This window comes from Camarhynchus parvulus, chromosome 10 (assembly GCF_901933205.1).
Source record: "Camarhynchus parvulus chromosome 10, STF_HiC, whole genome shotgun sequence".
In the NCBI taxonomy this organism is placed as follows: Eukaryota; Metazoa; Chordata; class Aves; order Passeriformes; family Thraupidae; genus Camarhynchus; species Camarhynchus parvulus.
In genome coordinates, this window is record NC_044580.1 from 1,512,542 (window position 1) to 1,573,489 (window position 60,948).

The 60,948-nt window shown below is 52.2% G+C and overlaps 3 protein-coding genes and 3 non-coding genes across 7 annotated transcripts in view; 4 read left to right on the top strand and 2 right to left on the bottom strand.

Moving 5' to 3' along the window:
• RAB8B (RAB8B, member RAS oncogene family) overlaps nt 1-791 on the top strand; it is a 24,470-nt gene extending 23,679 nt beyond the window's left edge. Inside the window, exon 8 of the mRNA XM_030955120.1 lies at nt 1-791. This exon is cut by the window's left edge and continues 1,413 nt beyond it. The gene's annotated coding sequence lies outside the window, so the exon portion shown is untranslated.
• A 13,194-nt stretch (nt 792-13,985) lies between these two features.
• TRNAG-UCC lies at nt 13,986-14,057 on the top strand. Its single transcript has one exon. It is a non-coding gene; the product is annotated as a tRNA-Gly (tRNA).
• A 2,779-nt stretch (nt 14,058-16,836) lies between these two features.
• TRNAM-CAU lies at nt 16,837-16,908 on the top strand. The gene has a single exon. It is a non-coding gene; the product is annotated as a tRNA-Met (tRNA).
• Nucleotides 16,909-16,988: 80 nt separating this feature from the next.
• On the top strand, nt 16,989-17,062 carry TRNAI-AAU. Its single transcript has one exon. It is a non-coding gene; the product is annotated as a tRNA-Ile (tRNA).
• A 2,469-nt stretch (nt 17,063-19,531) lies between these two features.
• LOC115907614 (mitotic-spindle organizing protein 2B-like) lies at nt 19,532-27,343 on the bottom strand. The gene is made up of 3 exons (XM_030955600.1): nt 27,179-27,343; nt 26,955-27,097; nt 19,532-19,807 (listed from the first exon to the last, which is right to left on the bottom strand). Exons 1-3 carry the CDS (start codon nt 27,322-27,324, stop codon nt 19,647-19,649), a joined length of 450 nt encoding a protein of 149 aa, XP_030811460.1. The 5' UTR covers nt 27,325-27,343; the 3' UTR covers nt 19,532-19,646.
• A 3,235-nt stretch (nt 27,344-30,578) lies between these two features.
• Nucleotides 30,579-51,104, bottom strand: SHF (Src homology 2 domain containing F). 2 transcript variants are annotated; one of them, XM_030955574.1, is made up of 7 exons: nt 50,634-51,104; nt 43,615-43,744; nt 42,454-42,663; nt 40,809-40,937; nt 37,837-38,008; nt 36,267-36,386; nt 30,579-33,181 (listed from the first exon to the last, which is right to left on the bottom strand). In XM_030955574.1, exons 1-7 carry the CDS (start codon nt 51,102-51,104, stop codon nt 32,995-32,997), a joined length of 1,419 nt encoding a protein of 472 aa, XP_030811434.1. In that variant the 3' UTR covers nt 30,579-32,994. The 2 variants fall into 2 exon arrangements, with proteins under 2 accessions (XP_030811434.1, XP_030811435.1); XM_030955575.1 differs by lacking the exon at nt 40,809-40,937 and having other exon boundaries at nt 50,634-51,017.
• Nucleotides 51,105-60,948: the final 9,844 nt, after the last annotated feature.

Here is a 60,948-nt window from a genome sequence, read left to right on the forward strand (position 1 = left end):
TGCTGTCAGGGGATGGGCGTGTTCTGTCATTGTCAAAGGAAATGTCTGACATGCTTTTGCTTCACTTCTTGTCTGGAGTTGTAAACAGTGAGGTAGTTGTTAGCAGAGAACCGTTTTGTTGTGTCAGGTACTGAATTTGTCATCTCTGGGTCTGTTTGAAATAGTTTGAAAGCAAGCAGGCCAATAGCATTAGATGTAAAGCTTTTGATTTTAAAGGGTTTATCCTTAGTAGCTGGTTCCATAAAGTTTTAGGTGGTTATCAGCCTGTCCCCACACGTAGTTTAATAGAAGTAGTTCTTGTAACTAGATGGTGGATCTCATAAACTGCTGTTGCTGCACTAGAACAGAGAAACCTTCATGGCAACAAGGTTTAGTGAAAAAACAAAGCAACCCTAACTGCTCTGTTGTCTACCCTTGATGTTTTTCTTGGACAGGCTAAAGCAGTTATGTTTTCTGTATGGTTAAAAAAAGTGCTTCTATACAGAAAGTGTTGTGACACCAATTATGAATGTTGTTTATTTTCAGTAATTTACCTCTGACTTACTTGGTGTCGTAATACTTTGATTTTTATCTCAGGGGTTGTCTGCAAACCAAAACTGACATGTTCTGTGTTTGGCACTGTTTACAGAATGCTTTGTATTGTTTTTCCTGTCTTCACTGTGTGGTTAAATGTTCATTCAATATTAGTCTCCATGAACTTCCCTTTGAAAGAGCCTGTAAGTAGTAGAGTCTATGAAGTGCTTCTTGAAGCAGCAGCGAATTGGGGTATCTGCTCTGTATGGGGGAGGGTGGGAGGGAGAAAAGAACTTGCTATTTTCTTACATTTAGCTGTGCTAAACTGTACATAAATGTGAGGTAAGACCATAGGAAATTCACTTTATGCATGAGAAAGTACTGCAGTAAATATTTCCCTTTGCTTATTGTTCGTGTACAGTTCATCTTTTTCTATTTGTAGAAGAATTTAATGCAATTTTGTTGTCATCTGCTGAAACTGAAGAATTCTAATTTCATGTGATCTTATGGATAAGGTAAAATGCAGATTTCTTTCTTTATGTCTTTGCCCCCACCCCACTTCTCCAGCAGTATTAAATGGCTGAGTGGCTGCACTTTATCAGTGTGCTAACTTTTGGTCAGTAGAGACCTTTCTGTGTACAGTCTGCCCTGTCAGACGTGGGAAAATGTGCTGTATCTTAGCATGCAAATCAGCTGTATGTTTTACTGGGATATTTTAGCTCTGGTTTCCTCTAGACAAGCGGGTGATGATAATGGTATGTTCTGCCTAGGCATCAGATGCTGGGTATTACAGGCTTTTCTAATATCACTATGATTGTTTTGTGCAGTCTCTGTTGTTACTTTGCTCAAGACTATATAATCTTAAGTTTTGAAGGACTCTTAACTATACCTCAGTCAACTAGTCAGTACTCTAATGCCCATTAGAATGAAAGTCATATAATTACTATTCACTTAGTAGCAAATATATTTCTGTTTTCTTCCAGAAATTGCCATTAACCTTTCAGGAAAGCAGACATTTTTTGGTGGATTTCAATAAAACAAAAATGCTGCTTTTATGCTTTGGAGTTTTAGGAGAACTTTCCCTCAGCCCCATGCCTGTGCACTATATCTTGACTTATGTTTTTCTAAATGGTTTTTAAAAAAAAGCCAAATGAAAAACAAACTGGTCTCAGTGCTTTGCAATTTTAGCTTTCAGTCTGTGCTCAGCAAAACATGCACAAGAATTTTTTGTTGAGTGTATATAGAATGTGTTATTGACTTATCTGGGAGTTCTAATATTGCTAAAGCTTAAACCACTCATGAAACTTAATGCAGCTCACTTTTCTCTTTGGGGGACAGTCTCAAAAATGCTGATTGACTTTTCAGACCTGTAGCTCTTTTTACAGAAAATATTTCCCATTGTGACTTTCTCACACTAGTCTGCTGAAGTTAAGAGAATTACATGGATCATTTTCACAAGTGAATAAAGAAGTCTTGAATGTACATATCACATTAAAATATTGTGAAAGCATAATGATTTGAAAGTCCATCAATAATATGTAAAATGCATAAGTGTGTTATTTGTGAAAATGCATCTGTTGTTGGGTTACCTGTTAATGTAACAGAATTTTTGCAATGTTAAACTTGCTAAGGATTGGTCTGTAGGTGATAATAGGTCCTTTTTCTCCTTTGTTCATTGAACTGCTTATACCATTCTCACTCTTACAAATAAAACTTGTATTTCTTTCTTCCAAAAAAGCAGGATTTACATTGATTTTTCTTGTTTCTGGTGAATATAACTATTTCAGTGCATTCCTATGGCCTTACAAACATTTTTGCAAATAAAACTTCAATTACCATTATTTTAATGCTATATAGCTACTAAATTCAGAATAAAAAGTATAGTCCTTGAGAAAATGCTTAATTTTGAAATAGAAGTGTTCTGCTGTGTGTGTTTAAGCACATTTTACCTCTGGTATAAAGGTGTAATGTGAAAAGCTCCTGCAGATAAAAGTGAACTTGTCATGTGGTTAACTTGTAAACCTAATCATTAAATGTGTATTGATGTATATAGATAAAAAAACCAAACCCAGCTCCTAAGAAAACCATCATAGTCCAATAGTTTTATTATTTCATGTGAACTTTTTTACAATGTGTGTCTCAAATAAAAGTTACATAATGAAAAGTATTTTGGAGTATTTTGTATGAAATATTCCACGTAGTTTTTATACAGTTGGCATTTCCACTCTACTTTTGATACAGTTGTTGTGGAAAGGTGTCCTGCTGGGTTGTGTCTGTAAAGCTCAGTTTAACTAGTGATGAACCACAAGGGTTTTTGCCTGTCTTTGTTGTTCCTAAACTTCACTATTCTTTAGAGCTGTCTAGAAAAATCCTTTATTTCTGTAGTGATTGCTTAAATCTGAGTATATTAGTTTGATGACCTTCAGTTTCCTAGGAAACCATTTTTCCAGACATTTAGTGTCATGAAATGCCCTTTTAAAGTGACTTCTGAGCAATGCCTGTAAAGGTAACATGAGACACAATTTCCAATTTGATTAAGAATTATCTACTGACTTAAGCTGTTAACATTCTTTCTTTTTTTTTTGGTTATTGTTTTAAATCAGCATTATTTGAAAGGTATGACTCTGAAATAACCCGGAGCACAAATATTGCATCATTATAGCAAATATTGTTTGTCCAGTGTCCTTCAACTGAGGAACAAATCCCAAATTGAGGGATTTGGCAAATACTTGTTAGCTGTTATATTAGCAATAGTTTCTGCCTTCCAAATTATTGTGATTTGGCAGTAGCTTACAAGTGGTACAAAAATTAGCAAACCTAAGGAAAGAAAGGTTTTTATCTACCCAAGGCAAAAGCAAGTTAATAGTTGAGATGTCCTAAGAAGTAAGAGGGAAACTCAGGGATGACAGATAGCTTCTGAAGTGTGTTTTCTGTGTGTTTAAGCATTATCTTACATATCCCCTAAATCTGAATTGGATTTAGATGCTCAGCAGTCCTTTAGTCCTCACAGTGGTTAGTGACATTTTAAGTACATTTGCATTCTGCATTTGTTAAAAGGAAATAGCAGACATACCAACACTACATATAAATGGTGATTTATTACAGCTTCTATTTTTGGTTGCAGATTAGCAATTATGATACAAATACTGCCCCCTTGTAAATCAGAGGCAAGTTGTTGGTACACATGTGGAATGGATCCACTTTGTATAATGTGGTAAATTGCCTTTTTCATAAATTATTCTTTTTCCAGCTTGGTTGACCAGTGTCTCTTAAGAATTCTTGAACTATACCAAAGTCATCAATATAAAAAGATTTCTTAATAATTTTTCTTCAGAAAGATTCTAATCTTCAAGAGATGAGATACATAAATGAAGCTTTTATCTCACCATCTGGAGATTTAAAGAAAGGACATGGCATGGAATGCCAAACATACTGGAAAGTTATGCTCTTGTATGTGTTGTAGTTGCTGCAAAAATTTTTTACTGTCTTCAGCAGTGCACATCAGCAAGAAGCTGCTGGTGTGAAGAAAAGCTGCATGAGTTCTGAGCACATAGTTGGTACTTATTCAATTTTTTAGTTCAATTTGTGAAATAAAGTTGTAAGTTATGAGCAGGATACGAGCATTTTCCTCATCTGAGGAATTAACAGGTTTAATGAATTATGGAAAATGTATGCAACTTAAACTGCACTACTGAATACACTGTACTTGCCTCCAGAGTGACCAAGAACTCTGTGAACATCCACTAAGTCTTGATAATTTCACCCTAGTTAATCTTAAATAGCTTCCTTGAGTAGGTGGCCGAGGTGCCTCACTGCAGTTGGGACCTTTCCTGCCTGTGGCACCCGTCCTGAGGCACGGGTGACACACAGCTCTGTGTCCAGGGCCTCCTGTTGGCACTGGGCCCTCACATCCCCTGACTGGCTTCCACCCAGGTTTTGGTTCGTCAGGGAAATGCTGCCATTGTGCTCGCTGACCTTTCTGCCGTGGTTTAACACCTTTGCAGAGGAGCACGAGGGGATGATGCTCCCGAGACACTTCCTTTGGGACAGGGCTGGCAGGGCCCAGGGCTGACGCCCTTCTCCGCTGCATCCTCTCTTCCAGTGCTGCCTCACCCACAGGCTTGTTTTTGTATGCAGTGGAAAAGTGCAGACTCCACTTACCCAACTCACTGCAAGTGAAGTGCAAATTATAGAACTTTTTTTTCTTAAGAAAAGATGAATGTTTAATTTATTTTTATGCTGTTTGCAAATCTGTACTGCTACTTTTACTTACTTTTTTTTCTTTTTTTTTTCCTTTTTTTCCCCTCCAGGCAACATAGGAACTAACTAGCTCTGGTCTGTATTGTAGATGAAGGGCAGAATTTCTTCAACAAGGCTGAACAACTTCCATCCCTGTCTTAATGCTGCCGAATGCTTCTTCTGAGCTTCCTCACCCAAACTGCAATGACTTTGTAACCTTCACACTTGTGCTCTGAACCAATAAAACACAGGCAAAAGGCAACCACACGTGTCTTATGTACTGTTTATATGTACTTTTCCAGAACATCACTTGTAGATGTACATGAAATTAGGAAATGGCTGAGCAACTCCTTGTGCCAGCTGTGAGGAGGGACTGGCCTTTAAAACCAGGTCTTGATTAATTAATTGAGTTCTGCTGTTTAGGCAGACAGGGCCGCGTTACCCGGCCCTCGTTTGCTTCAAGGGAGGGCAGGGACAAGCTCAGCGCTGCACGAGGCTGGGCCGGAGCCCTTCCCCTTCCTTGGCTCCCGCGTAGGAGCAGCGAGACCCCGGCCCGCCTCGCTGAGGGATGGCGGCGAGACCCCGGCCCGCCTGGCTGAGGGGATGGCGGTGAGGACTCCCTGCCTGTCCCAGTGAGGGGATCAGCGGTGAGGCTCCCGTGCCCATCCCGGTGAGGAGACCGGCGGTGAGACCCCCCGTGCCCATCCCGTGAGGGGACCGGCGGTGAGGCCGCCTGCCGTGTCTCAGCGGTGCCCCCGTGCCCTGCGGGAACAGGCGGTGAGGCTCCCGTGCCCATCCCGTGAGGGGACCGGCGGTGAGGCCCCTGTGCCCATTCCGTGAGGGGACCGGCGGTGAGGCCTCCGTGTCCATCCCCTGAGGGGACCGGCAGTGAGGCTCCCGTGCCCTGAGGGAACAGGCGGTGAGGCTCCCGTACCCATCCCCTGAGGGGACCGGCAGTGAGGCTCCCGTGCCCTGAGGGAACAGGCGGTGAGGCTCCCGTGCCCATCCCGTGAGGGGACCGGCGGTGAGGCTCCCGTACCCATCCCCTGAGGGGACCGGCGGTGAGGCTCCCGTGCCCTGAGGGAACAGGCGGTGAGGCTCCCGTGCCCATCCCGTGAGGGGACCGGCGGTGAGGCCCCTGTACCCATCCCCTGAGGGGACCGGCGGTGAGGCTCCTGTGCCCTGAGGGAACAGGCGGTGAGGCTCCCGTGCCCATCCCCTGAGGGGACCGGCGGTGAGGCTCCCGTGCCCATCCCGTGAGGGGACCGGCGGTGAGGTGCCCTTCCCGCCCCGCTGAGGGAACCAGCGCAGCTCCCGGGCCGCCCGCGCCCCCTGGCACCGTGGGGCGGGCGGGGCTGCGGTCGGTGCCGGCGGCCCCCGGGGCAGGCAGGGCGGGAGGGCGGCGGCCCCGGTCGGGGCAGAGGCCGCGGGGGCCGCACGGACTCTCCGCGGCCGGCATGGGGACGGCTCCGAGACGGCGAAGGCGCCTCCCGCCCGCCCCGGCCTCTCCTCCGCGATAATAGAGAACTTAGAAGTCGTCATTTAAAAATATATTAGTTAACCCTTGAACTTTCTCTCATAGGGAGGGCCACCTTTTGGAAAGAAAGAGAAATTTAAACGAAGTTTATATTTTATTTATCTCTGAGGCTATAATTTCAACGTGCCCCGCTTTTTAGGGTAAGAAACCCTAAGAATTTTGGGTGGTGTGGTTTGCTGGAGAGCTGTTCTTTGTTATTTATTAAATGCACATGGAAAGCAAAGAACAAAAGAGGAAACTGGTGAAAATTGTCTGCGCCACCTCTTTCACTCTTTCAGTTTTTGTGTAGCAATTCCGATAGGAAAAGCCCTCCCCGACAGTCCTGCAGAGGGCACATGACCACGGCTTGAGAAAAAGGTCACTAAGGTTTTGTTCAATATACTACTTCAACAAAATCATAGAGGAATAATAATATAAAACCTAATAAATATTTTGCTTTTGTCTATATTTTTCTAGTGGATGAATTCCTGGGATATTTTATGAGACCTATGCAATCTGTACAGAAGCAGTTAAAGTTTAGTTCTGTAAAAGTAGCTTAGAAATGTTCTGTGCTGGCAGCCTTTAGGCAATCTGCTGGAAAAGTGAACCAGTGAACATAAATGCACAGGATCATGGTGCCTGTGCAAAAATGAGATGTGATTATCAATTGAAGAGAAGGGGCTGCTATTTGAATTTATCAGTGAAAAATGAGATGCATCCAAAGTGGCTCAAATTTTATTCATAAGTTTTGACAGCTGTGTGTGTTACTAGCTGATAGAAGCCTCTTTTGTAAGCTATTGTTGCCATTGCTTAAAAACCATTTGTTGTTCCTGGGAAGATACTTGGGTCAATAATATGTAACTATTAAATTTATATTGTATGTGCCTCCAAAAATATTTCAACATACTGAAGACCACGGGTACCTAGTTTGGTAGAAAAATAATCCTTGAGTGTAACACTTGACTTTCAATTCCTTGTTCCATAGTAGGTGTTCTGGCATTCATGCTTATTTTTACATTTACTTTTGGTATTGTTGCCAAACTTGAGTGTATGGTGTTGAGAGGAAGTAAAAGAAGTGACAGCTTTTCTGGCTTTCTCATATGTGAGTCACTAGATGGTGCCATTTCACTTCTCTTGAATCGGAAACTATCTGACCTATTATTTTTAGTAGCAGTTGTTGGTTGTGTTTTCAAAAGAGAACTACTGGTCTTCTGAGTCTTTTTTTTTTTTTTTAAACTATTGGGTTTTTTTTCCTGAGACTATGCAATATAGAGGTTTTGAGTTAATCAAACTAATATATTCATGAAAATGTACAAAATTTTAAAGTTCTGATCTTTTAAATTGTCATCAACTTTCTGTTTTACTTACTGATCTAACAATGAGACCAGACTTGACGAAAATACACATTTTAAATGTAGAATTGTTTGAGGGTCTTTTAAGTATCTGCAGCTAATGTGAATCAGTGATGTGAAGAGGTCATGGGGCATTTCCCATGGGGTCTTTCATAATTTTTAGGGGATGCAGCCTCCTTTTGTGCCTGATTTCCTGGCCACATTTTCCCTCCTCTTTCCCCACTGGCTGAGGTCCTTGAGAGGTTCAGTCTCCCTGAAATGCCTAGTACCTAAAACCCCCTTCTAATGTACCTGCCCCCACCTCGTTTTTCTTCTTCCTTCTGTCTCAGTTCTTTTTCTCTAAATCCAGAGATTTTGCACAGTCTTAAGTGCGTAACACTGTCTGCCAATTAGTGGAATTCCTATGGAATTTATGGTTCCCCCATTGCTTCTTTCACCTCTCTGTATCAGGCCTTTTCTGCCATCAGGCCCACAGTTTGTTTGTAATGACACCCTTTCCTTTCCTTTCCTTTCCTTTCCTTTCCTTTCCTTTCCTTTCCTTTCCTTTCCTTTCCTTTCCTTTCCTTTCCTTTCCTTTCCTTTCCTTTCCTTTCCTTTCCTTTCCTTTCCTTTCCTTTCCTTTCCTTTCCTTTCCTTTCCTTTCCTTTCCTTTCCTTTCCTTTCCTTTCCTTTCCTTTCCTTTCCTTTCCTTTCCTCCTCTCCTCTCCTTTCCTCTCCTCTCCTCTTTCCTTTCCTCTCTCCTCCTCTCCTTTCCTTTCCTCTTTCTCCTCTCTCCTTTCCTTTCCTCTCTCCTCTCCTCTCTCCTCCTCCTCTCTCCTCTCCCTCTTTCCTCCTTCTCCTCTCTCCTCTCTTCCTCTCTCCTCTCTCCTCTCTCTCTCCTCTCTCTTTCCTCTCTCCTCTTTCCTCTTTCCTCTTTCCTCTTTCCTTTCCTCTTCTATTTTTCCTCAATAATTGTCTTTAGAAACCTTGTTTATCACTGACTTAACTTTCTGTTCCTGGGGCCTTTTTGGTTTTGCAATTATTTGCAGTGACATCATTTTCTGTCCTTTTGTAGCCATCTCTGGATCTGTAGGCATGGCTATTACCTGCATCCCTTTGATCACATACTGAATAAGTTGCACTAAGCAAGGGATCATACATGGTAAAAATATGAGAGTTGCTACAGCACATAAGAGGAAAAAGAAAAGCATTCCTTTAACCCACCACAAAAACATGTCCCATTTCCATCCTTTCCATGTTTGGACTGGTACATGAGCTAACTTTCTTATTCCCTTTGCTATTTGTTTTACCACTTTTCCATTGTCATCTAGTTGCAAATGGCACTTTGAGTCATTTAATTTGCCACACACTCCCCCCCTTCTTCTGCTAATAGATAATCTACTACCATCTGACATTGAAATACTGCATTCCTCATCTGAGTGGATTGGTCAGCAAAATGGTCAAGGGCTGTAACTGGCTGGTTGGTTATTATTTCAAAGACAGCTTGTAACCTAATTATCTGCTTTAAATTATGAATGAGTTCTCTGGCACGTGATATTAATCCATTAGGACTCCATGTGGCTGCTCCGTGGTGTTGTATAATTTACTCAGGTGGCCATTCATCTTTTCCCCACTTTTGGGTGCTCCTTCCAGCCAGGGCTGCATCAATTGACTGCTTTTCTCTAATTAGATCATCATATATCCTGATTCCTAACTGATTTCCCTGAAGCTGTGATAGCAGAAAGAACAACAGTCCAATACACCCTACACAACATATCCCTGCCCAGTTTGGAGGTAACCTGTGATTGGCCACAAATCCAGTAATGCCCAACCTCCTGTACATGGATTGCCCTTAATTACCTCTGCCAAACTACCTCAACATTCTCCCAAGGGATTCTTTGGAGATATCTCAGGATCATCATCCCTTTTTCCAGGACCCCTTCCTGGCTTTAACTGTGCACTGCCCCCTTCTGTGTAGGAGCAGATGTTGGGCCTTGCATTGCTGGAAGTGGTGTTCAACCTCTGGTTAGTTCCTGAATGAGAATGTGTTTTCATGGGAAGGAAAAACACATAGCCCCACTGCCGGAGGTGCAGCTAAGAAGCTGCCTAGTGGAGGTCAAGGCAGGTAACCTGTAGCCACATTTGTCTTCACAGAGAAATGCAAGGCACATCTTCCCAAGAATACTTCTGGGTTTCACATTCTCTGAACATCAGAGAAAGAAAACACAATTCTTATCATTTGCTGTGCCTGGGTTTGTGCCAAAGTAGAATGCAATATGGAGGTTGTTTACCCAAAGTGATGGGGTTTTGTTTCCTTGGCCTGTCAGGGCCAGCCGTGTGTGTGTGGGGGGACTGTGGGCTATCAGCCATGAGATTCTGTGCAGAAGAGTGCAGAGTTGAGTGCTTGGCAGATTCAGTTTAGATGTAATAGACTGGAATATAGTACAGAATAATAGTATAATAAAGTAATTAGTTAGTCTTCTTTTAAGATGGAGTCAGATGCATCAATTCTCTCCCCAGGGCTGCCTGCTAATTCAATAGTAACCACTTTCTGTCCTGGCATATTTGGTGTGGAAGCACTTGCCTCAGTTTGTACAGTGATGGAGTTGGTATCCATCTTTGGAAGGTGACCTCCTGATAGATTCAATTTGGCATGTGGTATCCACATCTCAGAGGTGGCCTTCTTGAAATTCTCCTAGCACACATCTCTCAAACAAGGTAAGGAGCTACCCTGAGGCTTGGTGTGCACTGATCTCATGCCCTGGGCAAGTAATGCCCACTCATGGTGTTCTGTCACCTTCTGTGTGGGGTCAGTCTCCAGGTGTTTTGTATTTTGGGGGAGGGGATGCCTTTTTTTTTTTTTTTTTGAGATGGGCTTGTAGTTCCTCTCTTTGGCAAAGAAAGCAAGTTCTGATGCACACACTGGGTACTCTTACTGAGTGTAAAGGCCTTTCCCAATAGGCAGCTCTCTGGGTTAGAGCTGTTGAGCTCTCAAGTGGGAATGGAAATGCTAAACTGCTGAAGTTTTTGTCCTGGTAGTTTTAGAGTGTGAACAGTCCCTGGAGCTGTTCCATTTGTATCCTGACTCTGAGACTGAAGGCTTAAGATGGTACCCAGAGCTGAGAAGGGAAGTGTTGATAGCAGGGTGTGTGCTGGGAGTTTGATGGGTGCAGCTGAAGTTGTAGGCAGCAAGAGCTTTCTCAGCTGACTTCTTTGTGAGCTCTGGTTTTGAGAGATGTTTTCAAGCTCATGGCCAGACTCTGTGAGAGTGAAAAGATTTGTTAGGGCAAAGGAGTTCGTGGTGCAGAGAAGTGTTTGCACTTTGAAGTGGAAGATCAGTGAAACCTTTTTGTCTTGATGTGGATGATTTGAGAGACGTTTGTCGCTTAGCTCTGTGCTCGGGGTGGTTTCCAGCTGGGCTCGGTGCATTTCCTTCTTTTGTGAGTCGACATCACCATCGTGTGGTTGTTTTCATGAGCACTGACAGTGCCCAGGAAAAAGCCAAGCACTTTTCTGGCCCAGCTCCGTTTGTGTGGGAGCAGTTTGTGGAAGAGCTCTGCCATCCTGGCTCTTGGTGACTGACAGAATGTGATCCTGCATGTACCGGTGAAAGAAGAGGAATTGTTTTGTCCTTAGCTGTGCACAGCTTATATGTTACAAAGGAAAAGACAATTTCAGCACAGCATCTTTCTTTTAGAATAATTTCTTGTGTGATCAGCTGCTGAACATGTAACTCACACCCACTGAACTGCATCCAGCCCTGTGGAGATGTGTCCTTTCCCTCAAGCTCCATGTACCATCTTACCCTCTCACTCTTGCACATCACAAACCCCTTCCAAATGTCCAGCAGATGTTCCTAAAGGAAACATCCAACAACAAGAAGCCAGTGCTGGCTTCATCTTCCCTTTGCAGTCTCTAAGTTAAACAAAACACACCAGTGACTTGCACTTGCCTTCTCAACTATATCTATAGCATCATCACATTCTCTCAGGGTGGCAGGGTCCATCACTGAAGTGAAGCATTTCCAGCTGCAGTTCAGACTGAGAAATGTGCCAGGAAACAAAGCATTTGCTGACCTTCCCCCTTCCCTGTGAAACCTGATTTTCACAATGCAATCACTTTCAAACGCCTTCATTGTTGCCTAATTGAAGCATCTGTATCTGCCAGAGAAGGAAGTGTCAGGACAAAAGACTTTACTAAATTACCCTCTTTTCCTAGCAGCCTCCAAAGTGCACACAACGTGCTGGCACTATGCACCTTCCTTCTCACATGTACAAATCAGACATTTCTGGATCAGTTCTAGACAGAAATGTGAGGGGCAAACTGTCTAGCACTGGGCTTTGAGGCTGCCAAAGCTGGGCTTTGCAGAGCTCGGGGAGTGGTGTGGCCCTGGCTGTCTCCTAGAGAGGGCTGGCTTTGCAGTGGGGCTCAGTGTCACTGGCACAGGGAGCTGCAGCATGTGGGCAATGAATCCCTGCTGGCCTCCTCCCCAGGGAGTCACCCCAGGAGCAGCCGTGACATCAGTGTCACCTGCACACCCAAGGCCCTGGAGCAGGTGTTCCACACCATGGCTATGGCAGGGCCAGGCATGGGCACAGAAGGGGCCATGGCACTGTCTGCACGCTGTCCCTGCTGCTTCTCCTCCAGCTGCTGGGGGGCCAGGGGATCCCAGCCAGCCCCTCCTGCAGCCAAGGGGCCACTGGGACACTGGGGGGCTCGTGGAGGGGAGGGGTCATTGTGACACAGTGGGGCTGCACAGAATCCATGAACATTTGAAGGTTGGCCTATGTGAACCTTTTTCAAGGTGTGTTGTGACCCCATGGGACACAGGAGACCCTTGTGATGCTGTGCAACTTCACAGAACTCAGGCACTGTGACACCACAGAAACTCAGGGAACCCTGGAGACCATGGGAAAGCTATGGAACCTGACAGAAGCCTGGGGAGCACTGGGGTGCTATGGAACCTGGTGGAACCCAGGGCCCTAGTGACACTGTGGGGCCTTTTGGGACCAGGGAGACCCTATTGAGAATCCACATGATCATTAATCCTAGCACGAACCTGCTCCAGGCGAGCTCCTCTCTCCAGACTTCCACAGGTCCTGCCAGGATCCTGCTCTGGTACTGGCCTGCCACAGGCTCATGGCTTCCTTTGGGAATGGCTCTGTTCCAGGATGGCATCCTCTACCCTCTGCCCCTGCTACCTGGCATGGCTGTGGAGCAGCAGGCACAGCTTCCCCCACAAGGCCCTGTGTATCATGGGCACACAGGTCTCCCTCAATTCCCTGCAGGCAGCTCAGTCCCCAGCTTCCCAGTGTGTGCTTGACTCAAAAAACTGGAACCATTCTTTTTCCTAATCTGTTTGCTGCTGTGACCATTTATAGGGTGATCCAGGATCGGGGCCAAGCAGGTACTGCCAAGGGACACTGTACTGGCTAGTGGGGGCTGGGTGCTGGGACTGGAGGTGACATGGAATGCCTCAGGGTGGTCTCTGTGGTAATGCCATGTGCTGCACACACAGATGGTTCCATCTCCATGTCAGACTTCTGAGCTATCAGCAGTTGGGGCCTCCATGAAAACATAATGCAGAGAGGGTAAACAATGCCAGACAGACAGAGGACGAAAGAAAGAAGGGTCAGGAACAGCAGAGAGACAATGCAGAACGCCATGCTGCTTTGGTTACAGAAATGTTGAGTGAAGCAGACAAGCTGATCCTGGTAAGACCAAGGAAAGGTTGTGTTTAATGTTTGTTTGGGTTTTTCTTGCTACTCAGTATTTGAACCTTTTTCAATTGGCCAAACATTAATTTCCCCAAGTTGAGTCTGCTTTGCCAACAATAGTATTTGCAAAGCCATGCCCCAGGGTTTATTTTGAAGAATTCTCATCTTATTTTCTATGCTTCTCATTCACAGAAGGTGGAGCAGGAGTGAGCAACTGAGTGAGCAGTTGACTATGCTTAGCCCAGCACAGCTATGGACCCACAAATGCACCTCCACTGGCACAATGTGTGTGGGGAGTGATGCTGCCACCAGCGTCCCCTAAAGCACCACCAGCACCCACATAAACAAGGGAGACTGTCTGACCCTTTTCTTCTTCTCTGGCTGCTCAGGGCTGGACACCCAGATCCATCTCTCCCAGACTGCAGTCTGTGTCTGCAGCTCAATCCTGATCTGTCCAGGGTCCTGCTCCAAGCCTGGGCACCCCCGGTGCTGATCTTCTCTAGTCAGTGTCTAGCCCAGCTCGAGTTTTCCAGCCAATATCTCACCCACAGAAACACCCATCTCTGGGGCAGCCTGCAGCAGTGCACAGAGCAGTAGAAGCAGCCAGGCTGGGCCTGGAGCTGGGTGGAATGTGACCTGCAGGAGCAGGCACCACCTCCCCATACAGATGCGTTGGTGGTATAGTGGTGAGCATAGCTGCCTTCCAAGCAGTTGACCCGGGTTCGATTCCCGGCCAACGCAACACAAATTTTGTTCTCTCACCTTCTCCCGAATGGAAGCACAGAGGCCACGAGCCTTGTGGTGCCTCTGTAACCCGGGATGACAAATCATAGCTTCTAGCCTGGTCCTCTGTTCCCTGCCATGACGCGCCCTGTTGTGATGGACAGGTTTCTTTTCACCCCCCACTACCCTTTCCAGGGATTCAGATGAGGGTGATGCAAAAGGTTTATCCAGCACCAGCTCTTGGGGCCTAGGAGGACACTCTGCTTTCAGCAGTTTATTTTTCCTGCTGAGATGGTTCTGTTGGTACAGGCTGAGAGGGATTTTAGGGTTGCTGCTGCAGCTGGTTGCACCTGACAAGAGAAGCATGCTGCTGTGGCACGGTAATGATGGAGACTGACAGTGCCCAGGTGGGGACCCAGGCATGAACTGCACTGCATGAGGCCAGTTCTGCAATTTGGAGGTATAGTGGGAGGAGGCCTGTTCTTTATAAAATGTCTCAGTGTAACATTGGGGTGAAATTGCTCTCCATCCTCCACCTTTTCCATCTCTGCAGTGCCAGCTTTGACAAATGACAAAGGCTTTGTCATTCCCCTTCAGAGGGGGTGCTGGTACATACAATGTCTGTGTTCATAAAACACAGTGATTTCATATGTAGGACTCTTTCTTGAATACAAACTGTGGTACATGTGGGAATTTCATTTGGAACGACCTGGTTAGCAATCATGACTGCATGTCTCAGACACCCTGTGTCACCAGCCCACAGGTAGGGCTGCTGCTCTTATTTGGGCTGCTTGCAACTTAGATACTCTCTCACTTTCCTAGGGACCAAGATGAGGCTGACCAGCCTGTAGCTCTCTGGAGCCTCTAACCCTTTTCAAGACAGGAGTCTTTTGCCTTGTTTTAGTCCTCAGGCATCTCTCCCAGTCACCATGATCATTCAAAATATTGAAAAGGGCCTGACAATGACATCAGCCTGTGCTGTCAGCACTCACGGGTTCATGGGCAAGTTCATGGACAGGGGGACTGGAACTAGATAACCTTTAAGGTCCCTTCCAACCCAAACCATTCCATGCTTCTGTAATTCTCTGATTCTATAAGTTACATGTGGCTGTTATTCCCTGACCTGATCTTCCTTCACCAGGGATACACCATCCTTACCCCAGAGCCCCTCTGATCTCTTGGGCCTGGGATTCCTGAAGCCTGGTTTGCTAGTGAGGACCAAGGCAAAGGAGTCATTCAGTGTATCAACCTCTTCCATGTCCTGCCTCATCAAGTTCCCAGCTCATTCACCAATGGGTTTTGTGTGCCTTTTGTCACGTGGGTACTTACAGAAACCCTCCTTGCTGTCTTTGACATCCCTGACCAGATGCAATTCCACTTCAGCTCTGGCTATCATAACTGCATTTCTGCATGCTCAGGCAGAGCATGAAGATATGAATAATAATAATTGTTAATTAGCTTATGCACTTTTGTCCTGTAAACTGCCAGCCAGATGCTTTAGGGAATATATCTGTATGGCAAATCAAAACACTTCCACCCACACTCAGGCGTGCACATACATGCCCCACACCCTGCAGGAATCCTCTGAAGAGAAAGCAGAGGCCAGGAGCCCTGGAGGCTCAGGGGAGCATGATGGAGCACTGGTTCACAGCTAGTGCAAAAAAAAAAAAAAAACCAAAATCATCTTGATATGAAAAAGAACTGCAGGTGTTCATCATTTTATTTTGACAAAAGAGCAAAAAACTAGAACAACCAGTTGTATGTATAGAAATGTAGAACTAGAGTAAGGGTAAGCACATGGGTGACATCCTCAGCTTCTCCTCAGAATGAATCACATCACAGTGCTGACAGCACATCCTCTGGTTGTGCCTGAGTCCGGCTGCCACAGGGCTGCTGTGAACACAGTGGTGCTGTCCAAGGCAGACACAAGATGTGTGATGGGCTGAGCAGCCCCAGTCCCAGGCTTTATGGTCTCATTTAGGTTTTTTTCAAAATATTTCTATCTTCCACTGACAGCAGTTTGGGAAACCATGCTCCTGAATTTGTGAGAAACGTCTGCAAAAATCCACCCACCTGCCTTCTTGTGTGTTCCCCATAAGACGCTTGCCTGTTTTCCTAAAATCTGATGGACAGGTGGTTGTATACCACAGGTGAATGGTGGCTGCTACCAGGCAAGCCAAAAAGCAGAAGATACCAGATGGGCTTTGTCTCTGTTCTGCTTTCAGCAGCACAGTGGGAACTTGTTGTAGCAGGACATCCCCGATGTGGTAATAGTTAGCATTGACTCCATGATTCCAGAAGGCTGATCAATCACTTTATTATACTGTACTTCTTAAGAAACTCATCCCTCTTACAGACAGTCTGATACAGTTTGATCGACTTGGTCCCTTTAAGTAAAACACCATCACCGGTGGCCAATCAAGAAACCACCCTTTGGTAAACAAATCTCCATAACATTCTACATGTTTACAACAGCAGGTGCAGCAAGTGAAGATAGGAATTGTTTCTCATTCTTTTCTCTGATCTTCTCCCAGCCTTCCCCAGGACAATGCCTGGGAAGTTGTGCCTGTTGCTATCTGTGACCAAAGAGTGGCTGCCACAGGGACTTAGTCTGTGCTTCCCGGGAGGAGGTGAAAGCTCTAACAGCAAGTGGGGCACTACAGTGTGTTATATTCGTTGTCCCCTATTTTGGGGCTGTTCCTGTCACTGTGCACAGGCTGTTAGTGCTGCCGGGGTTGCAGAACAAGGTGGAATTACAGATGACAATATGTACTTGTGAGAAAGACACACGCCGGATAGCAGAGTGGCGCAGCGGAAGCGTGCTGGGCCCATAACCCAGAGGTCGATGGATCGAAACCATCCTCTGCTAGAACTGCTTTTGTTCCCTTTTCCCGGGAGGCGGGGCCATCGCCGGGCCACCAGGTGGCGGCGAGGGAGTTCCGTCACCGGGGCCGGTTAGCTCAGTTGGTTAGAGCGTGGTGCTAATAACGCCAAGGTCGCGGGTTCGATCCCCGTACGGGCCATCGTAGCTTTTTCATGAGCATCGGTTTTTTCTTCCCGTCCGGCCCTCCCTTTTTTGGCAATGATGGTGCAGGGAAATAGTCTGTAGGAAAGCAGGGATCCTCCCTGTGCTGCTCAGCCCTGGCGGATGGTCCACTGGGAGAGCTTCTAGGTTCTCCCCGTTTTCCCTACTCCTCCTTTTGCAGGTGTTCATTCCAGTTAAGGATTAACTGCACCGGGTGCTCATGGCAGGTGCATCATCTCCAGCAGCCCTCAGACCTGGCAGTGACCTCAGCTGTGCCATGGCTGGATTCAGGTGTGCAGCACCAACCATTGCACCAGCTGCTGCTCTGTAGGGGCTGAAGGCCAGACCTCGGCCAGCAAAGTTTATTGTGGCCATCTGATGACAGATAAGAATCAGCTGGGGTACAGAAGGAGCCTTGGTGGGCAGGCAGGGCAATGGAGTCAGTTGTCCTGACAGAAGGACTCTTGGGGTCTCCCTCCTTGTGTCAGGATGCTGCCCAAGGGCACTCTGTGAGACTGAGAGCCCTCAGTTTATTGGGTGAGTGTTTGCACATTCTGTGTTACCCTTCTAAAATCTTGAGAATTCTGAAGTCACTCAGGTAGTACAAATTCCACTTCACATCACACATCTCCGTGCAAATATTGACAGAGCCTTAATTAGTTTGATTTGCTTATCTGCTTTCACTGCTTTATAAGGCAAATCTCATAAAATTATCTGTGGATTTTATAAGCCTCCTTGGCAATGCTACAGTCAACGTTGCCCATTTAAATAATGAATAATTGTCAGAAACCAGGTTTGCACAGGAAGTGCATCAGTCAGTGTCCTGCCCTAAGGACCCTAAGTGACTAATGTCCATGTCCCCCACTTTCAGCCACCAGCAAGGCTCAGTGTGTAACCCCAGGAGGCACAGACTGTATCTGTAATCCCAGAGTGGTAGATGGGCATTAGATGCCACCCAGGCCATCATATCCTTATCCCTCTATTTTCCCACATTTATGGCTCTCCAAAACCACCTTGGTCCCTCCTTTTCCCCACTTTTCATTCCTCCCCTGAATGTCCCATAAGTCACAATCTGAAATTGCTTTCCTTGTATCCCACACTGTGACTTTGCCCCTAGTGAGGGACCAGGTGTGACCTGCAGGGGCCCCATTCACCCTCTGGCTGGGAGCCACCTCTGAGCCCAACAAGAGCCCTGGGAGCAGCTGGGACAGGGAATCCCTGGCATGGTGGAGGTTCCCAGGGCTACTCCACCTCCCCCTGCTTGTCTTCATTCCAGGAGATGAGCTCTTAACCACCTAACCTAATGCTGTCTCATGGGGTAGGAGGGTTCCCTGCAGCCCTGGCTGACCCTAACACCCCTCAAACACCCCACATCCTGCCCTGTCCCTTCCAGCGTCCCTGGCAGCCTCAGGGGACCTACAGCCCCCAGGACATTGAGCTGAAGTGGCACAGAGGGCAGCCCCTGTCCCAAGGTGCTGCACCCCAGCCAAGCCCCAGCTCACTGCGGCTCCCAGCAGCATCTCCAGCCCTGCAGAGCCTGGAGAGAACAAGGCTGAGGGTATGAGAGGGGTTCAACATGGGCTGGGGGGTGACAGGGGCCAGGAAAGTGGCCCCAAGAAGAGATGTCAGGGCTGTAGTTGGAGCTCAGACATGGGATGCAGCTCTGGGTTCTCAGGTGGGACCACTCTTGAGCACTGATATTCTAGAATATCAACCTTCTTCCTTGGGTGCCACTTCCCTCCAGGGCTTGATCCCATGGGACTCTATCAAGCAGGAGAGGCCAAAGTTTGCTCTCCTGATACCCAGCATTGTGACCACAACTTGTGCCTGGCTACCTCCCCTCAGGCCTCTGAACTTCACCACCTCAGTTTTACCAGGGGAGCAGCTGCACTTTGTTATTTGATCAGAGTAGGAGAAACCCAGACCTTGCAAATGTCATTTTAGCACCTGTTGAAGCAGGCCTGTGAGAGGGAGGTCTTGAGTTTAGGAATCACCATCTATCTCCCATAGAATGGAGGCCCTTTCTCCTAATTAGGGAACATGGAATTCATCAGCAGCCCCTGAACTCCCAGAGCCATTAGGAGGCACCCTACTGCCTGGAGACCCTCTGGAACCATGCCTGGTAACACCTGAGCTCCAAGAAACCCACTCACCTCCTTTAGGTACTTGTATGTGTCCTGCCCTAAGTGATGGAGCTGTTCCCTCTCTTATCTGGCCCAACCTCCCCCTTTGACCTGGCTCCTGAGGCAAAGGAGGCTGTACTGCTTTGTAAATGAATAATCACATCAGCATCACTGGGAGGATTGAGCCTGGGATTAGGTTTGGGAGAGATCAATCTGGTTTCAGATAGAGGTGCTGGAATGCTGTAAAGGGGCAGATGAGGAAACAGGGCAAGCCAAATGCAGGAACATTTCCAAGCAGCCTGCGTGGCCAAAGGAAGTTCTGGAAATAAGAACCAACAGCTCTGTTTTCTGTATTACAAACCATGGTTTTCAGTTTAATACATACAACACAAGCAGCTTTAACAAGCACAATTTACAATCATTGTCAAGCACTGAAATCCACCTGTTCTAAGGCCTTTTTCAGGTACTGTTGCCTCCCCCACTGCTCTTCCCAGAGGTTGCTGCCTTCTGCACGCGGCTCGCGCTCGGCTGCCGGGGCATCCTCTGGGCAGATCCTTCCCGGCTGCTTCTCTCGGCCAGAATCTGGGACCCACCGACAGCAGAGCTGCTTTTATTCCTCCCTGAATAAACAAATACATGCATGAGTTTTCACATCCCAGCCCAAGCATCACCACACAGCAGCTAGCCACAAGCGTTCCCTCAGGAACCATGCAGGAGGCAAAATTCCGTTAATCTCACAAACATCTTCAGCACCCAGTGCAGAAAGCAAATTGGTGAATTCAGCCCAACAGGTATCGGTGCCACTAAACCCAAAGAAGTTACAGTAGAAGCATTCTTAATTTTCATTATGCTTAATCTCCAAAGTAACCAGCTACTTTGTTCCAGTCATTGCACACAGGAACAGCAGCACAGCAAATAGCACTGCTGGAACACCAAGGGTTTCCAACACCTCGAGCTGGGATAAGTGAAAGGATGTGCCAGTGTCCACTGGTGTCTGAGACTGCTGCCACATCATCAGATCACACACACCTCTCTCCATATCACTTCTGTCACTCAATGAGCAGATCTGGATTTCCTGTCATCTCTTGGGGTTCTCAGGAACCCAGACTTCTATACAGGCCTTCCAGATGTTCTTACAGAGCTCAGGAGGTGAGAGTTCCCCTCCTGGAAGCACAGCTGACAGGCTCTAAGAGGCAGGGTGTGAGCAGGGAGCAGCAGTGGGTACAAAGGTAGAAACTGAGGGAGGCAAGGGGCAAAGGGTCCTGTCAGAGGAGAGAGGGACAGACTCACTGTTGCTGAGGGAATGAGGGACACTGACTTTTCCTGCCACTCCCTCAGGTGAGAAGTAGGACTCACTTTAGGAAAGAGAATAAAAGTAACATGATGTACAACTTTTACTAAAGATGGCAACCTCCATGAAGCATCATAAAAATGAACAGCAATGAGGAAACAAAGCAGGAATACAGTGGGCTGTAGTTACATGCACACAATTAAAATGAAGAGTGACATTTTGGCAACCATTCACAGTGCAACCTGCACAACATCAACAGTTGCTCTACACTCTAGAGTCTCCATGGACACGATCTTGGGACATCTGTGCTATGGACAGTCCACAGTTACTCACCAGATCATCCTGTCTCCTTGGAGCAGCTGTCTGGGAGCAGGACTCACATCAATACTACCAGTTAACACCTTGATGCATCAGAAAGACAACCTAAGAACTTCCAAGTAGGAGCAGGTGGCTGTTATTAATCCATAAAATTTGGGTGGCACACAAATCCATTCACTTATCCCAGCCAAGTCAGGCGCTCTTGGTAAACTCTCTTCTTGTCAAGCAGGGCAGTTTTGTGCCAGCAGCCACCATCCCAGGTCAGCCTTGCCAGCTGTGCTGTAGCTCAGGCACCTTAAGCAGCTTCACTAAAGCAAGTGCCGTCGACAAAAACAAACACACTGCACAAAGGTAAGATGTGATCTCACAGCATTTGAGAGAAAAGTGGCAGGAGGAATAAAAGCATTATTCACCATGATGCTTTTAGCAATCCTGGACATGTCCCCAGCGTCCTCCCCTTCTCCCATGCATCTGTCTGTTGAGAGGGCAGGTCCTGAACCCACCTATAACTCCAGCTGTGTGCACACCCTCACTGGTACCCTAAAGCACTCCTGGAGTGGGGCCCTCGATGTTCTGACCCAGCCAAAACAACTTGGGGAGAAAGAGTCATTGGGCTGAAGAGAAGCTGAGCTCAAAGCACATGCCCTCCATCCCCTAGCCTTGAATCACAGTAAAACAAACCAGTTAAACTGCATAAATACCCACAATATTTCTGGAAGCAGCCTGTGCAAACCCATGTACCAGACAAGGACAGCTTCTGAAGTGTGCAGGGACAGACATGGTTTGTGCTTCTCTCAATTACACTACCAGAGATAACAGATTCAATTACCACAAAGCACAAAAGCAGCTCAATGAACATAAACTCTCTGTAATTCAAGTACTACAGAGGAACAAAAGGATTCACTGATATTTTCCCTGGTGACTGTCATGGTTTGACACTGGACAGATGCTAGGCACCCAAAAAAGCCATTCACTCACCCTCCCATGTTACACCCCTGCAGTGTCCCTCACTTTTCTCTGAGGGCTCTGTTGAGTCTGATTTTTTGAGTGTTTCTTTGGTAGGGTGGGGAGAAAGAATAAATTGTCACTCAGTTATAATTCAAACTTGTATCTCATTACTGTGCAACAAAACCACATGACAAATCTGGTATTTACAGTATTCCTCTAAATCCTTTTTCTTCTCTCAGGTCTTGCCTTGCAGAGCATGAAAAAGAGGGGGGAAAAAAGCTTGATAACCAGCCTGAAAAGACATATTGAAAAAATTATGGCAGTGCAGCTTTAGCTCAATGTCCAGCAGAGAGGAAAGCTCAGAGCCTCAGGTAACCCTGCAAACCTCCTGCAGGAAAAGTGTGACAGGGGAGAGACCTCCATGGCCACTCATTCTTCTGGGACTAGAGCCACAGCAGGTTGTGGGTATTTCAGCCTAGACTTTCTGCAATTTACTCCTGGGATAAGGAAGAACAAATAAAAGCTGTTTGTCTGCTATTTCTGCTGAAGCAGAAAGACTACTTCCCTACCCATCACCTGTATTTTGAGAGGTTCAACATTTATTAATACCTCCTGGGAGGGGAAAGGTACAGGAACTTTTAACCAAGGCAATTTCAGCCATCCCAGAAAGCACAGTACAGCTGAGAAAATTTTTGTCAGTTCTAAAACAATTGACATAATGATAATTTCTGCACCAGAAGATAACAGAGGTCTATAAATTGAAGCTAGTTGGTTGCCTACAATACAGAAAAAATATTCATTTTGGAATGTGAGCCTGGGGGAAGGGAGAGGAACAGCAACAACTTCACATCAGGAATGCTCTGTGCACAGAACTGGTCCCATGCATTTACCATGTCCATCATTAGACAAAACATGAATCAAGGCCTCTCATCCAAGAGGCTTAAACTCTATTGTTTATGGTAGGAAAAGCTGGGGGGAGTGAGAGTTGCAGGGTAAGAACCAGAAGGCAACCTAACTGCTCCTCAGTGACTGCAGGAAATCCAATTATTGGAGTGGTATTGATGGAGTGCTGGAAAAAACATGAGTATGAGCAACTAAGTAAGAAAACCATGTTCAGGATTCTCTAAGTCCTTTAATTAGTCCTATATAAGTCACCAATAGGTCATTCTACAGATCTTTTTTCAGAGAAGACATGCAGACCACGAAGTGTCTGGGAATATTTTCAGGTGCAAGGCACACATCACCACCACTCAGACCCCATGGGGATATTTCATTTACAATTAAAGCATAATAGCCAGTATAACCCACAGGAAAATTCACTGCATGATCTATAAACCCCAGATTAAATAAATGTAAGATAAATCCTTTGCATATCCAAGGGGATTCCCTCTGCCATATTAGAGCCTTACACAGAATTCTCCTTGTCAGCATTATCCTTATCTCCTTAATACAGAAGTCCACACTACAAATCCCACATCAGGTTGAACCCTGAGATAACTCAAGGCTGAGTGGAAGAGCAATGCAAAGCAGCTGGCATGGCAGCACCCAAGAATCTGACAGTCACCACTCCAAAAGGCTGCTCACAGCTAAAGACAGGCTGCACAAAGGAAAAGAAACAAGTGAGAAAAAGGGATAAACAGGGAAGGATAAAAAACCACAAAGATGGCAAGAAGAACACACAAGAAGGACAAAGTTAGCAACAAGCTGTGTTATACACTGAGGAATATTTATGAAACACCTGAACAGCAACACTTACAATTCTGAGGCCTTGACTGCATCTAAGTATTTACACAGGAGTTAAGTAGTTAAAAATGCAGGGGTAGAAAAGGACTTGTGATTGTCCACAGCATATTTTTCCACCCAGACCATAAAAGCTCACCATGTGAACCTCTGACAGAGCCCATGGCTGGTGATGGGCTCAGTGTTTGTTCCAGCAGGCACTGGAGTTTGTGACAGTTTCCCTGGGCAGGAGAGCATTCTGACCCCTGCTGTGCACAACTCCTTTCCTCCTGTGTCAATTAGCTCCTTGCAGCCCTAAAATCCACACACCAAGTGACAGCCCCACAAAGGAGACAGGTTTTGAAAAGCAAGTTTATGTTAACAACACATTCAGAAGAGAAATTAGCTGGGGCAAAGCTTCAGGAAGTAATTTTATGGTGGGACACTCTGGGGAAATGGGGAATGTGAAAAAAGAGGTTGGAGTGCCAAGAGTGAGAGAAGCACCAGAGACTATTCAGCAGCCCAAAAAAAGAGCAGGGCACTGGTATATGCATGTGTATAGAGAGGTAGAAAACTGCAGGGAACCAGCAGGGACTTGAGGGTTGGCTGATGGAAACAGAAAGAACAGAAATATGTGAGAAAATGGGTTACTTAATTACACATATGTCTAGTCTAGGCCAAACTCATCACTGTCCTTAACCCTGCCCCTCACACACACAGAAAGGACACCTGGGAAATTCCTTCTATTTCAATCCAGCACTTTCCCTCCCAAACGAAATGCCGAGGGACCATTTTGAATGCAGCTTGAATTAAGATGCATCCAGCTAAATATGCCAGAGGGATGCTGCAATACCCACACAGAGCAATTTGCAGGCAGCTGTCAGGGATTCAGTTACCAGCCAGCACAGAAGGCCATGGCTGTGTGCTGTGGGAAAATACAGAGCTACTGATTTCAGACTCCCTGATGCTTCATCAGCACAAAAGCTGAAATAACTACAGGGCATCCCCCAGCACCAATAGTGCTGATCAGAACTGCTGCATCAGCCTGATTTTAGCTGGTTTTTAAAGCCTCCTGCACCATGATGTGCTGGGAAGCCTCAGCCAGATCTCATGCCTGATACAAGTGGAGCAGAGCAGGCTTGGGTGGCACCAGGATTCCCTGAGCCACTTGTCTGCCTCCTGACAGGGGAGGGAGTGCAGGGCTGAGCTGAAAGGCACCAAGCAGCTGGAGAAGCTGGCACAGGACAATTGCTGCTCTTGTCACAAGCACAGAGCTTGGGCTGCAACCACACAAACAAGTCCCAGCAATGCAGAAGAGGCATCTCCCCTAGCAAATGCCTGGTCCTGCATGGAAGCTGCACCATCCTCTTCTTAAATGGAAGCAGCACCTTCCAACAAGAGACTGCAGAGCCAACAGCAGGCAGCACTTAGGTTCTCCCTCCTTACAGCAGCTCCAAAAGGAAAGGAGGCAAGGCAAGGCAAACCCAACAGTCCTGGAGAACAGATCCAGCCCAGAGGCCACCCCCAGACACCCCAGTGACACTTACCCAGCTCCTGAAGGATGCACTTGGACTGTGCCCAGAATGAGAAAGGTCAGGGAAAGAGAAGTGATTCTTTTTCAAGTTGAAGGATGGTAAGTTTAGATCAGGTATTGGAAAGAAATTCTTCTCTAGGAGGGTTGTGAGGCCCTGGCAGAGGGTGCCCAGAGAACCTGTGGCTGCCCCATCCCTGGAAGTGTCCAGAAGCAACCTGGGATAGTGGAAGGTGTCCCTGACCATGGCAGGGAGTGGAATGAGATGAGCTTTAAGGTCCCTTCCAACCCAAATCATTCCCTGATTCTGTGATCCGTACAAGGAGGACTGGACAAAATACATCCTTCATATAAACAGGATCTTACCAGCACTACTTATACTCACAGAAATGAAAACACAGGACTAAAGTTGTGACAAGCCCCTGCTGAGCTTAAATTCTGCCTAAAGCATTTTCTGAGCATTAGCTTTTCAGTGACAATTTTATTCACAAAGGAATTAGCTAATGTCAGCAGATGCTGTGTGACAGCAAAGTCACCTGGGCTGGCAGAAACTAAAAGATAAACTTTCATTCAAAGTGAGTTAGGGCTCTAATTTAACACAAGCTTACAGAAAACCAAAAACCTGACACAGCTGGGAAGACCAAGCCTTCTGACAAGGTACAGAGTGCTGGCCATTGCAATTTGGTCAGGGATGAATGTGAAAAGGAAGAGGAGGCCCAAGTGCCTCTTCATCACCATTACCAAGCAACAGCTTTGCAAAGAGGGCAAATCCAAGCTTAGCATTTAATGTTTGACCACATCTGCAGCAAAACTGCGGCTTGATGGGCACAATGTTCTTGTTTCAGCAATTCCAGTGCATTAACTTGCACTAAGGACATATTTTAATCTTGGGAAATAAGGCAGCAATTGGCCAAACTGGCCATTGAAAGCCAAACCAATACCACAAATATTTACCACAAACAACACCACAAGAGAAATAAACTTTTCCACCATGAATCCAGGCTTAGTGACAGCAGACTTATTTTAGTTACTTATTTTTAAACCTTTTGGAAGTAATCCACTGAGTTGGCGAGCCAAAAGTCACTTCAGGGAGTAAAAAGAAATTTTATTAGAACTGATTAGGAATAAAATAAAATTATATTATATATATATATATATATATATATACATATGGCACAAGCTCAGGGCCATGGTTGTTACTGTCCATGGACATTAGAGTATTAAGGAGAGATAAATACATTCAAAAGCAGTAACTGCTTTAGCTTACAGCCTTCTACTTCATCTTCCCACACAGATACCATCTCTAGAGGATGGAAACCGCTGGATGAGTGTTAGAAGCCACCACGCACATGGGGATAAAGGAAGCAACACAGCTTTCCTCCTTTTCCAGGAATTCCTCATGGCCCGGAAACTTTAACTTTTTTTGAGTTATATACAAACAAAGCAGTACTGAATTATACCGTAGATTAAAGCGGTTTTTTTCTGCTAAGGGCTTGGCGAGCAGAGCCAGGAGGCTACAAAACGCAGCACAAGTACTGCAGCAACCTCTCCCCAGCTCCTCGCTGCCCAAAACCCACGAACATTAAGACAGAGGGGGCTCGGGCCGGGGCTCACCCGGAGCGGGCCCCTCGGGCCGGGGCTCACCCGGAGCGGGCCCCTCGGGCCGGGGCTCACCCGGAGCGGGCCCCTCGGGCCGGGGCTCACCCGGAGCGGGCCCCTCGGGCCGGGGCTCACCCGGAGCGGGCCCCTCGGGCGGAGGCGCCCCCGGGCTCGGCCGAGCGGCCCGCGGGCCCCTTCCCGCGGCGGCCCGGGCGCGGGCAGCGCCAGGCGCCCTCCAGGCCGCAGCGGCCGCAGCGCGGGCCCGGGGGCCGGCGGGCTCCGGCCGTGCTCGGGGGCTCTGCCCGGGAGCTGCCCGGGGAAGGGCCCCGCCCGCCCCGCTCCGCCCCCGCCCGCCGCGTACCTCGGCTGTCGGCGGGGATCGGCGCCGGCGCGGCGGGGCCGCTCTCGGCTGCCGGCGGGAGCCGCTGCCCGGCGCACATCGACTTCAGCACCTGGAACACGGCGAGCGGCGCCACGTTCATGCGCAGCAGGTCCAGCAGCACCCTGCGGGGGGACACCGGCAGCGCCCGTCACAGGGGGCTCCTGCCTCACCGGCGGCTCCCGCGGGGCGCCCCCACCGCTCACCGGAACACCTCCGGGTCCAGCCCGCTGCCCGCCGCCTGCGCCAGTTCGAACAGCTCCGCCTCCTCCGCGCTCAGCAGCTGCTTCCGCCGCAGCCGCGTCTCCGCCATCGCCGCCGGTGCCGCCATTCCCGCCGGCCCCTCCGACATGGCTGCGCGGCCACGCCCCCGGCCCGGCCTCCTCACGCCAGGCCGCGCCCCCACACCGGTCAGCCCCGCCCCCGCCGGCCCGGCTGCTCCTGGCGCGGCCGAGAGGTGGCGCTCCAGCCGCGCCCCCGGCCGCAGCGCCCGCGGAGGGACGGGGTGAGGGATCAGGGGGTGTGCGGGGTGTCCCCTATGCGGTGTGAGGAGTGAGGGTGTGCGGTGTGTGAGGTGTCCCCTGTGTGGTGTGCGGTGTGCAGTGTGTGAGGGGTGAGGTATGCAGTGTCCTGTGCGCGGTGTCCGCTGTGCAGTGTCCCGTACCCGCCCCGCCGCCCTGCGCGCTCGCCCCTGGGGCCTCCCCGCGGGCGCCTCCCCTCCCGAGCAGGCCGGGCCCAGCGGGGCCGCTGAGCGCGCCAAGGGCCGTGCAGCAGTTCGGGCGCGGACCCGCGGGGCCACAGAGAACACCCGGTCTCACCCCAGCTGTGCCCCGGGCCCGGCGCAGCTCCCCCGAACGCGCTGCAGCCCCCGTGCCCAGAGAGCATCTGGGATTGCATGGGGAGAAAACGGGAAATTGGGGTCTTGAGTCGCACCGTGGCGAAGAGTTGGCAAACTGAGATTGAAATTCCTCTATCTAAATGGAAATGAGCTGTTGCCATCAGGAGGGATGGTTCATCGCTGCTGCCCCAGCCCAGCACACACAGCCGCGGAGCTGCGCTGTTAATGCAGAGCAGAGCAGAGGGGTCACTGTGTCCCCCCATCCCACCCCCAGACCGAGCCACAGCAGACAGACGCTCCCACTCCACACCCCAAGCAACCTGTGAGTGTCAGAAGGTGACCCGACCTTGTGCCCCGATGGCCCTGCTGACACAGACATCTACTGCAGATGCCAAGACAGAAGTGACATGGATGATGGTAAAAGAAGGCTCTTGCTCTGTACGGCCCCAAGCAGAACCAGCCCAGCAAGAACAATTATGGCTGTTTTGAGTGGGAGCAGCTGCTGCCAGCACGAATTACTGTGCTATGTTAAAGGGATGTCTCTGAGCAGCTCCAGCACTGCTCCCCACCCCAGCCTTGGGATGCCCCCACTAATGTTAATAGCAAGAAGCTGGTAGTGTGGAATCATCATGCCTGGGATGTTCTGAGGAGGGACACAGCCACACCACTAGCAGGGCACTGGGATGGTCTCAGCTGGAAGATCATGGAATCCTAGGTTTGGGTCAGGTCATCTAGTCCAACCTGCTGCTGTGAGCAGGGACATCTTCAGTTAGGATCACGTTAGATCTCCAAGCCCTGGCCTTGAATGTTTCCACACATGGGATTTCCACCACCTCTCTGAGCAACCTGTACCAGGGTTTTTACCACCCACACTGTAAAATACTTCTTGTATCTAATCTAAATCAACGTTCCTTTTAGCTTAAAGCAATTTCCCCTTCTGTGTGCCTGAGCATGGTGGTTTGGAGACAGACCTCCAAAACTGCACAAAAAATGACAGAACTACTCAGGTGTAGGCTCGGAATTAGGTGGAGGCATCCAAGCAGACATGTCTTGGCACAATTTCCAAACAGGACACCAGGAGCAAGTCAGTGGTTTGGAAGGATGCTGGGAACCATCCTGAAGGGACTGAGTGAGGGTGGTCTCCAAGTCAGAAGTTGAAATTTGTCCTTTGGGTCAAACATTTGGTCTTTAGGAGAAGATTGGAGAGGAGGCATTCAGCTGGGCCATGTCTGTGCCAGTGCACATGTGTGCTGTGTATGTGCCACCCTGCACATTCCACTGGCAGCCCAAAGGGATCAGGAGCAAATTTCTCTCCTTTTCTCTAAACTCTGGCATCTGAGCTGTTATCTGATCCTCCTGCAGATTGCTGTGCTTGGAGGCAAAACAGAGGGCACAGCATTCTCAGAGATACCCAAGTAACTCCAGCATCCCTGCTAGGGCTGGGCTTCAAGGGACTGCTCCAGGCCAGAGGGCAGGAAGGGGGCATGGATGACAATGTGAGGGTTTAACCCAGCCCCACAAGGATCAGCTGCTGGCTCTCTCCAGCCTCTGAGGTACCTGGGAGCCTTGATGACTTGTGCTGGGATGGGTGATGTGAGGCTTGGCACTAACCAAGGGTTTCATTTCTAGCAGGTGGGAGACATTAGGGACAGAATTCAGTGAACACACCCCAGCTTCCCAGGTGGGCAAGCTCCAACTCTGCCCTCTATCAGTCTTTTCTCCCTCTTGGTTGCCTCCATCCTGCAAAACTACACATTTTCATAGAATGGTTTGGGTTGGAAAGGACCTTAAAGCTCATCTTGTTCCAATCCCCTGCCATGGGCAGGGACACTTTCACGATCCCAGGATGCTCCAAGCCCCATCCAACCTGGCCTGGAACACTTCCAGGGATCCAGGGGCAGCCACAGCTGCTCTGGGCACCCTGTGCCAGGGCCTCACCACCCTCTCAGCCAAGAATTTCTTCTTATCTCATCTAACCCTGCCCTCTTTCAGTTTGAAACCATTTCTCCTTGTCCTGTCACTCCAGGCCCTTGTCCAAAGTCCCTCTCCAGCTCTCTTGGAGAGCCTGAGGGCACTGAAGGGGCTTTAAGGTCTCCCTGGAGTCTTGTCCTCTCCAAACTTCACAGCCTGAACTCCCCCAGCCTGTCTCCATGGGAGACAGCCCTGTGAGCACCACTTTGGTCAGTGAAGTCCAGGGCTAACACAGCCCCAGGCTGACCCAGAACAGGCAGGGCTGCACCAGCTCAGCCCTGACCCCGTGCACAAGCTGTTCCCAGCAGTGCTAATCCAATTACAAAACAAACTTCCTTCCCCCATTCTCAGGAGCTGCAGCACGCTAAAGCAGCCCTGGGATTGTGGAGGGCTTTGTGAGGGACCAGCAATGAATGGCAGAGGGAGGAGGGATACAGAGCACAGGCAGCTGGGAGCACACGGGGCACTGCTGGGACAAGTGGATTAGAATTATCACAAACAAAGGTCTTTGGTCTAACTTTATACTCCCAACAGGGTTAACCTTAAAGCCCCATAAGGTTGTGCATGCCCTTTTCCCTCCTGGGGATTAGCATCCTCATGAATAGGGATCCCTGTCACCTCTCCAGCCCTGCTGGATGCCTGCCCTCACCCACCCCATTCCCAAACAGTGCTCACTTCAGTCACAGGATGCCAAAGGCAGCACTAAAATACCCTTTCAAGAGAACTTCAGTTCAAATTTTCTGGGGAGAAACTCCTGCTAGAACTGGAGTCATAGATTTTTGGTGGTCAGGACAAAGGAAGGGGTTATTTCCCTTTATTTGGCATTGGTGAGACCACACCTGGATACTGTTTCCAAGTACATGAAGAGAGGGATAGAGTCAGAGAGTCCTGCTGAGGATGGTTGCGGGCAGAACAAGGGAGTTTCACTTCTTTACCTGGAGAAGGGCTCAGGAGAGATGTGATTCCCAGAGCAATGACCAAGAGCCATTTTGCTGGAGCACTTGCACACACAGCCCAGCTGCAAACAGTGCTGCTGGTCCATGCCTGGCTCTGGGCAGCTGGTGCAATGCACACAGGCCTCATTCCTCTCATCCCTGTGCTCACAGGGATGCTCTTGAGATGGAGCCAGCTGACTGAGCAGGATTTCACCACAAGGCTGCACAGCCAGCACTGCCTTCCAGGCACTTTGCTCCCTGCCACAGCTCCTCAGGAAACAGCCCCACACTCTGTGGGGAGTTGCATGGACACAAGAAGCCTCTTTCCCACCCCCAGCTTCCAAGAAGGCAGAGGATCCCCATGATGAGCTCTTCACTGGAGCCATCAGGGCACAGCAGGGCTGCTCGAGTGGCACTTGAAGCCTTCTAAGTGCAGAAAGGGCACCCAGATTTCTGCATCTGCTGCCCTTCCTGCTGGCTCTGGGTGCAAAGCCCTCCCAGTGGAGTCACCTCCATCCCCAGTGGACAGAATGCCTGCCTGGGATGGAGAGAGGCAGGCAGAGCTGCCAGCAGCCAGAGGCTGTAAGGAGACACCGGCCAGCTCAATCCAATGCCTTTTAAGGAGCGCCAGAGGCTGAGGCATCCTGGACCAACCCCCCAGACTTGTGCAGCTCCCAGTCACGGGGTGCACTCACAGACCACACTGGCCATGCCCCTCAGCCCCCACAGCAGCTCAGATCTGTGCAGGGCAGCCAGGACAGCTGTCTCTCAGCTGGGACTGAGTCTGAAAAACCCCAAACCCCGGACAGCAGAGCAGGGTTCCTGCAGAGGCTGCAGCACTCACCCACACAAAATCCCTCCAGTCCCATCAATCACCTCAGTGTCCCCCAGCAACCAGCAGGGACAGCTTCTTCCTGGCAGCAGGCAGAAGGGAGCATGATGCGTTTTCCCAAAGCCTTCACCAGGACACTGCTAACTCATCCCACCAATTCCCCAGGGCTTTGCTCCACTAGCAGAAAAGGTTTTGCTGGTCCAGCAGTGAATTTGCTGCTGTCATCCCCACCCAGACAGCAGAGGGGAAAGGGAATGTGCTGCTGGGGAGTAACAGCAGGATGGAGCTGAGGGTGAAGCATGGATAGAGGAAATGCATGTGCATGGGTATAGGAGCAACACCAGGAACAAGGTGAAAAGGCAAGGATGTATGAAACAGTACAGAGCACCAGAGAAAGGTTCAGCCAAAAAAATAAAGAGGAGCAAGCTGGCCCAAAGACAAGCTGTCAGGAAGACAACAGGAGTGGAGCCAGTAATTTCTCAGAGGAGATCAGGAGCTCTGTGAAATCCAGAGACTTTGCCTAAGATTTCTGAGAGGTGAAGGAAAACAAGAAGGCAAAAGATCCCAAAGAGCACCCTCTTCTACAGGGAGTAACAGGCAAGTCCAAAACCATCACTGCCCACAAAGGCTCTCAAAGACATGGCAGGGACATGACCACCAGCGTCCTTTGTCCCCTGTGTCTCAGAGGGGACACTGGCTGACCACACCAATCTCAGTGTATCCAACGGTGCAGCGAAAATCAATTCCCTTAAAGCTCTTGTGTAACAAAATTTCCAGTTTTGCTACACTGATCCCCCACTCAGGGGGGATGTGGGCACACAGTCCCATGAAGCAGGAGACAACCATGCACCGCTTTATTAGGCAGTGGTGCTGCACACATGGCCAAGGCCGGTCACTGTTCACGTTTGGCACAGGATGGCAGTGAGCACTGAGCAGGGTGCACTGAGGGCAGCCTGCCTGGCACTCTGGACGCCTCACTGGCCCCAGGCAGGTCCTGCTCACCCCTGCCAGCCTCCTTACCTCGAGCACAGCCATTTGTCTCTCATGGGCAGAGCCAGGCACCCTCACGGAGGTACCTCAAGCCTGCTACCAGATGATTCATCCCCATACTCGCACACACTGCCCCCCTCCCGGACTCTCCAAGGTCCCAGCTCCAGTCCTGGCATGCCAAGCTCTGCCAAGGAGGCAGGTGTGGAGGTGTGGACAGCCCCATTCAGCTCCTGGCACAGGGGGTCCTTCCAGTGCCACGCCAGCACAAAACCAGAGCACGGGAGCCCCTGGGAGAGCAGGATGAGGGGCCTGGCTGCAGCAATCCCCGACAGCAGCGGCTGTGCCCAGCGAGCCGCTCACGGGCCTGGAGCCCATCCTGGGCACGGCAGCGCTCAGCCCTGGGGATGGGCCAGTTTTGGGTGCAGCCAGCCTGGAGCCTGGCTCGTGGGGTGATCCCTATAGGGTACGGATGGCCACCGGGTACAGCAGGGACATGTGCTCGGCCCCCTTGATGGGCAGCTTGCGGCTGGCATAGTGATGGATGATCTCGGGCACGCTGTCGAAGGGCGGGCTGTGCTGGCCCAGCACGTACTTGTTCTCCTGGGTCCGTGACAGCTTCATGTGCATGAAGCCCTGGCTGCTCCTGCAAGGACAGAGCAAGGCAGGGTTAGGGGGTAGAGCTGGCCCCAGCCTCCCCTCAGCTCCTGACCCCCTGACACAGGCAGCCTGCCCCTGCAGCTGAGGGGACACTGCTGGCTCCTGTCTGCAGCCACGGCTGTGCCTGCACCATCCTGCTCCTGGCTGACTCCAACAAAACCCGCAGAGCAAAGGAGGGACAAGGGCAATGATGCTGCACAGTGTCCCTTGGGGAGCACGGCCATGCAGTGGGGTGTGCAGGGCCCACCCAGGGCGTGTGTGGTAGGGAAGGCATCACCTGGGCAACAGCAGCAGGGGCGCTTGCTGTAGGGTCACAGAGGGGTACTGGCTTTTGCTCCTTGCATGTGACAAAGCTTCTTTTCTCTGGTTCTCACAAGATGCCCTCAGCTCCCAGGACTTCAGCTCCCAGATCTCCAGCCTCACCGTGGCAAACCAGGTTTTTCTCCTTTGGCCCACAGCCAAAGGATTTTCTCCTTCCCCCTCTCCCCATGCCACCGCTGCAGGCTCCATAAAGCCTGCTCAGCACAGCAAGAGCATTTCCCAGCACAGCACGGGCACGGAGCCACGCCAGGCTGTGCAGGCAGACCCTGCCACGAACACTGATTCCAAGTGACGGACTAATGGCCCTGTTGCTATTAATTTGCGTCTCCAAGGAGAGCCACAGCCTGTCTGCAGCGTCTGGATTGCACATTATGGCAAAATATTGATGACTTAAAAGCAGACAGGACCTCATCAGTGATGCTGAGCTGCTTGGAGTGCTGCACAGCCCAGCCCCATCCCCCCGGCTGGAGAGGGGCCATAATGGACAGCCCAGCTGCATTAGCAGAATGGCTTTGCAATCCATTTAGAGACAGGAGCAAGGAGCCAGCTGTCCTGAGAGACAGCCACAGCCCCCCAGCATGGGCTGAGGAAAAGCAATAGCTTGGCTGTGGCTTGTGCCCCAGCTGGGAGGGAACCGGAGCGCTGCCACAGGGAGCCATGGAGAGCTGACACTGGTTGTCCTTAGCCCCAAGTGCTCCACAGGACTTTGTGACAAGCTCAGGGATGTGGTGAGATCACACCCCCAGGGAGATGACTGAGGGAACAGGCTGCAAACACCAGCAGCCAGGACAAGGGGTGCGTGCTGCTCCTGCTGAGCACCTCTGCAGGCACAAGGAGGGACACAAAGCTTTGCAGTGTGGCCTCAGCCACCCTGGCGGACTCTCCAAGCATCTGAGGCAATGACATGACCCTGTCCATGACAGTGCTAGCCTGGACCAGCCAGCACTGTCACAGCAGGGTTAAATCCTTCCAGCTACCTGACCTGCTCCTGGCTGCTCTCTCTGGTGCATATTTTCCTTTAAAGCAACACCAAAGTACTTTAGGTCAGCATTGGAACACTTTTCAGACCATCTCCTTGGCTGTGCCTCCTTCCTCAAGGAAAAAAAAAAGAGTTTAAAAAAAATAATAGAGAGCTGCAGACTCTCTGTAAGCCAGCTTACAGCTATCTAAAAAGCATCCCAGGGGATTTTCCTTGCACAGGCTCTACAGAGAAAGGCAGTGCAGTAAAAATCCTGCTCCCAGGGCTGTGGGTTCTCCACAAACTCTGCAAGGACAGGCAATGCCCAAGCAACTCCCTGATGGGCTGGGGAAGGTGGGATACTGCTGCACACCATGGCCTAGCCACACATGCCCTCTGAGAGGAGGATTTTGCCATAAGACTGAGGATGATGGCAAGAAGTGAGGGGAAAACCACTAAGAAACAGGTGACTGGCTTGTGGAGAGGTGATGGAATGCCACCTTTGGTGATGGAATGCCACCTCCCAGGCTCTCCAACACACAGCTGGCTAATGCCACTCCCAAGGCAATGCTGAGACCTCTTGCAGCTTCAAATGCAACCCCCCAACCAGAAGAAGCTGTTGCTCCAAAATGGCTCACAAGCCAGGGCAAGGAAAAACCACAGAAAATTAAAATATCAGTAAAAATTAAATAATCAGGAAAAATTCTGACCAAAAAAAAAGGAAAGGAGGGAGCTATTCCAGAAGGGTTTATTGGCTGATCTGAAAGCTCTAAATGCAGAGGGAAGAAAGTGTATTTTCAGTGGAGCTCTGCCCTGGTTTGGTGCTGAAGGCAACAAACAGAGTGAAAAAAATGTGAGGAGAGAGCAATCTAATTCACAATTGTGCCACTGGGAAATAAACAGAGAGAATGAAACCCCTTGGGAGCAATGCAGGTAGAGAGACCACTGGGGAAACTCAAAGTGTACTGAGAAAAGCACAGGGTTAAGGGGCCTGTTGTTGGGCAGGGATAGCTGAAGTGCTCAATGAATACTTATTTCCCATCTGGCAGGAACAGAGCTAATATAGCTGTCCAGCAGAAGAGCAAGAAGGTATTTGCTCATCCATCATCATCTTCAGACAGTAACAGCTTTGATTTTGTGGATTTGTGCTGCCCCAAGAGCCAGGAAAGAGCTGGATGAGGAGCTGTGGGCAGTTCTCCCCTGTCAGGACACATGCAGAGATGCTTCATGCAGTTTTGGCATCCAGGGAATCTGGAAAACTTGGGGAGAATATAAAGATTCCCCAAAAAGCACAAGCAGAAACCAAGCTGTGCTGTGGGGATGAGGTTTCCCTACTGGCAAACCAGAGCAGGGCAAAGCCCTCTCTACAGCTGAGCAATGGATCTGTGGGCTGGGGAGGCAAGGATGGGTACCCACATTCCCATCAGCAGCGGGCTCTTACAAACTTTCTTTTCCCATAAAACTAAGCTACAAAAAACAAGGGGGAACAAGAAAACAGAGCTGGAAGCTGTAACCAGACACATCTGACTGAGAAGTGAGGCACATCATTTGATCCATCTGAGGGATTATTAGCACTGCCAAGGAAGAGCAGTGGGCCTCCAGACCTTCCTGAGAGATTTTTTTTGCGAGACACCAAACCAGAAACCTGTGCCACCCCACACAAAAGCGTGGACTTCATACTGCAGCCACAAGTGGTCAGCCAATGAACACGGGCACAACTCACTTGGGGCACCCACCTAAGGGTCACCCGTGCTGTGGGTGCACCCCCCCCAGGCCTGGCAGGCTCACTCACTTCAGGGAGAGGGAGAAGTCGTTCTTGCTGGTCTCGCTGTTGCGCACCAGGTAACTGGCCTCCTTGCACAGCCGCAGCAGCGTCTCCGCGTCCGTCCGGCTGATGGCCCCGTGGTACCAGCTGCAGGGACAGGGCACACCTGGCAAGGGCTCTGCTGGGCACTGAGCACACACTGTGCCAAGGGCTCTGCTGGGCACAGGGCACACCTGGCAAGGGCTCTGCTGGGCACTGAGCACACACTGTGCCAAGGGCTCTGCTGGGCACAGGGCACTGAGCACACACTGTGCCAAGGGCTCTGCTGGGCACACAGCACACACTGTGCCAAGGGCTCTGCTGGGCACACAGCACACACTGTGCCAAGGGCTCTGCTGTGCTGGGCACATGGCACACACTGTGCCAAGGGCTCTGCTGGGCTGGGCACATGGCACACACTGTGCCAAGGGCTCTGCTGGGCACAGGGCACTGAGCACACACTGTGCCAAGGGCTCTGCTGAGCTGGGCACTGAGCACACACTGTGCCAAGGGCTCTGCTGGGCACAGAGCACACACTGTGCCAAGGGCTCTGCTGGGCACACAGCACACACTGTGCCAAGGGCTCTGCTGGGCACCGAGCACACACTGTGCCAAGGGCTCTGCTGGGCTGGGCACTGAGCACACACTGTGCCAAGGGCTCTGCTGGGCACTGAGCACACACTGTGCCAAGGGCTCTGCTGGGCTGGGCACTGAGCACACACTGTGCCAAGGGCTCTGCTGGGCACTGAGCACACACTGTGCCAAGGGCTCTGCTGGGCTGGGCACAGGGCACACACTGTGCCAAGGGCTCTGCTGGGCACACAGCACACACTGTGCCAAGGGCTCTGCTGTGCTGGGCACATGGCACACACTGTGCCAAGGGCTCTGCTGGGCTGGGCACAGGGCACACACTGTGCCAAGGGCTCTGCTGGGCACTGAGCACACACTGTGCCAAGGGCTCTGCTGGGCACACAGCACACACTGTGCCAAGGGCTCTGCTGGGCACTGAGCACACACTGTGCCAAGGGCTCTGCTGGGCTGGGCACAGGGCACACACTGTGCCAAGGGCTCTGCTGGGCTGGGCACAGGGCACACACTGTGCCAAGGGCTCTGCTGGGCACAGGGCACACACTGTGCCAAGGGCTCTGCTGGGCACACAGCACACACTGTGCCAAGGGCTCTGCTGGGCTGGGCACTGGGCACACCTGGCAAGGGCTCTGCTGAGCTGGGCACTGAGCACACACTGTGCCAAGGGCTCTGCTGTGCTGGGCACTGGGCACACCTGGCAAGGGCTCTGCTGGGCACAGGGCACACACCATGGGAAAGGCTCTGCCCTGGGGCAGCAGCAATGCCAGCACCTCCCCAGGGACTGCAGTCACACTCAGGGAGAGGGAAGGGGGTGGCACCTCTGGGGTTGGGAGACAAGGGGCAGGGACAAACAGGCTGAAATGTGGAGCCAAGGAAGAAAGGAAGAAGCAAGTCAGCCCCAGGGATCTGGGGCAGGGCTCCCTAGTGCAGTGGAAGGGTCGGGCAGCCATGCTGGGCAGGCAGGACTCACCACTGGCTCTCCAGGGGCAGGGCAGGGTCGATCCTCTCCCCAACAAAGGGGCCAGGCTCCGCTGTCAGTGTCTTTGTGTTCTTGAGGCTGCTGGAGCCGTGCCTGAGCACAGCCTTGGCCTTCTCCTCCCTGCAGGGCGAGGTGCGGCCGTACCCCAGCCCCTCCGAGGGACCTGCAAGACAGACAGACAGACAGACATCACAGGCTGGGATCCAGAACTTCCTCTGGCACGAAGAGCCAGAGCCACTTACATCACACTGGGTCACCTCACAGTGCCCCATCCCCCTGGTCTAAGCAAGGGCAGGGCAGCTCTTGGGCTCACTGCAGAGCCCGGGCTGGAGCCAGTAGCTGAGCCCATGGAAGACATTTCCAGGGAGGTTTCAAAAGCTCAGGAGGTTTTGCTAATGCAAAAATAGATCCAGTGGCTGTGGTACAGGGTTAAGTGAGATGCAGCAAGAAGAGGTTCCCCGATCTCAGAGGAAGAGGGGATAGATGGAGCTAAAGGAAGCTGTCAGTTTGGAATCAATGGACACATTCTGCTGGCACAAATAAACATGGGTGAAAAAACAATTCCCTAGGGTGGGAAGGGGGCATTTTGACTGCAGGTACCTCCCTGACACTGCCACCTGCCTGTCACCAGCCCAGCCACAGCCAGGAGTGCAGGGGATGGACCAAGCCATGCCCCAGGGACCTGGTCTCCCACTGCCTGTTATTTCCACGCAGGATGATTTCAGCATTAACAATATCAGTTCTCCTTCCTCCCAAGAGTTCATTATTGTTCCCTGTACCACAAATCCCCTTGCACAAATTACTTATTGATCAGGCAGAGCTGCCACAGTGTGGGGCTGCCAGGGGCTGACACTGTGGCAGCACAGTCAATCTGGAGATGGCTGAGCCCAGAAATGCCCTAGGACTACTGGAATGCCCCAGACAGAACAACTCTCCAGGCTTCCTGGCTGCTGGAGGGGGATGTAAAAAATAGCCAGAGGGATGTTTTCCTCTCTAGCAGGGCATCCTCTAAGGCAGCTGTTTGAGTGCCACCTTGTCCAAGCCCTGTGCAGGTGAGCAGGACTCTAGCCCCCCAGCACTGCAAGGAGGGGAAGGCAGCCAAAAGCAAACCCAGCCAAAATCCTCTGCAGCTCAGCGCGGCATAACCCACCCTGAGCACAGCTCAAGGAGGAGGTGCCTGGCATTATGGCTCAACAAGCCCTGCTTCTGCAGCACTCTGGCTTTTCAGCAGCCATGCTGGCCCTTGTACATCACACACAGGCTTCAATTTCAACTCATCACCTTAAAAAATTGGGGCAATCATTAAAAGCCAGACAATCAAACAGCCCAAGTGTTTGCTGGCGGCACAAAGTCATTGTGTTCCAGGCTCAAAAGAAATGCATTGCACCTGTCAGAGGGAGACAGAGGCAGGTGCATGATTAAACAGGATATTAAAAACAAGCCCTTAGGAGGAAGAAGACATCCTTCAAGACATTCAAGTCACCCCCAGACATGGGAAATAGAAAATGAGACAAAACTCTGGCAAGATAAACTTAATACAACAAAACAAGGCAAGTCAGAGGAAGAAAAAAGGGACTCCGTGTTGCTAAAACCAGGAAAAATGACAAAGTGATGTGTTCATCAGGAGCAGGATGCATGTCAGAGCCACTGTGGGGATAATAAATGAGAAGGGAAAAGAAGAGCCTGCATAACAAAGAGATTAATTTTTTCTTGACACCTGCACTCACTGCAGGAAGAGGATCAGAAAATTCCCACCTGCCAAGACCTTTCTTCTTGAGGACTGATCTCAGCCTGCAGCATCCCTCGGGATTTGGGAAACACCCAACAAAGCCCGGGCAGAGCGGCCACTTTGCTCTCGAGTGCCCCCACCATCAGCACCAAAATAAGGCATCACCTGCAGCCTGTGCTCAAGCCCACCCAGGAGGCAGCAAAGGCCACACTGGCTTTTATCTTATGAAGCTCTGCAGGGATCTGGGTAGCTGCAGATAAGGAAATCAGACATGTGCAGCTGGCAGTGCAGTGAGTGCCCACCCGGACAGCGTCAGTGACACACAGGCAGGCACAGCACTTCACAGCAAAAGGCACAGCCTGCATCCCAGCTCCCCACTGGTAACAATCCAGTCATGGCTCTCCACAAACTCCCCCCACCTAATGCTCTTGGCAAAATCCTAATTCACCACAGCATAAGAGCAAGGTCCTTGAAATATTAATAAAGGGTTAAAAGAGAAGCAGCAATATTTGGCTTTCATAAGTGAGACTGCCAGCAGCATCCAAAGGGGATTTACCCAGGGGCTCTGTGCTCAGCACACACAAAAAAGGTTTCACAGCAAGGCAAACCTGAGATGACAAAGTGTACCTGGGAGATTTGGCTGCTCAGGATAGCAAAAGCAAGAGTGGAGAATCCACAGGGACCTCCTGACACTAAGCAGCAAGGTAATAAAACAGCAGAGGAAACGGAGCAGTGCTAAATAATGAAGAGAGGAAAAAACAGCCCCAGCTTCAGCACTGGGATCTGAATTAGCTGCTAACACACCTGTAAAGGACCTGGGCATTAAAAATCAGTCAATAAAAGAAAACATCAGCTAAATACTCAATACAGTTGTTGAGAAGACCTTAAAAGCAGCCATCAAATGTTGGGAATTCGGAGGCAAAGAGGAGAGAACAAAAGGGACAGTAACAACTCTGCCATGCCATGGAATAATCCCCCAGAGCAGCTCGGCTGCTGAGAGCAGAGGCACCAAAGAGACAGTGAAAATACAGCAGGACAAACAGCTGGTCCAGCACACGACAACTGAAGGGGCCAGGAGGAGCTGGGGGAGGGCAGAGGAGGAGCTGGGGGAGGGCAGAGGAGGAGGGGCATGTGTGGCACTGCCCGGGGCAAGCCCCAAGGCGTGGCAGCAGTGCAGAGTCACAGCAAGCAGGGGCTGCAGCCCCCAGACACGGCGCTGGCACGCAGGACCCACCATTGGCGTCTTCGTAGCTGTGCTGCGCAGGGAGGGGGGCACCGGGCTCCCCATCCGGGGGGCTCTCACTGCTGTCCAGCTGTCCCACCGGCGGGGGCCATGGCAGGTCTTTAATGACCTTGATTTCAACTGGATGGGGGTGGGGAGGGGGGGGAAACAGAGAGAAAGAGAGAGAAAGAAAGGGTTTAGAAAAAACCATCAGCAACACCAGAGGCCCACAGAGAAGGAGAGCAGTTGTGGGGGGAAAGAATTGAGGTCTAAATTCCCAGGAGCCCTACATCAGCTTGGCCACCTCATCCCCTCCACAGTACCAAGCAGGGACAGGCCTGAGGTGGGGTACATTCCCAATAGAGAGACCCTGCTCCTTCCATTAGTTTTTCCAGCCAACCCTCTCTGGGGTTTGGGGGAGCCTGCAATCACCCTTTTCCACATACTTGTCGGTCTGGGGGTCTTGGCCAAGCATCCCATTGCCATCTGTCCTGCCATAGGTACCTCCCAGTGACCCACAGGGTACACAATTCCCTGCCAGGCACCAGTGGGTTGCAGCCTTGTGCCAGCAGCAGCTGCCCATCAGCAGGGGTCTCATAGACCCCCTGAAGGGGGAATGGGCCAGCAGAGATATTTTGGCATCACTGGAGAGAAAAAGTACCCCATGAAATACAGCAGGATCTGCTCTGGCTTCAGAAAAAAACAGGCAGCAGGTCCCAGTGTGGCCCAGGGAACAGCAACCCAACTCCCTTGGGACTCAGAGCAGGCCTGAAGCACCCTGAGCAGCAGCCACGTGTATCTACAGGTGAGCCAGACCTGTGAACACACCACCTCCACCCAGGGATATCAGGTAAGGCAGCTCATCCAGAGCACAGACACCTCAGCACAAACCCAGCCCAGCAGAGCACAGTGATCCATGATGGAGCCTGACACACCAAATCCTTGGCACAGGGTGCTGTGGGACCTGGGAGCCCAAGCACAAGTGACACTGTGACACTGAGCCCAGCACACACATCTCCAGCTCCCAGTGCCCAAACCCAAAAGGTGAACCACTCCCCAACCCCAAATTTCCACGTCTCTCTGCCATCATCTCCACGCAGTGGCACCAGCCTGAGCACCCTCAGCAGCAGCTGCAGCACAGACACACAATGCTGCAATTAAAATGCATCCTAGATAAGAGCGCAGCAATTAGGCAGCACCGGCAAGGAGCCAGTGCTAATGCACAGCATGGATTTCCTCATTACCAAACACAAACACAATCGATCCCACAGCATGGATAAATAGGTCAGGGGGGCTGGATGAAGGCTCCTTGGCTATCCTCCTGCCCTGAGGAAGGAGGGAACTGCTTGAGCCCAGGGTGGAGCCCACCCCTGCAGCACAAGGCTGAGGGTTTTAATTTGCACCAGAGGCTGTGATCGGTCAGAGCATGGGAGAGGCAATGGGAGACAGGTGTTGGACAGGTTACCAAGGCAGATCTGTCCATCACTCTGTCCAGCCTGGCTCCCTGCTCAGAGAAACAGCTTCTGCAAGAGCACAATACCCCCTGAGCTATGAAAATGCACAGACCAACGTTACTGACCCCTAGAAGATGAAGGAATCCCAAAGATCCAGCTTCACAAAAAGTGTTGTTCGCTTTATGGCTGCTCCCATCGCTCACCTGCAAAGGCTTTGGAGATCCTCTCCTTCTTCCATTCCCAGGGCTGGTCATATTCCTCTGGTGGCCTCTCATCATCCTCGGGCAGCCGGGACTCCCTGGGCCTGGGGCAGGCCGAGCAGTCACTGTCCATGTCCAGCACAGGCTCATAGGGAGTGTCATAGAGGGGCAGCGGCCGCGCAGGAGCCTCCCGCAGGCCCTTCTGGCGGATCTCTGCCCAGACAGCAGGGAAAAGACCGTGAGCCTTCTGCCCAACACAGCCATGATCCCCCCAAAACCGTGCTAGGTGACAGGGATCAATGTCACCCGTGGTGAAATGCGGCAGGGAGCATCAGCAGAGGAGGAGACAGCGAGCAGCCGCCACGAGCAGGAGAGCGGCTCGGCAGCACCAAGATGCCCCCAGCCCCACAGCCCCACTCCTGGGCAGCCTGGCAAAATGGGGTCTATGAGAACAGAGTACCCTGAGCCTGATTTCCTGCAAGCAGTGAGGCTGGGTTTCTCCCCTGGACACCCAGAGTGGTTGGCTTAATAAAACGCCCTTCCCTCAAGCAAAACAAAGTCTCTCCCACAGGCACAAGCAGTCTCTCCACTGCTCGCTGGTTTTTCCAAGAAATATAATGGACTACTTCAAAAAGCCACATGAGCTTTCCAGAAACCACTTACTCCAGGAAAACCACAGAGCTGCAAAGCAGAGCCAGAGCCAGCATGGTGACCCTGAGCACTGCCTTCAGGAGCACATGCTCTCAGCTCCCAGCTTTCCAGCCCCAGACAGGCCCACTGGGGGCCCTGCTGCTGCAGCAGACACAGCACGTTCTGGTCCAGTCAGTCCTAACTGAATTAAACAGCTCCCACATCCATCTTCGTTTTAAGCCAGATGCATGGAATGTCAGGTCTCTCCTGACTCAACCTGGCAACTGGGGTCCTGGGGGACAGCATCACAGGGAGAGATGTGCCTGTAGTGCTCAGACAGTCTTTGCGTGCTCCTGCAAACCTAGTGCACAAGGATAAAGCTGGGAAAATTCGCCTGCAAAATGGCTGTCCCCCACCAGAACCATCACCCAGGTTTGCCTTATGTGGGGGCTGCAAGGAACAGAGTACAGTAGCCACCAAACTCAGGGACCAGAGGTGTAAAGAGTGGCCTTTGTGTGACACCTTCCACCTTACCAGCCATCATCTTCTGGGCTTCATAGGGCTCCATATATCCATCATTCTCCATCACCTTCTCCAGCCCTGCCTGGCTCCCTGCCACCTGTGCCGCATCAAAGGGATCTGCATAGTCCTCCAGAACAGCCAGCTGGAACAGGGCAAGAACAGGAAAGGGTTAAGGCACTCTCTGCCTTTATTGGCAGGTGGAAGGCAGAGCCCACCACGAGCTCCTCCAGCAGCAGCCAGAGTGACCACTGAGAACCCAAACTCACACCGTGGCAGCCCTGCAGAGCCCTGCAGGCAGCTGACAGCTTTCCAGGCACCAGCATTTGGCTGTGGAAATGCTCCAGCCTTTGTCCTGAAAGCTGAGATGGAGCCAAGCAGAGCAGAAGGCAGCTCTGCCCCTCCCTCACCATCAGGCCCCAGTTGCCAGCACCCACACACATGGCCGGGCCTGGTCCCACTGCAGCACAGGGCTGCCTGCAGTGCTGTACCCCTCCATGGCACACAGATGCTCTCCTGCACACAGCCACACTTCCTTTCCCAAGGTGGACAAGGGGCACAGATCCCAAAACCGGGCTGTCAGCTGCCACTGGCACAACTAGGAACGCACTGCTTATTTTCCAGGGCTCCTGTGCACTCATTCCAAGAGCTTTTCTAACAAAAGGGCTAAGAATAGCCTATGGCTTCCTCTCCACAGCACCCCCAGACACATCCAAGTTAAGTCAGACAAGATAGAACCTTCCTCCAGGAAGCCAAACCAGGAGCTTCTCAAGTGCCAGGTCACAGGGTCAGCACCAAATTCCTGAGATTTGCACTTTTTAGTGAAAAGGATCCTGCAGTAGGATATGGGGCATGTCCCAGAGCTCAATCCCCTCCAGCACTGCAGCCACATGCCTGCTCTAGCATCTCAGCTTCCCAGTCAGAGCAGCCCATCACATGGTCCTGCAGCCCTCAAGAAGCCTGGAGCTGTACATCCCTTCCAGCCCCAAAGCCTGCTCCCAAAGTGGGGCCAGGCAATATTTCCAGCAGCAATCGAGTGTACCCAAGCACCCACCAGGACACAAATCCCCAGCTTGGGGGGGATTTGCTACCACAAAAAGGGCTATGCAGATGTCCCATAGCAAGGACCAAATGTCCCAAGCATGGTGTGGCACCCACCTGGTGCCAGGCTCCATCCTCACCACTATGCTGCCCTGCTCCTGGCCAGCCACGAAGACCAAGGCTGCTCACACATTCCTCTGCAGCTCCAATAATCAGCTTAAAACAAAAGATTTCTCCCTCCTTCCTGAGCAAAATGCCCAACAATAGCCTGTGACAGAAAGCCCAGCAGGAAAAGGGAACAGGAACTGGAACTGTAAACACCTCCATGCAGTCCCGAGACTTGGCATCCCTGTGAGCTACATGAGGCACATGGCTCTCCGTGCCTGGCTCACCAGCTCCTCCCTAAATGTCCCAGCTCCATGGGGCATGGGGAACAGGATCAGCTCTCCAAACCTGATCCCTCCATGCCAGGGCATGAGCATTGCTTGTGATCATCCCCAGACTGCCCCACAGGAGCAGAACAGGGCTCACACATGGGAGCTGCAGATGCTGTCCCCTCAGCAAGGCAGCAGAGGACAGATGGTGTCAGAGCACTGGCTCCACCCCAGGCAGGGGGCAGCGAGCCAGGACAGGGCTCAGGAGCAGCCAGCCCCAGCTCTGCAGGGGGACACAGGCAATCTGCTCTCACCTCCATCAGCTCAGGGGCGACAGGCATCACTCAGGCCCCATCAAGCACTGGGGACACGAAGGAGCAGAGCTGAGCCAGGGGTCTGCAGCCCTTTGCTGGGCTAAATTCCCCAGGGGAAACACAAGTCACTGGTGACTTTGACAGCTGCTTGGCCAACCAGGACATGCTTCCCACTGCTGCCTGAGAGATCTCAGTGAAGCTGCTCCAAACAGCCAGGACATCCCATGGCCTCTCCCATGGCTCGAAAGCTGCAGAGGCTCTTGCTGCACCTCAACACCTGCAGAGCACAGCCCTGTGACAGCAGCAGCACCTTCACACATGTGCTCAAGACAATGGCATGAGCATGCCAGCAGAGTCCCTACACACACAGATGCACGGGCTCAACAGCCTAGGTGGGTGACTGGGCTGTGCCATGTTCAATGCTAACTTCAGCAGAGCTCTCGTGGCTCCAAGCATGCTGGGGGGCTGTGAAATGCAGTTTGCTGACTCTCCTGGGGTTAGCTGTCTGTTCCTTCGGCCCCAAGCCCAACCTGACCACATTCAAACCTGCCATGAACCACATTTCCTAGACAGACACAGACCTATCTTGCTGCTGGTGCCAGTCCTGGACCCTCCCTCTGCACCATACAGCAGCTTCAGACAGGGCCAGGAGGCTTCCCTGCATGCAGTGGTCACTATCAGAGAACCACTAAGGTTGGAAAAGACCTCCAAGACCATCAAACCCAACATTATTTCCATATTTCCAAAGGTATTTCCTCGTGTTTAGGCCTGGCTTCCCAGAGAAGAATGCACAAGCTCCAGCAGGCTCACAGAGTGGCCCCACACAGATGCTTCCAGGTCTAGAAAGCAGAGGATGGTGGAGAATCTAACAGGTTTCTGTCAAGACCCCTAAAACTGGATATTTTGCCTGCAGAAGTTTGGCAGAAGATATTAGATGGACTTTGTTGGTAGAGGATGTGGTTTGCTGGGCTCAGCTTGGACCCAGAGCAAATGGCTCTGGTTAGAGGCAAGCTCCTTGGGTTTGGGGGAATTTGCCACACTGGTTTGCTTCTCCACTGCCTCAAGGATGCCACTTCATAGCAGCAAGGTCTCCCAACTGTAGGGTGACAAGAACACAAATCCATTTGTTTTTCAAATGGTTGGATATCACAGCAGAGCCACAGAAAAGGTGGGAAGGCAATTACTGCCCCCAGGAGCATCACAACCTCAGGATGGACAAGCAAGCCCACGAGAATGGTGCCTCAAGCCCCACGACTGAGGGGCTGGAGGCTCCAGCCAGGGCCAGGAGTGGGGCAAACAGCAGGATCATGCAATCACTGGGCACATCCTAATGCCCTTGCACATGGGGCTGTATCACGGTTGCCCAGGAAACTGAATCTCTGACATTTCCTAATCTGAGTTCTGGACTTTATGAGCCATGCAGGGCTCTCAGCAGCAGCCACAGTGCAAACTGCTGCTCCCAAGAGTGGGAGGGGGCACAGCCCCTGGCAGGGCAGCTCCCAGGGGTGCTCTAAGCCCCCCCCCCCCTTTGCTCCAAGGCCAGGCATTTCCATGCTTTGCTCATTTTCCATGTTGCTGAGGGAGCTGCTCACTGCCTGCTGATCCCACCACACGGCTGTGGAGGCATCGCCTGCTCATACAGAGCACAAGCTTTGCTAGATTTGAAATATTTTGGGCACAAAGCAAAAGCCTGACATGCAAATTCACCATCCCAGGGCAGCTCTTGGTGCAGACCAGCCCTTCAGGGAGCAGCCAAGCACCACTGGCACCTGGACACATATCCTGCTTGAGCACAAGGGTTTTTCACATGTGTACCTGCCACAGCAATGCACACCCAGATCCCTGCTGCAGCACTGAGGCTGGTCTCACTCTATTGTACAATAAGGGGGGAAAGGTCTCACTCTATGCCAACAATAAGGGGGGAAAAAATCAAAACAAAATTAATGCAAAGAACCAAATCATCACTGGGTTCTCACAGTCAAACAGCTTTTGTGCTGCCCACCAGTGAAGGTGACAGATCACAGCTCTTCAAGAGCATTCACAGCTCCGACACCAAAATCCCAGGGCAGAGCTGGGGTTGTTTGTCCCATCTAACCCAGAAACATTCTACCTGCCACCACCTTCTGCCACAAGATGTTCCACTTTACACAGAGGCTTGCAGAGGATTCCTGGGGAGATCCTCCACCTTAAAAACAAGTTTCCTGCCCTGGAGGTAAAGCACATTTGGGGTCTTCTCAGAAGACTGGGTAAATAAATTGTGCAAACTCCATCAGGTGCAAAATTCCTCCAGTTTTACACATGTGGCAGCTCAGCTTTTGGCAGACACTGGAGCCAAACCCAAAAGCAAACAGAGCTGACCTTCCAAGAAGGGTCTGGTGCAGGGCCCACAGGGGACAGCTGGGCTGGGCAGGGAGCTGGGGCTGCAGCCGTGGCACAGGAGGAGGGCACACGCACGGACAGCACAGCATCGGCAGCGTGCAAGATGACTCAGATGGAGGAGCTCTGGCAGGAAGGACACACACCCAGGAGCTTCCTGAGCGGCTGTTCCCACACCCTGCAGCACTGACCCTGCACTCCCAGCAAGAACTGCAGACTGCTCCCGGTGGGCACAGGACAAAGGTGTCCTCAGGCAGATCCCCGAGCCCACCCTCAAGCACGCCCTGGGTGCAGGCAGTAGCAGGTCCCTCAGTGCATCTCTCCCCACTGCATCCCAGTGGTGCTGCTTCTTGTGCCTAATCCAAACCCAGCAGGGAAGACACCTCCAGAGTGTCCACCTGACTCAGGTGAGCGGCACAGGGCCAGCCCATTGCCCGCTGCTGTGGGGAAAGGCCTGGCACACCAAGCAGACTCAGGAGGACATGTGCTGTCCGCACCACTTCCAGCAGAGTTTGGAAAGCAGCACAAGCCACTGCAGAGCTCCCTCAAATGCATCCCCACAGGATGCTGCAGATCCCACAGAAGGGGCCAAGATGTGACAGATGTGCTACAGCAACAAAGCATCGTGCAGCCCAGGCAGGAAGGATTCCTGTACCAAGATGTTCCTGCCCTTTCCATTCTCCAGAAGAAACACGGCAGCTACAGCAGGCACAGGGTGCCCAGGGAGCACAGTCAGCCCCCAGCCACAACAAACCACACGGTCTCAGCCAAGCCACACAATCAGGAACCAGTGACTGCTCTTTCCATTTGTCTCCATCCTAATCATCCCCACTTGGAAGGGCTGTGTATTTTATTAGAGTGATTTTCTCCATCTATCATTAACAAAAACCCTCTCTGCTCCAGCAGCTCTGTCTATACACAGAATTGTGCTTCTCCTTTAATCTCCAGCATCCCCACAACCCAAGGGGTCTGCAGTCTCAGTCCCTGCAGCAGGTAGGGAACAGTGCCCACAGCCTCCTCCTAACTGTGAGCACTGAGCCCCGGGCACAACCATCACCTCAGCAGAGGCTCCAGCCAGCTCCAGTATCCCTTCCCTGCTCCAGGACAGCTTCACACCACCAAGAGCAAGGGTCACAAGCATAAGTAACCCCCCAGCAGGCACTTCCATCCTCCTGTTCCACCTTCAGGAAAAGCCACCATGATGCTGGAGCAGTCGGGAAACCTTCCCACTGCTCAGCCCAGTAGATGACAGCTGCAAAGGGCTTTTCAGCCCAACACAGTTGCTCTACATGGTGGATACTCCCTGGCTCCTCCAGGAAAACTGTATTAATGGACAGCTGCAAACACTATCAAATATTTCCACTTTTAGTCCGGTTTTGCCCAGGCTCTGGAGCTCTGTGTCCATCACATACCAGAGCACTAAAGAATTAGAAGTCTCCTCCCTACAGTGGCATGCAGGAGACCATCAGTAACCTAATCACTGCCTATCTTGGAAAAATGAAGGGTCTTCAGCCTAGCGCTGTTTGAGCACAGCTTCCCCGAATGCATCCCAGCTTCTGACTTTTCTCCAAACTTCTCAGATTCTCCCCAGCCTTTGGGTCCCCAAACAGCCTGGCTGTACCTGTCAGCAGTCCCTGCTTCCCACAGCCCGGGCTCAGCCTTTTGCACATCACAGCCTGAGTCCACATGCTCCTGCTCTGATCCTGCAACACATGTTCCAGACGAAAAACCGTCCAGACTGCCTCAGCAAACCACAGCACCACAGTGGCACCTCTGGTCCCTACTCCCACTGCCACCGTCCTCATCCCCCTCTGCTGCCTGCAGCAGCCAGTTTACCCAGCTCAGAAGGGGAGCTCTGCTGGGCCACTCGAGAAATCTCCTAAAAGCAATTAGTCAGTACAGGCAACTTCCCAAGATCCACCAGCAACAAGTTTGTCTATCTGCTTAAAACGTTCCCTAGCAGATTTTTCCCGGTGCTCATTTCATTGTGCCGCCCGGCAGTGCCAGGACCACGGATGGCATCACTGACTGTATCCGCGATTCCCTCCGCCAGCCAGATCTGCAGTCCCGTCGAGTTCGCCTGACAAGCCCCGTCTTGCAGGCGGCAGCGCTAGCGGGCACTAATTACCCCCTCCTGCCTTTATTTGCGCAGTCCCCGCATCAGGCTCTCTTCCGAGAGGGAGGCCCAGCACCAAGGGCCGCAGCCCCGCTTGGGCTTATCCTCCACCAGGTCCCGGTGCCACTCAGAGCCCGTCTCCCCATGGGGAGCTTCTGCCCAGCTCCTGCCTCTCACCGGGGATGTTTCTCGCCTCCCTGGCAGCTCCAGGCTCTGCTCTCAAGCCTGGAGAAGCCGGTGGAGGGAGGGGGGGCGGCAGACAAAGAGGCGCTGAGGCTCCCTGACAAAGCAGCACGGCATCTCTGGGGGTCCGGCCGCCGCCGCTGGCACGGGCAGCCCGGGCAGGGGAGATCCGCCAGGCACGGAGCGGTGCGAGGCCCAGGGTCAGCAGCCCCAGCCTCGGAGGGCACCGCAGACAGTGCTGCCTCCTCTGCGAGCGCTTCCCGCTGGGGACCGTACCTGCCTCCCGCGGGAGCCGCAGGAGAAGCCGGGGCCGCCCCCGGTGCCGCTGACGAGTGCCCGGCATGTCGGTGCTGCCGGGGCACAGGGGAACGCGACACGGGAGCCCCGTGGAGCCTGGCCGGGCACCCCCGGGTGCTCGAGTATCCCAACCCTGCTCCTTACTGCGATGCCAAGAGTCTGGCGGGACCACCGGGGCCATCTCCGTGACCGAGGCGCTCAGGCTCCACCTGCCCCCAGGGTCCCAGTCCTGCTCCTCACGGCAGGGGCCGAGGCTGCGGGCGGTCACTCGGGACACCGCAAGTGGCGGGATACGGCAGGGAGAGCACCGGGGCCCCGTGTCCCATCACTCACCTCCTGCGGCGGCTCGTCGGGCGGTTCGGGACCGGCCAGGGGCGAGCTGGGGGCGACCGGCACCGGCGGCGGCGGCGAGGGGCTGGCGGGCACCTTTTCCACCGCCTCCACCTTGATGAGCCGGTGCTTGGGCGAGACGTAGCGGGGCCCGTCGGGGGCGGCGGCGGGCGGCGGGCCGCTGTAGGGGTCCTCGAAGTCGCGCTCCTTCTGCAGCCGGTAGGCCGCCACGATGTCGGGCTGGGCGGTGGCCAGCGGCTCGGCCGCGCCCCCGGGCGGCAGGGGCGGCTGAGGCGGCGGCCCGGCGCGGTAGTCGGGCTTGGGCGGCGCGGGCGGCGCGGGCCGGGCGCTGCGGAAGCCCAGGTGCTCGCGGAGCCAGCGGGCCATGGTGCCCACGCACTGCGGGGCCCCGCCGGCCCCCGCCCCGCCGCTGCAGCCGCCGCGCTCCGAGCCGGCCGCTCCGCTCAGCAGCATCGGCGCCGGCGGACTGAGCGCGGCGGCGGAGCTCGGGGGGCGCGGGGAGGCGGCCAGTGCCACCTGCCGGAGCGCCGGCTGCGGGGCCTCCCCCCCCCCGCCCGCCCGCGCCGCGGCCCCGCGCCGCGGCCCCGCGCCCGCTCCCCCGGCGCGGCCCTCAGCGCGGCCCGGCCTCCCCGGCCCGCCTCCCCCGGGGCCCGCCCCGCTCCCCGCCGCCTTCCGCCGCGCCCGGCCCTCCTCGGCGCTCCGGGCCGCCCCCTGCGCTCGGGCGGCTGAGGGCTGGCGGCTCCCTCCCCGTGGCGTGGGCCCGGTCCGGCCCCGGAGCGTCCTTCGGCACCCGGGGAAAGGCCCCCGGGGAGCGGGGCGGTAGAGGGTCCCTCATGGGATCACAGAACGTGCTGAGCTGGAAGGAGCCCACGAGGGTCATCCAGTCCCGCTGCTCGGTGCAGTCCCGCTGCCCGGGAGGTGTTTGGTGGGAGCAGCCCCGTGCGGAACCCCCGGAGCAGCTCAGTCCAGGGAAACACTGAAACACGAGGGTGGCCTGTGGACCGCCGCAAGAAACCCGGCGGGAAGGGATGAGCAGGGACAAGGCAGGGAAGTGCTTGGGAGGAGCGCTGAGTTCAAGCTGGATGTGCAGAGACGTTGGAGTGAGCGTGCAGGGCTGATCCCCAGCACGGGGGCTGCAGGACATCCCCTGGGATGCAGTGGGAATGTGGCACTGAGAGCAGTCTGTTGGTGCATGGCAGCAGAGCCACAAAAATCATGCTAACACATTCTGAGTGCTCCCCCTGGACACAGCCATCACCAGCCGGCAGTTCATCCGCCACTGAGACCATCTTCCCATCCTCTCCAATGCCCCAGCCTCCCTGTCTCCAGACCTATGCCCCCAAATCCTTCCCGTCCTTTCCCAAATACACACCATCGCCCAAACCTGCTTCCAGGCTCACAGGCTGAATCCCCCGAAGGCCATGAAGAAAGAAAAGGACCAGATGCTCCAAGAGTGAGACCCCCACAGAGGTCCCACTGCAAGCTGTGAAGCTCACAGAGGCATCCAGGGAGCAGGGACAGATGCCACAATGTGTGTCTGTGTGTCCTCACACCATGAGCCATGGTCCTGCGCAGTGTGGGGACAGATGCTGGGATCTTGTTCTCAGGGTGCCTAGCAGGGGAGAGAAGTTTCTCATGGTGACCTCCTTCCTACCAGCCCTGTGCAGGAGGGACAGTGAGGATGGGGCTGCAAGGAACTGAGCTTCCTGTGCCAGCCTGGCGCAGTACATGCCCAACATGTGCCCAGGGAGCCCACTGAGTCCCAGGTTTCCTGGTTCCTTGAGCACACTCCTGCTTGAGAAACCCATCCAAATTTTCCAAATTTGCCAGGTCCTACTGGACACCACAGGAGCTTCTTCCAAAGGGAGAAGACAGTCATGAAACCCAGAAAACAGCACTGGAAATTTCAAAGCATGGGGATTGCAAGATGCAAAAGGCAGCAGGAGAAAAAGCATCTGTGAGGAACAAAGTGATCACCAGGCAGTGTTTGCAGCAGTCTAGCAGCAGACCTCGTTCCAGGGCTCTCAGATGGAGATGAAGAGACTTATTAAAATGCAGAAAAGACAGAGATTCTCAATAAATTTGCCTGTCCAGCATTTGGAAGGAAGCAGGGCTAATGGCACTTGAGACTGAAAGCACTTCCACCCTCTATTAGTAACCAAGGAGGATGTTCAGCAACAGCTGTAGGAGATGGCTCTTGTTAAATCCTCAGGCCTGGAAAACACACGCTCAGTGTCTCCAGAGAGGGGACTGAGGAGGGATCTAGCTTGTGGTGGTGTTTGGTTTTTTTAAATACTACCATATTAGAGGAATTGCAAAGGTTCTTCATTCTCATCCAGTCTTGGCACATCCCTCACATCACTCCCTCCTCGGAGAGGCAGCTGTGCTGGGCCGTGCTGGGGTTTGACAAAGGTCTGTGAACCATGCCCATGCAGGACCCCAGCACCTCCTCGCCATTTGCTGGGCCTGTTTCTCTTCCAGGCTGGCCCAATGTAGCCCTGTTCCCTGATCTGTGCCTCTGAGGGATCACCTGCTCACCTCAGGCTTCAGCAGAGCTTGGAGGGGCATCAAAGTCCCTGGACTCACCCGAGCCCTCAGATTTGAGCTTCCCCTGGATGTTGGCTATCCCCTTGGCCAAACCACCCAGGCAGCAGCACAGGCAGCGGGTGCAGAGAGCACAGCTGAGGTGAGAGCCCCCTGGGAGACTCCTTTGTGCTTGGGGAGCTTTCAGGGGCCTCCAGAAGGAGACCAAATGACCTTACCACCTGCAAGGCCTGGCACAGGCACAGGCTGCTCATGTTCTTTTCTGCAGTCACGACGAGAGGCTGGTGACATCGCTCTGTTCACAGTGGCTCACTTCAGGCTTGGAGGAGCAGTGGCAGATTTCTACATTCTACTGCCAAAGCCAGAATCTGTCAGCAGCTCATGCTGCAGCTGGTGCTGCTCCAATCCCAAGTGTTTACTCTGTCCCTACCTTATTCCTGTCGGGACCCAGGTTTGATGGCTGCACTGCAGAGACTGATCCCGACGCCACAACGGTGGCTGTGATGCCACTCTGCCCGGGGGTCACTGGGACAGATGGCTCTCATGGAGTGCTGCAGGGACTGGCAGATGGGAGGGGATGGGGGAGCACAGGCTGCACCACTTGCGTGCCAGACTCCACATTTTAGCTTCTCTCTCACACATCCCCAGGTAGGACGTGCAGCCCTGGGGGCTGCCTGCTGCTGGCACTGCCCACAGCCCATGGAGCCCCCAGGAAGGAGGGAAGGATGCCTGTGAAGCTGTTTGCACACAGTCCTTGGGTGGGAAAATAACAACCCATGGCTGTGCAGAAGTGATTTGTGGTTCACTCTGAGGGACCACGGGAACAGGGGAGGAGGAAGAGCTTTCTGCAAGGATGCAGGGCTGGTCCTCTGCACTGGAATCTCTGCTCTCACCCTGTTCTCCACCTCTGAAGGTTCCAGGAGCTCTTTGCTGAGATCTCCGGGCTGGTGCTGACAGCATTGCCCTTCCTCTTACCGAAGGAGCTGCTTGCCTGGGTAAATCCAGACAGGTCACAGCATGCACCAGGAAGAAAAATCCAGGTAATGTCTTCCGGGCTGCTGCCAGCCCAGCAGAGAGCTGTGTGCATCCTCATCCATCCTCCAGGGCCTGAGGAGCTGCTTCAGCTGCCCCAAGTGGTCCTGGTGCTCACCCCCAGCTGGGGACAGGAGCCCTGCTTGGCAGCTGGGCCAAGAGCAGCACACAGCACCTTCCCTGGGCTGAGGAGGGATGGTGCCAGGGCTTCATGGCAAAGCTTCCCCTCCGGTTTAACCTCGGGTGCTGCGGACACAGCAGCGTCCCCCAGGCAGGCAGCAGCAGCTTCCTGTGACTCAGAGTCCCTGCCCCTGCACACTCCCGGCTGACTCACCCAGGTAATGTGGGGGCTGAAGCTGACACTTGCCCACGTGTCCCTTGAGTCAGGTGCTGGGTCCACTCCTTCCCCTGATGCCAGCATCGACCCTGGCTTGCAGGGAAGCCTGCAGCTCCTGGAATTTCCAGCTGCTTCTTTCACAGCTTCAAACAAAAGCCATTTGCAGGAGCTTTGGAGTGGATGTGTGCCTGCTCCTTTCCTCCCCAGGAGCAACCCACATCCACCCCCATTGTGCAGCACAGCAGGGACCAAGAGGATGTCACATCTGCTGGGTGGCAGCCGAACCATCTCCGGGCTCTGGGTACAGCAGGGGACGTGAGGACTGGAAGGTGGCAACTGTGGCACCAGAATTGCTTCCTGGGAGGCAGCCAGGGAGTCCCAGGCTGATAAATGACACATCTGTTCTCTGCAAATGAACAAAAATTGGCATACGGAGGAGGAAACTGGCATCGTTAGGGAACAGATGGATAAATATGACATATTGGGGAAGAGTCGATACAGCTCTCTTGCAGCGAATTTCTCTTTTCCACAGCTAGTGCTTTCTTGGAAAAAGCCAGCAGGCCCCTGAGGTGATCCAGCAGAAATCCCTGCATTTCCACACGCAGATCTTTTGTCAAGATGAGGTCAACGGCAAAATCTGCAATAATATTGAATTATTCTGGAAATTGTGGATGCATGCTAAGCATTGCAGGAGGACTTGGAGAGGCTTAGGAAGCTGACAATAAAATGAGACAAAAGCCAGTGTTAGGGAAGTGAGACACATGGGGAAACCAAGCCCAGGCTCTTGTCCACAGTGATGGGTTCTGAGACTGGGAGCTCTGACAGGCTGTGAAACTGTCCCCTCAGCAAAAGTCAAAACCTCAAAGACTCTCTGACAAGCTGATAGGAAGGGTCAGGAAAAAGGAGAGATGAAATCAGAGATATCACTATTCCCTAGCCAGTCCCAGTCTACTTGCATTTCTGGTCCCCCTGTTCCAGGGATACAGCAGAGCTGGAAAATGTGCACAGAAGGGCAGCAGGAGGATCCAAGGTCTCTGCACACAGGGTCCCTGAAGGACCAGGGCTCTTTGGCACAGGAAGGAGGCAGCTGGGACCACAGAGCAGAGATCTGCACAGCAGGGGGAGGTGGGAGAGGCTGAAATAACAGTGATAACACAAGGAGGAGACTCAGCACACAGTGGCCCTCCCTGCCAGGGGCTGCTGCAGATGGTACATGGTTTAGGAAAAAGAGCACACAAATCCACAGAAAAAAATCCATAAATACATATTAAATACAAGGACTAGCACAAAGAAGACTTGTGAGATTTTAGAGGCAGGGATGGTGTCCAGGGGAAGTGTTGCTACACATTTGCACCAGGACACCATCAAAGCCTGGGCAGGATATGCACAAAGCGTGTGTCTTTACCAAATGGAGCAAATTTCTGCGGGCACTTTTTGCAGCTCTCCAGCCTTTCTGTGAAAAAAAAAAAATTGTTATGAAGTTGATGGTGTAATTGAGGCAATGCTAATTGACCAAAAGAAGAGATGACAACTTGCTGAAAGACATCTGCCAGCTTGGAGCCAGATCCATTGGCCATCACCTGGAGCCTGGTCCCTGCCTCTGCTCTCTGCACTGACAGCCTCTGCACATCAGCACCCCCAGTGTCACAGCTGCTCTGTACGTGGTCCATCATCTCATTAACACTTTGATGAGGTGTGGAGAGCACTGGGCAACTTCATTTCCACAGGTTCAGGTGCAGCATGCTGGAGGCAGGCCAGTGAGAGCGCTGGGTGACAAGAGAGGAGAGAAAAATGACTGCAGGATTGACACCCAGAGGGGGGAAACACTTCTTTCACTGACAAATGCAAGGTTTGAGGGAAATTTCCAAGCAGCCATTATGTAAACTCTTTGATGTTTTTGGGGATTTTTTTTTGGTTTTTTTGCAAAATCATTTTGTGTGGGCTCAATTGCCAGAGAGCTGAATTCTCCCCACTCAGGTCTCATGGGGACAGCAGAACCAAGACACAGGAGCTTTCCTGGAACAAAACCAGGATCATGACAGGAAAACCTCATGACAGAGGCTGGCTTGGTGGCAACAGCTCTGTGATATCATGCAAATTGCATGGCCTCATCCAGCCACCCACTTCCACATTCTGACAGCCAGGTGGATGCTCTGGGGCCTTCAACCACAGCACAAATTCAGTCCCTTCATTGCTGACCCTGCATTTTTGGCTTTTATTTGCTCTTACCAAAGGCTTTGATCCTGCAAGGACAAAACAGCATCCAGCTGGGATAAAATGCCTGAATCCCTCCTCTGAATGAATGAAGGAAATGGGACCAGCTGTGAGAGCATGGATCTGAACTCAATAGCAAGTGGTAAAGTGGAATTGATTGGAGCTGCCTGCCCTCATCGATCTGAGGCTGAGCAAACTGAGGAGCTGGAGCATTTGCAGCTCAATCAGAGCCACGTGCTGCTGGGGGCTGTGCTGTGGGGCTGCCAGGGGACCTCAGTGCCCCGGGAAGGGGTTAATGGTGGGTTTGATTAATCCAGCTGCAACAGCCATGCTCTCACAGCTGGGTCCTTCTCCAGACAGCTTTATGTTGCCTGTGGGCAGCACCCACCCTGGTATCTCCTTATATCTCTTAATAGGGCTGTCATCAGCTGTCAGGAAGATGGGCTCAGTGCACAAGAGCAAAACAGTGGCCATTGCTCCCACAGAGAGGGGATCAATTGCAATTGCCACCAGCCCAATTTCTCTGAAAGGGCTGAGAGGCAGAAAATGAAGGTGAATTCAGAGATGAGTGCAAGAAGTGGGGATGTGAGGGCTGGCAGGCTGCCTGGCAGCTCATGGTGGCCTGTCTTCTGCCCATTCAGCAGCACAAGCCTGGGTTAAGAGGTGGCTGTGTGCAGGCCATAAATCCCTGCAGCTGGAGGAGGCTCCTGCTGTGCACAGACAAAGGCAGAGTGAGAGCTGGGGCTGGCAGCTGGAATCAGGCAGGACCCACACAGACATGTGGCAGCATTTATTTAGGGCTGCAGGATGGCTGGTTCTCCCCTGGGACACTTTCCTCACATTCCATCTTCAGCTGGATGCTGGACACACCAGGGAAGAGCTCAAGAGGCTGCTCTGGGCTGTGCTCCCTGGGTTTTGGACAGGACAGCTTTGATAAATCCCTGCTCCATACATTTTGGGTACCACTTTATTTGATTTCTGCATGTTGGAGCCAGGCAAGGGCATGTCAAACTACAACCAAGCAGACAATCTTTCTGTTAGATCCTGTTTGCCTTTCCTTCCAGTTTTCTTGCTGGCAGACTGGAAAACATCCTTTGAAGTTCAGGCTTTGGAAGAACCAGGACCCACCTCATGTGCTGTTGTGGGCTCATGAAGCCTCTGGAGAGCATCACAGCTGAACACTCGTGTCAAGGAATGCTCAAGTTCTTCTCATTCAGTCCTTGCTACATGTCGCATGAGCTACAATCACAGAATGGTGGTTTGGGTCAGAAGAGACCTTAAAACTCATCTCAATCCACTCTGCTATGGGCAGGGACCCCTTCCACTATCCCAGGTTGCTCCAAGACCTGTCCAGCCTGGCCTGGAACACTTCCAGGGATGGGGAAGCCACAGTTTCTCTGGGCAATTGGTGCCAGGGCCTCACCACCCTCTCAGCCAGGAATTCCTTCCCAATATCCCATCTGATCCTGCCCTCTGGCTGTGGGAAGCCATTTCCCCTTGCGTTGTTACTCCAGGCCTTGTCCAAAGTCCCTCTCCAGCTCTCCTGGAGCCCCTTTAGGGACTGGAAGGGGCTTTAAGGTCTCCCTGGAGCCTTTTCCAGGTTAAGCCACTCACTTCTCCCAGCCAGGCTCCAGAGCACAGAGGCTCCAGCCCTCAGAGCATCTTTGTGGCCCTAGAAGAGGATGGTGGGGACAGTATGAGGTCAGGTTGATGGCAATTGTCTCCCAGTTCAGGTGTTTTGTCCTTCACTCCTAAAACCCACACAAATCTTCACCTTCAAATTGTCCCAGCCCCAGAACCTTTCCCTGCTATTGCTCCAGCATCCAGCTCTGCCCCAGCAGCACCTATGGGATGCTGGGCACGATGGTAGAGCTGCTCTGATTTCCTTGGGAAGGAAGGTGGGATTTCCACAGCAGAGCAATTTCCAAGTTGGATTAGTGGCCTCTGAATAACCAGAGAGGACAGCACTGGCCTGCGCCTCTGCTTTTCCATCACCAGTAAAACACAGAGCACCTCCTCAGTGCTGGCATCATCCTGCCTCCCCAGCACCAGCGCTGCTCCTGGGGCTGCTTTAGCAATCTGCAAGAAAAAGAGGAGGTGGTGGGGATTCCTCTGCCTCCCACCTGCCTTCCTGAGGCTGGGAAAGGAGACCAGGGGCTGCCCCAGTGAGGGAGCAGCTGGGCAGGCTGCTCGAGGGGCAGAGCAGCCGAGACAGCCATGCAGTGATGAATTGTGCTTGTGCCTCTGCCAGCTGCAAGATTTGTATTTGTGCCACAGAGTGGCTACGTCTGGGTGCAGCAGATCTCTCTGTCTGACTGCACTGGTGTTTTGACATTCCAGGCACCTTTAAAATCCCACTGAAAGCAACCCACAGGCATCAGAGGACTCAGAGAAAAGCCATCGAGGGGCAGAGCAGGGTGGGAAGAGCCTGGAGCAGCCATCCTGGCCGGGTGCTGAGCATCCTAAAGGGATCAGGTTACCCAGCAGGCAGATGGGGCTCTCAGTGCTCCCTCAAGCTCATCTCTTTTCCTCAATCCTGGCAGGTCCAAACCATCTGGACTAAAAAGCACGTGGCAAAGGGTGGCTGGGGCCCTGACAACCAGGCAAGGTCCCTTAGGAGTGCTCTCATCCCAGTTCTGTTGGGAGGACAGCCTACAGCAGAAAGTTGCTGGGACAGGCCACCACCAATGCCAGCGATGGGTGGCAGCAGTTTCTCACCTCCTCCTTCTCATCCACACCCCAGACCTTATCTCTGGGTCCTTTTGCACCTCCCTGCTCACTTCCATGTTTGGCTGACTCTCCTGGATGGCTGCAGTGTTATCTCAACCATGCCTGTTCCAGCAGTTGAGGTCATTGTAATTCTGTCGACTTCCACATTCTAGAAACATCTGCCAAGAAGCCAAATCACAGGCCCTGCTGCTTCCTCCAGGCCACCAAGGAGCCCACACTGTGTGTCCTGTGTGAGCAGTGCCCAGCATCCTCCCACCCACCCAAACGTGGGCTCTGCATCCTGCCAGGCCAGGAGCTGGGATAAAACCATGGTGACACCAGCCTCAGGGGTCCCGCTCTGCCTGCCCATGCAAACCCCCAGGAGCAATCTCCTGGTCATTGTCTGTGCCTCTGTAGGTTCTCTGTCCCCACCAGCCGTGGACAGCATGTCCTGCCAGAGCATCTCACCCACTATCTCCCGTGGGTCCCACCACCCTGTCCTGCCCAACACAGCAGTGTCCAGACTAACATGGAGCTGGGCTTATTCCTTCAGCAGGGACACAGCCCAGCTCATGGCATGGTGCCACTGTGGAGGAAGGTACAAGAGACCAGGCACAGGGCAGCACAAAAGCTTCTTCCCTTCACAAGCTGATGAACTGGGATTCAGAGGTTGCAGTGATCCCACCTCTACAGCTCAGCTACACCTCTCCTGCAGGTGTCTGTTGGTTGGATTTGTGTCCTTGGTGCAGTCAGGGGGATGATGATGGTGTCAAACTCCTCGGGCATGGGAGGAGAACCACGTATCTCCTTGCAGTGTTGCTGCACCTACTTTGTTCCAGCATAAGGACACAGATGGGGACAGGGCTGGACACAGATGAACAAAAGCAGTATCCCTGCAGCCCAGCCCCATCAGAGGCATGGGCTGGGATCTTGGCATGTGGTCAAGAGAGGGAGAAAGGTGGGACTGGAGCAGGACAGCATGTGGACACTCAGGTCATTCAGATACCCCTTCAGCATCTCCTGGTCAGCCAGTTTAACATGGGAGAGCATCTCCCACTGCAAAGGATCCCAACATTGCTGAGGGACCACTGGTGCACACCAGCAAACTGCTGAGCACAGGACGAGGTGGTCATAGACAAAGGGAGGGTACAAAAAACCATTCTGTCTTCCTCCACCATTGAGCTCTTTTGGGCTGGTTGTGAGCAAGATGAGCTCAGAGTGGCAGGAGCAATTACTTCACAGAGTAATCAAGGCACACAGGGCATTTCTCCAGTTTTCCCCAAGCCTCAGGAAGACCGTTCTAGATGTAGGATTTTCCAGCTGCAGCAGATACAGCAGGAGGATGGGGTGCAGGGACGTGGCCAGCAGGGTTGTAGGAGTCCCCTGCCACTCCTGTACCCCCTCCCAAGGGAGGCGTGTGTGTATGACACTCAGTGAGCTCATCCCGTGTGAAGGAGCTGA

Bases quoted from the DNA above. Each gene is read 5' to 3' on its own strand.
- SHF (XM_030955574.1), bottom strand. From the start codon at position 51,104: ATGCTGCTGAGCGGAGCGGCCGGCTCGGAGCGCGGCGGCTGCAGCGGC. The intron at 42,664-43,614 runs GTAAGGTGGAAG...CTGTCTGGGCAG, and splicing joins AGCCCAGAAGATGATGGCTG to AGATCCGCCAGAAGGGCCTG. The intron at 40,938-42,453 runs GTGAGCGATGGG...ACCCCCATCCAG, and splicing joins GATCTCCAAAGCCTTTGCAG to TTGAAATCAAGGTCATTAAA.
- LOC115907614 (XM_030955600.1), bottom strand. From the start codon at position 27,324: ATGTCGGAGGGGCCGGCGGGAATGGCGGCACCGGCGGCGATGGCGGAG. The intron at 27,098-27,178 runs GTGAGCGGTGGG...GTCCCCCCGCAG, and splicing joins CTGGACCCGGAGGTGTTCCG to GGTGCTGCTGGACCTGCTGC. The intron at 19,808-26,954 runs GTACGCGGCGGG...TTGTTTATTCAG, and splicing joins GATCCCCGCCGACAGCCGAG to GGAGGAATAAAAGCAGCTCT.